General features: G+C 49.0%; 1 protein-coding gene across 1 annotated transcript; it reads left to right on the top strand.

The window, feature by feature from the left end:
- Positions 1 to 15,055: 15,055 nt before the first annotated feature.
- SYT13 (synaptotagmin 13) lies at positions 15,056 to 70,246 on the top strand (the record flags this gene model as incomplete). The annotated part of the gene is made up of 6 exons (XM_080693124.1): positions 15,056 to 15,238; positions 55,231 to 55,456; positions 58,702 to 58,836; positions 61,692 to 61,993; positions 67,279 to 67,408; positions 69,942 to 70,246. The coding sequence occupies 6 exons, from the start codon at positions 15,056 to 15,058 to the stop codon at positions 70,244 to 70,246; spliced, it is 1,281 nt and encodes a 426-aa protein (XP_080549250.1).
- Positions 70,247 to 71,629: the final 1,383 nt, after the last annotated feature.

Genomic DNA, 71,629 nt, shown 5'->3' with positions numbered 1-71,629 from the left:
TCCCCGTTCCTTTTACAAGTTTCCTCCCTCTCTCCTGTCTACTCTCTTCCCTCCAAGCTTTTATTCTGTTTGTATTTCTTTCTTTTATATTCAATCAATTTCATGCCACTATATCTAACTACTCTACACTGACTACAAAAATCCTACTGTATATTTACTATCTCTACCAGATACTACCTTACTATACTTAAACCCTTATCCAACTCGATCATATCCTCTACATTACCCTATTTCTGTACCTATCACTCCAGCTCCTCCCCCCTTACCCAACCCTCACTATCGAAAACAACACTATTTCCCCTTGTATAAACCTGCTGACACCTCTAAATCCCTACAGCTAAGATTGGACCAGAGAAGTGATCCATAGGAAAGGACTGCCAGACACTAAAGACAAACTAACCACAGCTGATAGAATGAAACACGCAACAGCCCACAACTCAAGGTTTAAAAAACACATAGGAGCTGGGTGTAGTGGTGCATGCTTGTAATCCCAGCATTTGGGAGGCTGAGGCAGGAGGATCGTGGTTCACAGCCAGCCTCAGCTACTTAATGAGGCCCTTTGTAACTCAGTGAAACCCTGTTTCAAACTAAAGAAAAAAAACAGGGCTGGGGGTATAGCTCGGAGGTAGAATGACCCTGGGTTCCATCCCCAAAACTGCCAAAAAAAAAAAAAAAAGACATAGGAGTCAATATATGAATTGAAGACAGCAAAAGAAAACAATTCTGGAAGATTAGATGAAATGGAAAACAGAATACCACTGTTAGAAGAAAGTTCATTCAAAGCCAAAAGCATAGGCAACAATAAACAGAAGACATCACTACAACAGAACCTAAACATTCAACAATTATGGGACAATACAAAACATTCTAACTTATGGGTAAAAGGCATTGAAGAAGGGATAGAAGCACAGACCAAGGGAATAATAATCTCTTCAGAGAAATAATTTTAGAGAATTTTCCAAACATGGAAAAAGACTTGAACATCCACATACGGGAGACACACAGAACACCATTAAGGCAAAATCAAAGAAAGACCTCCCCATGCCATGTAATAATAAAAATGACTAACATGCCATGTAATAATGAAAATGACTAACACAGAGGCTGAGGAAAAAATCTTTAAAGCAATGAGAACAAAATAACAGGTGACATTCAGAGAACAAAACAATAAAAATCACCCCAGACTTCACAACCCAAGTCATGAATGCCAGGAGAAACTGGTATGAAGTAATCCAGACCCTGGAAGAAAACAACTTCCAACCAAAATTGCCATATTCAGCAAAGTTATTATTCAAAATTGATAAAGAAATAGTGAGGCTGGTGCAGGGCCTGTGAGGCCGGCACTGGGGCCTGCTGAGTGGCAAGGCTGGCACCGGGGCCTGTGAGGCCAGTGCCACGCTTGCTGCACAGCAAAGGGCCTGTGGGTCCCTGCAGTCATGTGGTCTGGAAGCTCTTGAAGCTGTCGCTGCCTCACCCCATCTCCCAGCAGATTCCCAGATCCACCTCTATTAAAAAATTGGTTGTGAGTGGATCATCTCGTCAGAGTCACTCACCTTCTGCCGGTCAGCAAATGGGAATCAGTGTGGGAAATAAAAGAAGGATTTCCAAGGAAGAGATAAACTGTAATTGATCAGATGTATCTATGTTCAAAGCTGCACAATTCATCATTCCCAAACTATGGAACAAGCCACTATGTCCATCAACAGATGAGTGGATTACAAAACTATGGGATATGTACACAGTGGAATTTTACCCAGCCATAAAAGAGAACAAAATTATGGCATCTACAGGGAAATGTCACACACAAAAAGAAATCAGATGCTTTCCCTAATATATGAAAACTAGGGATAAATGGGTTATAGGAGAAACTCTAGATGAAGAAGGGACCCTCTAGAGGAGCAATTAAGGTGACCTATTTGAGGGGATGGGAGGGGGGAAGATGGAAACTCTTTAAAGCACATGCTGTGCTTAAACAAACATATCAAAGACAATCACTAAATCAAGCATGGGAAGAAGTGATGGGAGGGAATGGGATGGGGATTGGATAAGGCTAATTGGGTGATGTGTGCATGTGTATCTCCACAAGCTTTTTATTCCATTAAGATGTATGACTACAATGAACCAATAAAAATATATTAAAAAACAAAATTTATAGAGAAATAAAAATGTTCCAAGATAAGCAGAATATTAAAAAAATTCATGACTACCAAGCCAGCACTAGACAAAATATTTTTAAAAATATATCATAAAGAAGAAAATTGCAGAACCAGAGAAGAGATAAATTTCATCAGGGGGCAACTAAGCAAAGAAGAAATAGCACTACATTAAACAGGATATAGAACACATAATGATGGGAAACAAATTGTATTTTAAAAATAACACTGAGAGCCGGCATGGTGGCACATGCTTGTAATCCCAGCATTTGGGAAGCTGAGACAGGAGGATTGCGGTTCGCAGACAGCCTCAGCTACTGTGTGAGGTCCTTTGCAACTCAGTGAGACCCTGTTTCAAAAATAAAGAATAAAAAACAGGGCTGGGGGTGTAGCTTGGAGGTAGAATACCCCTGGGTTCCATCTCCAGTACTACTACTACTACTACTACTAACAATAATAATAATAATAATAATAATAATAATAACGACAACAACAACAACAACAACAACAACAACAACAACACTGAAGTCAAATGGCTTAACTCACCAGTTAAAAGACATAGACTGGCAATTTGGACTAAAAAGCATAATCCAAATATATGCTGTTTGCAAGAAACTCACCTTATAGCCAAAGATATTAATAGGCTAATGGTGAAAAGATGGAAAAAGATATGCCATGCCAATGGAGACTGAAATTGAGCAGAGGTAGCAATCTTGATATCCAATAAAAAAGACTTTAAGCTAAAAGACATCAGAAGAAACCAATCATGGCACTTTTTATTAATAAAGGAACAATCCAGTAAGAAGATATAATGAAAGTAAACCTAACCAAAGATGTAAAAGACCTCTACAGTGAAAATTATAAAACACTAAAGAAAGAAATTGAAGAAGACCTTGGAAGATAAAATGATCTCCCTTGATCATGGATATGCAGAATTAATATCATCAAAATAAACATTCTGCCAAAAGTGATCTGCAGAATCAATGCAATCCTTATCAAAATACCAATGACATTCTTCATAGACCTAGAATCCATACTCATGAATTTTATTTGGAGGAACAAAAGACCTAGAATAGCCAAAGCAATTCTCAGCAATAACAACCATGGAGGAGGCATCACAATTCTTTACTTCAAATGATACTACAGAGCTATGTCCTTAAAACAGCATGGTATTTGCACAAAAATAGGCACACAGACCACTGGAACAGAATAGAAGATACAGAAACAAACCCACACAATTATAGTCAGTTGATCTTTGACAAAGGGACCAAATTCATATGCTGGAGAAAAGATAGCCTTTTCAACAAATGGTGCTAGGAGAATTGGCTATCCATTTGTTTAAAAAAAAAAATTGGCCAGGTGTGGTGGCACATGCTTGTAATCCCCACGCTTGGGAGGCAGAGACAGGAGGATCATGCAGGTTTGAAGCCAGCCACACTGGTTTAGGAGACCCTGTCTCCAAATAAAAATATAAAATAGGTCTGAGAGTGTAGCCCGGAGGTAGAAGGGCTTCCAGGAACCCCAGTACCACAAAAAAAAAATTGAATTAAGTCCTTACCTCTCACCCAGCACAGGAATCAACTCAAGATGGATCAAAGACCTGGAGGTTAGACCAAAGACTGTGAAGGCATTAGAGGTAGAGGAGGTCACAGCTTCAATACTCCATGTAGGCACAGGTAGTAACTTCCTCAACAAGACTTCCAAAGCTCAGGAATTAAAACAAGAATCAACAGGTGGGATGGTATCAAACTAAAAAGTTTCTACTCATCAAAGGAAATCATCAAGAATCTCAATAGAAAGCCTACAGAATGGAAGAAGGTCTTTATCATCTATCCCTCTGATAGAGGGCTAATATCCAGAATATACAAAGAATTTAAAAGACTTTACACTATAAAAATAAATAACCCAATCAAGAAATGGGCACCTGAATTGAATAGACACTTCACAAAAGAAGAAATACAAATGGCCAACAGATATATTAAAAATATTCAACGTTATTAGCAATCAGGGAAATGCAAATCAAAACTACACTGAGATTCCATCTAACCCCCATCAGAATGGCAAGCATAAAGAAGTCAAATAACTATAAATGTTGGCAAGGATATGGGGAAATAGAAACTCTTCCACACTGTTGGTGGAAGTGCAAACTAGTTCATCCACTGTGGAGACCAATGTGGAGATTCCTTAGAAAACTGGGACTGGATCCACCACACAATCTGGCTCTACCACTACTGGGTATCTTTCCAAAAGGGTTGCAACCAGAGAATGACAGTAATATATGCAGACCCATGTTCACAGAAGCACAATTCACAATAGCAAAACTATGGGACCAACCTAGGTGTCCATCAACAATTAAATGGATTGCAAAATTAGGGGAAATACACACAATGGAATTTTACTCAGGGATTAACAGAGTCTACAGATAATAAAAAATATATATTTCCAGAGTTACCAGGACAAATAACATTTTCCTAACCACAAATCTTTTCTGAGACATTTACTTAAGGATGTTCTGCATCAAATGAAGTCTTCTTTGCCGGACTAACATCAAGAAAGAGGGAAATGCAACCTGCAACCCAGGAGAGTGGTTGAGGGAAGTTCTAGGACTCGAGATGGAAGAATATGTCAAGAGGGCAATGAGTCCAGTTGGAAAGAAGTAAGTGGAGAGTTCCAAGTGTGTGTGTGTGTCTCTCTGTTCAGTTGTTCTCAGCTGGGGACAGTTTTACTCTCCTGTGACATTTGACAACATCTGGAAACAGTCTGGGGAGCCCCAACTGGGAGAGGCAAGTTACTACTGACATCTAGTTATTAAAGGGTAGCGATGGTTTTAACCATCCTCAAAACACAGAATAGCTCCTATCAGCCAACAAAGAATTATTCAGCCCCAAATACCAAGTGTCAAGCAATAGGTGGTAGTTTTTTTTTTTTGTTTTTTTTTTTTGTTTTTTGTATAACTGGGGGTTGAACCCATGGGCATTCTACCTCTGAGCTATGCCCTGCTGTATTTTTAATCTTTATTTTGAAACAGAGTCTCATTAAGTTGTGGAGGGCCTCACTAAGTAGCTGAGGCTGACTGCGAACCTGTGATCCTCCTGTCTCGGCCTCCCAAGTACTGGGATTACAAGCGTGCGCCATTGCTGGCAATAATCTTTAAAGCTGCCATGAGGACAGGTTCCATTGTTTCTTGTTCGCTGGCGTATCCTCAGACGTTAGCACAGTGCCTTGTGCTCAGTAAATCCCTGCTGAACGAGTGAGTGTTTACCATGAGTGAGTGACAGCCGAGGTTCTCAGGGGTGCACATGTCTGTGGAGCTGAGCAAGTACACAGTTTGGCTGAAGACCTGTTCTTGTCACCAAATCTGAGAAAGAGTCCCAAGGCTGGTGGGGCAGGTTGAGATCCAGGATGCAACGTGCCTCTGGGGGGAGCGGTGAGTGGTGCGGTAGCAGGCTCATGTAGAAAGCTCTAGACACAACATTCTGAGAGCTCTCAGACTGAGCCATCTAGGGTGGAGACTTCCTTCAGTGTCTCCAGGAGGCAGGTCCAGGGGAGCCTTTTGGGCCTGCAGGTACCTGGGAGACTTCAACTGGTGTTTTGTCTGCAGCAATTTGGAATTCTTTGAGTGTGGGCTGCAGGGGCAAGGTTACCCTGAGAAGCCCTTAAGGCAATTCCTTTGGGGGGGGGGGTCTCTTGACTCTAGCAACTTCCCTGCATTCCTATCTATCTCTAAAACCAGTGTGTGGGTTACCAGCAGGGCCTTTGTGGTGCTTTGCAGAAGCTGTGGGGCTCCTGAGAGGTGCACCGTGTATAATGTGGGGTGGTTGGTGATGAGGGGCCCCGGGGATTCTCCTTATTGTTCTCCAAAGCAGCTTCATTCACTTCACATTTCCACATATAACTGTAGGGGGAAAGGTTTCCAAGTAACAGTGAGACATGTTTGTCCTGTATCCTAAGAGCTCACTATTTCAAAATAACCGCGCTAATTTCCTATGTGTCGGTGCTAACCACGTGTCAGGTGCTGGGTCAAGCACTCGTGCCTATTTTATCTCTTCATTTTTTTCCATTTTTATATATGTCAAAACTGAACTTAACCAAGATAATGTGCTTTGTCTGAGACTGACTTGTTGGCTCCCTTGTGGGACCTGGATTCACTAGGGGGAAGACTGAGGCCACCAGCCTCTGGCTTCCCAGCCGGCCTGACCACTGCCCTGGGCTGTGGAACAGACCAGTGATCCCAGAGGCTCCGGTCAGGACCCTCTACTCCAGCTCTGAAGGAGCTCAGTTTCTAGGGGCTCCTGGCTCTCTCTTGAGTGGGGACAGGTTGGGTGAGGAGAATGGCGTGGATTGCAGAGACTGTGTTGAAGGTGCAGGGACCTTGGGGCTAGGTTAAAGCCACAGGTCAGGGCAGCAGGACGAGACGTGGCTCCCGTCTGCCCACTCAGCTCGTGTATGTAGGAGCTGCGGTATGGCGGGCACTGCTCTTGGACTGGGAATACCCCTGTGAACAGCATAGACCCCCATCTCAAGGCCTGTATCCCTAAAGGGGAAACGGGATTGCAAACAAGACAAGTGAGCATTGTATGGAATATTAAATGATAAATGCTAACGTTTTGGAAAAGTAAGCCAAGGAAAGGTAGCAGGGAGTGGTGGGACAAGGGGTGGAGAGCTGGTCATTTTATTTATTTATTTTTATTTATTTATTTTTATTTATTTATTTATTTATTGAAAGTAAATGTTATACATTTAATCTGTGTTTGGTGCCCTCTCTCCCCCCTCGTTTCCCTTCCCCCATCCAGATACTTATTAAGAGCTGGTCATTTAGATAACAGGCCCCAGAAGACCTCAGACTTAGGAAGTGCTCAGTTCCCCCCACATCCTCTAGGTGGCAGCATCTCCCCGTCTACAGGACAAAGTGGATGGCTCTTCTGGGCTCTAGAGTAGGGGTCCTGCTCTGTCCATCTAGAAATGCCCTTAAAATGGGGGCTTCCTAGAAATGATACCTGGATAATTTCTGGTATGTGAGTCCTATTCTGTTTTTCTCTCTAGGTATTGGATGTACAGGTGAGCTCCCTCTCTAAAAATCCACCAAGCTATTTTTTTTTTTTGTACGTATGCACTGTGCAAGCAATACTTCATTAGTAAATTTAAAATGACACCCACACATTAAACATTTTATTTTAATCTAAGCCATAGTTTGCATTATTTTGCCCACCTATGGGTTATTAGAGTTCTGTGTCATCTTTCTTAAAAATTTGTTAAATACATTAACGCAAACAGAGAGCTCAGAGCCGCACCCAGCACGTAGGAGTACTTAATAACCATCAGCACCAGTACCTCCCGTGCACGCCCACAGCGCCTCGCTCATGAGCTCCGGCTTCATGTTCTTTACAGTGGAAGAACTTAGAGACGTTTCCCTAGTGATATGAGAGAAGAATCCTAGAATTTTGTTATTTTCCCCAATCTTTTACAGAAACTTTGCTCATTCCTGTTTTAAGAGCTATTCTTTGCAGAGAATCGCCTGAGTTTTCAGAGCATAACTCTCTTTCATACTTCTATTTCATTAGTTCACTTACCTGTTAATTAACGTGTGTAATTCAATAGAGGGATCAACTGACATGAAATGCTCTAGAGACAGTGTTAGATTTGCATCACCGTGAGTATGTCTGAGATAGATGACTTAAAAGGGGGAAAGATTTGTTCTGGCTACAGTTTCAGGGACTTCAGGCCGTGGTTGGCTTGGTGCTGACAGTGAGGCAGAACATCATGGCGGATCCCTCATGGTGGCCAGGGGACAAAGAGGAAGAAGACAGGGCCAGAGTCTCAATATAAGTGCTATGGTTTTGGTATAGAATGTTATTTGAAAAATCTCATGTATTGATATTCAGTGCTGATATAATTAAATCATAAGGTTTGTAATATCCCATCAGTGGAAACCCCCACTGTAATGGATTTACTGTGGGCTGGTGGGGTCTGTGCTTGTGTCCTTGAATCTGCTGCTTGCTTTCTCTGCTTCCAGATTCTGTAACGTGAGAGCAGAGCCCTTGTTTTCTTTCTCCCTCTCTGCTTCTGCCACCATGTCCTGAGCTCTGCCGGTGTAACCTGGCCTAACATGGACCGAACCACTGAAATCGCTAGACCGTGAGCAAATAAATCTTCTTTTCTCTAATTTGGGTTGTCGGGTGTTTTCTGATTATAGTGGAAAGAATGCTAACGGAAGCAATACCCTTCAAAGCCTTGACCCCAAGTTGGAGGAGCTATTTCCTCCAACTAGAACCCACCTCCTATATTTTCACTACAACTCAATAGCTCCATTAGCTGGGGACAAATCCTTCAACACATGAGCCTTTGGGGGACATTTAACCTCCACACTATAACAATACAACTAACCTGAAGTGAGCCTACGACTTCATTGGATGGAGAGAAAGGGGGAGGGTGACCAGAGTACAGGCTAGGGGTCACGAGGCTTTATCAGGCTGTGGGCATCAGGTACCAAGTGCTCCCGCAGTGGAGAGCTTAGGCTAATTTGGAAAGTCAGCTCAGTGGAGGTTGCCTCTGAGGGGTGTTACCACACCCTTCTTAAATGTCGGGATCCACAAGGTGTACTCTTACGTGATTGCTAATGGAATAATGTACTTATCAGCCATTGCTGGAACTTGGTAAGGCTGCCTTTTGGAAGCAGGAGTAATAATCAAAGCCATTTCTCGTGCAACTTCAGGATCCTATGCTGGCAGAGTCCTACGCTGGATGTCTTAGGAAAGTTAGTGAGCATTAAATATGTTCATAGCAATCCTGTAAAATATAGAATACCAACTCCCTATATGTGTCAGCTAGCTCTTGCCATGTAACAAACACTCCAAAGCCCAGTGGATTAATATGACTCGTCACCCAATGTGGCTCATCTGTGGGATGGCACCTGGGCTGGGCTCAATGGGGTGTCATTCCAGCTTCAGCCAGCCCCAGGCACATGTCTGCAGTGATCTGCCAGCCAGCTGCACAGCTCTGTTTCTGGGAACCGGCCTGCTGTAGGCTGGGGTCACAGGAATAATGGGTCTACTTGATTGCTCCTGGTCCTGCAGGATAGACCGGGCTTCTTCCCCTGGTGGCTGAACAAGTTCTGTGACAGAGAATGAAGCTTCAGAGACACCCTGAGACCTAGGCTTAGAGTTGGCACAATGCCAGCTCTGCCACAGCTGATTATCCAAACTGAGTCATAAGGCCAGCCCAGATTAAAGACTGGAGCAGCTGATGCCCAAGTTACATTGATGCCAAAGTTACATTGCAAAGATGACTGGACACAGGAAAGGAAAGAATTATAACTTTTTTTTTTTTTTTTGCGGGTCTAGGGAGGGAACCCAGGGGCATTTGACCTCTGACCTACACCCCCTGCCCTATGTTTTATTCTTTATTTTGAAACAGGGTCACTAAGTAGCTGAGGCTTTCAGTGAATGCAATCCTCCATTCTCAGCTTGCTGAATGCTGGGATTATAAGCGTGCACCACCATGCCCAGCTCTAACAATTTTTTTTTCCCTCTACTCTTTTAAATAAATGGTAAAACTAAAGCTCAAGCCAGTTAAACTGACTTGCACACCGCATCCCCCAGCTAGTCAGCTTACATTAGAGTAACCCCTCTCTCTGGGACTTCAATAACTTGTCTTTTCACCAGGCTAAGCTGCCTTACCAAGAAATTAAAGGGTCTGAAGCAAATGAGATCATTTTTAATGTTTAAATTACCGTTACTCGAGAATCTGCATTATTGATGCAGTGCTAGCTCTGCAAAGTCTTCCTCGCTCCAGGGAGTGGTCGTCCTGTCTCACAGACAGGGAGACTAAGGCTGAGAAATATTTAGATGACTTACCAAAGGGTCACACAGTCTAGTGCGCATGGCAAAAGATTTGAACCTAGTTCTTTATTTGGAGGGGCTCCCATGCCTTCTGTTTCCAAGTCCACTAATATATATATTATATATGTATATATGTGTGCATGCATATATACATACATATGTACACACACATACTTTTATTGGCCTAGTGTAACTGTAGAACATGATGAGACTCAAATTGATACGTACATGGTCACATCACTTGTCCACGGGCTTTCTCCTGTACCCCGCCTCTTTTTCCCTCTCAAGTCTACTATTCTTTTTGGTATGCTAGAGACTCCTAACGTGGGGTCCATACATTTCTAGAAGGCAGTGTCCTTGAACAATTCAAGGTTATATGTAAAACTCTGTGTGTGTGTGTGTGTGTGTGTGTGTGTGTGTGTGTGCACGCGCGCGCAGTATTCAGTCATTTTTCTGAAAAGGGAAATAGCTTCTCAAAGGAGTCCATGACAAGGTCAGGCATCATATTTCTGGAAAAGTCCTGACCCTCCTCCCAACCAGCTGGCAAAACCCTTTGGACAATGTCTTATAATCTCTGAATATTCCAGAAAGTTAAGGAGAAAGGGAGTCTTTGGTCACCTGCAGGAGGAACTGAGTGGAAATGAGTGAGAAGTATCCTCACGGCCGCTGAGATGCAGGAAACAGTGGACACGGGGCTGTTAAAGCTGGGCCGAGGCGGGGTCCACGAGCAGTAGCTGCCCTTGCCTGGGCGCCTCCCTGTGCTCCAACATCAGAATACTTCCTACCATCGGCAGATCCAGAGATCAGGGGCCCCTGGGCCTAACTGGTGCTTCTCCCTGCCTTAAGATACAGCCCCAACATTGCTCAGAGTCAACAACAGAAGCTCTAGATATAGCCTCACTCCAGGTGGTGGGCCGAGCCGTCCTTTTCCGCGGCCAGTGGTCCAGCCCTCCTGAGCTCTGCGAGCCCCCGTCACGGGGATCAGGGTCTCCTCACCAACGCCAGGCAGCTTCCTCCAGCACATCCCGCCTTTGCAGGGACCTGGGCTTGGGGAACTTCCAGTTGGCAGGGGTGACCACAGAGTGACCAAACAGAGCTGAAAATGGGGCCGCAGAGGAAGGGTGACTTGCCACACACTCTCCTTGGGCCAGCCCCAACTCTAGCCCAGCTTGGGGCTGGGGGAAGCGGTGGTCCCCCCTGGATGCCTCAGCCACTCTGCCCCTCCCAGACTGCAGCCAGCGGGGTCTTTTTAAACACCTCTGAGTGTGTGTGCTCCTCTCCCTGGAGCCTCGGTGGCTTCTCGGGGGCCAGTCAGCTCTGCCCCTCCCTGCAGGCAATGCCACACCGAGCTACTCCCGAGTGCTGGTGCCTGCCTCCCCGCCGGCTCACAAGAGCAAGCTGGTAAATAGCCAGAGAGTTGTTTTTTTTTTTTTTTTTTTTTAACATAGCTTGACATCAGATGTAGTGAAAATATTTTACATCAGAGACATTAAACAAAACTAAAAACCAAATCCGTTTCTTCCTGGAAAGCTGGTGGACTGGTCCACTGCGGCCCTGCCCACTGTGCTTTGCACATGAAGTTGTGTGCAGCACATAATACTTGGTAATAAAAATAAACCACTATGTTACTAGCTATATATTATACTAAACTATAATATCAGTTTTTATATTTACTACATTATACTTTTTATCGTGTGTGTGAGTGTGTATGTGTTTGTGTGTGATCTTGGGAATTCAACCCAGGAGTTTCCACTTCTGAGCTACATTCCCAGCTCTATTTTATCTTTTATTTTGAAACAGGGTTTCACCAAGTTGCTGAGGCTGGCCTCGAAGCTGCGATCCTCCTGTTTCGGCCTCCCAAATACTGTGCACCACCACACCTGGCCTTTTTTTTTTTTTATGTTAGATTGGAGTTCACGCCTACTTATTCAAGAGTTAACTATAGCCAGGCGTGGTGGCGCACGCTTGTAATCCCGCGCTTGGGAGGCAAGGACAGGAGGATCGCGCAGGTTCGAAGCCAGCCGCGCATGCGCGCTGGCTTAGGAGACCCTGTTTCCAAATAAAAATGTAAAAATAGGTCTGGGAGTGTAGCCCGGAGAAGGGCTTCCAGGAACCCCAGTACCACCAAAAAAAAAAAAAAAAAAAAAAAGAGTTAACTATAAAGTGCACCGTATTATGCCAGTCACAGCCTCATACAGCCTGTGATTACTGTCACCTGACCGCATCAAGAGCCCACATCAAGCGATTGGCCTGTGCCACCTGGGTCTGTGTAAGTGCGTCCTATGGAGTTCCAACAACAAGGGAATGGCCTGATGATGGATTCTCAGAATGTGGACCATAGGTAAGAGATACGTAACTATGTGAAATCCTTTCTCCCACATGAAGAATCTTAATGGCCTGGAAACTCCCAGCGATTCCTCAGGGTATTTAAACATCCAACAGCACAATATCCATCAAAATCACGATGGTGACACTTCATCAGGAGGCTGGGAAGCCTCAGAATCTCCCCTCGGCCTGTGGGACTCGCCCAGAACCTCGCCCTTGTCTGCCCTTGGCAGCCCGGCAGCCCCGACATTTCCAATATTGGCAGGCCTCATTCGCAGACTGTCTCACCCCCCCCCCCTCAGCTGACTCTGTCAACTGCTTTTCAGTGATCTCATCTTTCAAAGGAACCCAGGAAGCCTTTTCTTAGAGAATCATTAAAGGCCACTGCCCAGATATCAGTAGCAAGAAGCGCCAGTGGCTTCTTTGATGAGATGTGTGAGGATGCCTGGTTGGATAGCAAAGGCGGCTCAGAATCCCCAAGACTCTGCTGGGGGCTCAGCTCTCCTGGGCTCTTTCTCTGACTCTGCCATAGCCTGATTGCATATGAAAGCAGTGAGAGACAGCTCTCGCCTTCCTGGGCTGGGGTCCCTTTTCCTGCTAAATGAAGGCCACTGCAGCTGCTAGCATCCCGGTAACCATAGCAACAATGGACCACAAGGCGGGTGTCTGATCTCCATCAGATATTTCTTGATATTAAGTATTCCTCATTCTTCCTCCACCCCTGCCCTGGATGCTATTCAGATTGGTGGCATTAAGGGTCTCCCAGAGGAGCAGCACAGGCCTGGGAGACACGGAGCTGAGAGCATTAATTAAACATTTTGCATTACCAGGCCTGAGAGCCAAAGAAAACCCAGGGAGGCTCTGATGAGAGTGATTGCTAAGTCTAACACCAGGGACCAGTGCTCTTCAGCTCCACAATTGGCAGCAAGTGGGACTCAGCAGGAAAAAAGATCTGGTATACAGCAGGCACACAATCAATACTTGTGGAAGAGTCAGTTTAACGAAATGGAGCTCGCATACCAAATGGGATTGCTTCCAAGACACTGGAAGTCCTGCGTGGGAGGATCATGTGGGTCACTGAACAGTTATTGAGTGCCTGCTGAATGCACCCACAGCTGCCGGTATGGAGGTTCTAAAGATGTCAGGAGCTCAGAGGCACGCTGGGACCTGTGTGGAGAGGAGCTGGAGGGGAAGCAGGGACCGCAGCACAGAGGGCTTTGGATCTGAGCTGTCTCTTGGGCTTGTCCCTGGAGAACCTTTGAAGGCTGTTGTGACTGACTGGCAGGACTTCCTGTGTATTCAGAAGCATCCTTTCTGATGCCCTGTAGGGAAATGATTGGAGGGAAACTCTTGTTCTCACCAAAGGGATGATGCCCTTTCTAGGACTCCTGAATCCAGGCCTTAAGAGGGCTGGCAGAGTTTGCTTCCTTCTTCTGGGATCCTGGTCCCCACGCCACGAGATGTTCCAGGCATGGAGCCACGTGGGGGAGACCTGAGGCGCACGGGCTGATTGTGCGGTCACTGCCTGCACAACTGCTCATCCCAGAGGTGAGCGAGGCAGGACGCAGCTTGGCCCAGCTGGCCCCGGACGACCACAGTCCCCAAAGGCCTCACCCAGCTGAGCCCAGTCAGCCCACAATATAATGCTAAGCGGAACAATAACTGTTCTAAGCACTAAATCCTGGGTGGGTCTTATGCAGTTGCAGGTAACTGACACCCTGAAGATGCAGGGCCTGGGAAATGAACCAGCGGACACTGGTACCTGCAGTTTAGCAGAAAAGATCTGCCTGAGGAGAGCACGGATGCATAATCATCGAATTTTCAGATAAAACCCCCTCTAGCCCTTCTCACAGGTGCCCAGCATGCCCAGAACACAATCAGCTCAGAGCCCCTGTCTGTGGAATCAAACACTCCACATAAAGAAAGGCATGGAGAGATGGCTGTTTTCTGAGACTCCTCTTACCCAGGAGTCCAGTTTCCCTGCACTCTGGGTGCACGTCTATCCCCATCAAGCTGTCCCAGCTGCTGTGATGCTCCTTCTTTATGGGTGTGGACTTGGAATCCACACAAATGCGTTCAGGAGGACCCACGCCTCTCGGCCTCCATCTGCACAGGCAGGCGGAGGTGAGATCCACGGCCTCGTCTGGGGTAAGCCAGGGTGAGGCGCTGGGGCCATTTCGCCAGGACACCAGGACAGCTTCAAGTCAGACACAGATGGCATCTGCCCCCCTGCCTGCTACCAGTTTCTCTGCTGGATAGGAGGCCTCCCGGAGATGGACGTCTCGGGACTCTGTGTGCCTGAGTGTTTGCAAAGCTCGGGAGACTCAGGTTTACAGGCTCCCTGCCAGGCCCCGGGTGGGGAGAGGCAGCGAGCAGTAGTGACCTGCCACGCAGACCTGGGGTGCAATCCTGAGTCCTGGGCTAACGCGCGACCTCTGCGAGCTCCAGCGCTCTGGGTCCAGCTGCCTCCGCGCGCAGCGAGCCCCAGGATGGCCGGACACAACCCCAGGCTCCCACCCGGAAGGCTCGGGCTCCGCGGGTGGGGGGTCGGGTCACGTGCCGGCGGGCGGGAGGGGGTGGCTGGCTGCGGCGCTGCTCCGCTCGGGCAGCCTCCTCCTCTGACGTCCTCGCCGCCGTCCTCCCTCCCTCCCCGGCTGGCTCCCGCCCCTCCAGCGGCGGGCGAGCTGCGGGCTCCGGGGGACAGCAGCTGCCTGGCGGCGGGCGCGGGGAGCGGGCACCATGGTGCTGTCGGTGCCTGTGATCGCGCTGGGCGCCACGCTGGGCACCGCCACCAGCATCCTCGCGCTGTGCGGGGTCACCTGCCTGTGCCGGCACATGCACCCCAAGAAGGGGGCCCTGCCGCGGGATCGGGAGCCCGACCCCGAGAAGGCGAGGCCGGGCGTGCTCCGGGCGGCCCAACAGGTGAGCGCGGGCGGGGCGGGGTCGCGGGGTCTCCGGGCTGCAGCGGACCCGGCAGGGACCAGCCTCGGATCTCCTAACCTGACTGAGCTTGGTGGGCAGGGGGCGGCGGACGTGATCGAGGGGTCCAGAGGCTTGGAGCGTTGGGGGAGGGAGGCGGAGGGTAGTTAGGGGGTGAGGGGTATGAAGTGAAGGGCGGGGGCTGCAGCGAGGGATAAAGAGGAGGGGAATTTGATACGAATGGGGGCCGGGAGGAGATCGTGGGGGGGGGTGGCTGGAGGAAGGGGAAGGGAATGTGGGAGGGGGCTGGGATCAGGGCTGTAGGGTTAGGGAATGTTCAGGGGGTCCCTGGAGAAGAGTCCAGGATCAGGGAGAGGGGGGCTGGTGGGGTTGGTTGGGGGCAAACATTGGCACAGCCTAGAAGGAAATGGGCGCTGACTGCTGCACCCCCTCCCACCAATTTGCTCCGGTCCCCAGCTGGCAAGCCGGTGGGCAGGACAGCATTCCCCCGGGTGTGGAGAGGCAGCTGAATGGGGAGGAGCCCAGGACCCCTGCCCATGGCCCTCCCCCAGCCTGCCCAGCTGTCTCTGAGCTCCTCCGGGCTCCCCTCCCAGCTCTGCCCCTCCCTGTGCTTCTCCCGTGGACAGGAAGCTGTGCTGTGCCCACCAGGGTCTGGGAGGGGGGTTGGAAATCTCCCTGCATCAGGGTGACCTCCAGGATGTCTTCTCCAGCGGGGTGCACAGAGTGCCCCCCAAAGAACAGAGAAGTGTCTTGTTTGAGCGCTGCTGGAAGCAGCCCCAGGGCAGGGTGAGTTAAATGACCTCCTCAGGCCCTCTGGACTCCTCACAGATGGCTCCCAGTCTGGGAGCAGCGGGTCTGCCGTGACTCCATCTTCCTTTTTCCAATCAATTATTCAAAAGCTTCCAGACCCCAGATGTGTGGGGCCTGTGTCCGTCACTGTACAGGGAGAGTGGATAGAAAGTGGCCCCTGTCCTTGAAGCACTTAAGAAGCAAGGGCAGTGACACTGATGCTGGCTCAACCCAATCCCGATCCCTGGGCTGTCATCCTGGAATGGTCTGGAAATGGGAATCATGGGGTCCCTGCTGGTTAGGGTTGGATTTGCTGGGGACCAGCTGCCTCTCAGCCTTCTCTCCTGCTCAGGACACCTGAGGGATGGCCACCCCGCCGCCTGGTGCCTCCCCGGGCACTGTCCCCTGCCCTTCCCAGAGGCTCCCTCTGGGAGCAGCTGGAGTCAGTGACCCCCAGGACCGGTCCAACCCTTTGTCTTACTGATGACCAGTAGCCCGCACCACGCCTGGTCATCCATTGCAGCGAGCCGTATTGCCTTGAAACAGTACCCCATACAATGAAAAGCTTCAAGTAGTTTAACTTCTGAGCGCTGAGGATGGAGGTGGAGGGGCTGCGCCCTGGTGGTGAGGGCTGGGGAGCCGGAGACGGGGACTTGGTGCGACTAACAGAGCCCAGCTAAATCTGCATGTGCAGACTAAGCTCCTTTTGTCCCCAGGCCCCCACTTCTCTTATAAAAGCTTCCCATGCCCCCAGGTCCCTGAAGATGGAGACCCGAGAAGGTAAAAGGTCTCCATCTTCCTCAGAGCCAACTCTGAGTAAAACCTGTTTGTTTGTTTGTTTGTTTGTTTGCTTTTTCGTTGCCAACCTGTCTCCTGAGTTTTAGTGGGGTACGAAGAGTGGTGAGATCTCTCTCCCCTGCTTAAAATCCTCCACAAGGTCTTGTTAAAATAAGTCACAGCAAACCGTGGCTCTCTGCGCCAGGAACTGTTCCAACTGCTTTGCACTTTTTTTTTTGGGGGGGGGGTGCTGGGGATGGAACCCAGGGGCATTCTACCTCCAAGCTACACCCCCCAGCCCTATTTTTTAGTCTTTATTTTGAAACAAGGTCTCACTAAGTTACAGAGGGCCTCACTAAGTAGCTGAGGCTGTCCTTGAACCGTGATCTTCCGGTCTCAGCCTCCCGAATGCTGGGATTACAAGTGTGCGCCACCGCGCCCGGCTGCTTTGCACTCATTAATGCCTTTAACAGCCCAGCTATGTGATGATCCAACTTAAAGATCGGGAAACAAGTTCAGAGAGGACGAGTGGCTTTCCCAAAGGCACACAGTTAGAGGAGCCAGAGCCCAGCTCTCCTGAGCTGAGCTGATTTTGGAGTCTGGGCTTGCCTAAGGGATCCGGAGGTGATGCCTCTCCAGCCAAGCCCAGGCCAGGCTCCTCCACCCGCAGTCTCAGCCCCCTGGAGGGATGGAGGGATTGCTGATTGATGGGCACTGGAACTGAACTCAGGAGCATTCTACCCCTGAACTATGTCCTCAGCCCTATTTTATTTATTTTTTGAAATAGGGTCTTGCTGAGGGCCTTGCTGACTTGCTGAGGCTCGACTCTCACCTGCGGTCCTCTTGTTTCAGTCCCCCAAGTACTGGGATTAGCAGTGTGCACACCTGCCTGGCTCCCCCTGAATTTATCATCTTCACAAGACACCACGCTCTTTCCTCCCCTCCCCTCTCCCCACGGCCTTTCCCACAGATGGCTGTGCACCCCTTAGGTCTCTTTCTATTTAAATGTCACCTCAGGGAGGATTTTGCCTACTGTCACAGGACACAAAACATCCCTCCTTTATCCCCTCCCATATCCTTTCTTCCCAATTCTTTCACGGCCCCTGTTACAAGTGGGTGGAGAAGATCTTTCTTTCCGGCATAATATTTATTCCCAGCACCTCTTCAGTGCCTGTCCAATAGGAAGTTGTTGGCAATACAGGCCTCCCAGCCTCCAGCCGGCTGTGATTAGCATCTGAGTTATCTGTTCCCATGTGGGTGGGTATTGGAGCCATACCTTGGAGGGTAAGGAATCGGGCTGCAAGGGGCCCAACCTTTGGGGTTCAGGTGGTAAAGCTGAGTGAGGGGTCACAGTGGCTCAGCTTCATTCAGCCACTGAACCAAGTAAGGTAAGTCGAAGCAAGACAACACAGCTGATCTCAAAGCAAGTGGAGGCAGGTGAGCCACAGCAGCAGGCGGCAGCAGGGCCGGGTGCCTGTCTCTGAGGATGCTCCTCAGAGAGCCATGGTGTGGGGCTGAGGAACAGGGTTCTAGATGTCTGTGTCCTCAGAGAGCCATGGCGTGGGGCTGGGGAACAGGGTTCTAGAAGTCTGTGTCCTCGGAGAGCCGTGGCGTGGGGCTGGGGAACTGGGTTCTAGATGTCTGTCCTTGGAGAGAGCCGTGGCGGGGCTGGGGAACTGGGTTCTAGATGTCTGTGTCCTCGGAGAGCCATGGTGTGGGGCTGGGGAACTGGGTTCTAGATGTCTGTCCTCGGAGAGCCATGGCGTGGGGCTGGGGAACAGGGTTCTAGATGTCTGTGTCCTCGGAGAGCCATGGCGTGGGGATGGAGAACTGGGTTCTAGATGTCTGTCCTCGGAGAGAGCCGTGGCATGGGGCTGGGAAACTGGGTTCTAGATGTCTGTGTCCTCAGAGAGCCATGGCGTGGGGCTGGGGAACAGGGTTCTAGATGTCTGTGGCCCCAGAAGAGGTTTCTGAGGCTTACCACATTCCGCTGAGACCTGGGGGGGTCTGTAGGGTGCAGAGTCACTTCCTGCATCTCCATATCTAACTGGAAACATGCCTTGAGTCCAAAAGCCGGGCCTGGACATCTGATTTTTTTGCATCAAGGTGAAGTTTGTAGTGACTCTGAAAAGAACTGCGTTTTCCCAGGTGCTCTGACACTGCCAGGGAGTCTACAGAGAGAGCTTAAGGGGGCTGTGGTCTCTGATAGGAGTAAAAAAATTACACCTACCTCTAACTGAAACTTCACATATCCTATAAGTACGAATAGAAGCAACAAACCACAGTAGTATTACTAATGCCTGCGAGGTAGTCCCCAGGGGAACTCATAGATGGTTCTGGAACACATTACGGCGGTTGCGGATTCTTCCCAGCACTGCGTACGTTCACTCTCATTCTACAGCAGGGTACTTACCGAAGTGCCCACTAGATCCTGTTATTTAATGCATTAATAAAAAAAAGGCACACATGTAGCTATTTCCCCAGTTGGTTTTATCAGACATTCCTTTGTAGCTTTCTACTTTTTTTTTTTTATTTTCTGCCTTTTCAAACATTCAGAGGATGCGTCCATGAGCTTCTCCGGGCAGCTGGAGGAACCGCGGACACCACAGGCTGGGAGCCTGCTCGGTGGCAGAGGGTGGAAGGTCGTGGTCATTCGACCTTTTCCAAGCCCTTAGCTGGCTTCAGCCATGCTTTCGTGCCATCCTGAAACACACACTCTGGACCCTTGACCCTGCCTTCTCGGACAGTCCTCTGCCTCACCGCAGACAGCCATTGGGGATGCAAGGAATGCATTCTTACGACACCCCCACTCCTGGTCTGGCAAGACCGCCTGGGCCCTTCCTGTCGTTAGCCCAGCTCAGGAAGCTTGGTTACTCTGCAGGGAGCTGGCGGCTTGAGCAAGGAAAGAAGCAGGAAGCCTGCACGAGGGTGATTCCCTCCCTCCGCTGCCGCTTCTCCATTTATATGTGAGCGGCAGCCAGGCCCCGGGCTTCCACTCCGGAGTCTTCTCCTCCCTCTTGTCTGTCAGGCTGCCCCTCAGCCGCCCGGGGTCCTTTCCGAGGAAGTCCTACGCCTGGTCAAGAACTGGAGAGCGAGCAGAGACCTGCCCGCTCCTGCCGCTTGGGACCCCAGCACCCAACTCCCCGCTTTCAGAAAGCTTTCCACAAGGCATGTGCCTTGTTGTGATTTTGAGCGCCATCTTTTTCAAATGCCTGGGAATGTCCCCAGGGGACCCGGGGGCCTCCAAGACCTCCAAGCTGACCGGGTTAGGCTTCAGCAGAGGTCACTGTGGGTCATCTGTCCAAACCCTCTGCTGCCACTGCCACATGCCGCCAAGTTAAATGACCCCATCCTTCCAGCAGAATGGGAACCGCAAAGTGGCTTTCCATGGAACCCTAGTGGGTCGATTCCCAGCCTTTAGGAAATAAATGTGCCAAGTTTGTCTTAAACAAGGTATCTGTAGTGGAGTTATTTCCTCTCTCAAGGTCAGGAGTTTGCCCTTCACTTTTCTTGTATCCTGAAACATCTGATGTGAAGTTGGCTTTGTGGTAGCCCTTCAGTATCTTCAAAATCATCATATGGTACCTAACATTGAATAGCAGAGAGAGCATATCCTATCAAGAAGGAGGATCTGTTTGCATGAGACTTGAACCAGGCCCAGCGAGTCTGTGGTGCCTCCCAGGAGGCCAGCAGCCACAGTGCTGAGCAGGGCTGTCTGGGCTTTGCTCCCCCCCCCCCACCTATAGATGTGGCTGCAGGGCACGTGAGCGTGGTCACTCTATGAATGTGCACCCAGCTCTACATGTATGATCTGTGGATGTTCACATAGTAATATACCAGTAGGGGTCTTATTAAAACCTATCATATTATCTGGGTGTGGTGGTGCACACTTGTAATCCCAGCATTCGGGAGGCTGAGACCTGGAGGATCGTGGTTCGCAGACAGCCTCAGCTACTTAGTGAAGCCCTCTGCAACTCTGTAAGACCCTGTTTCAAAATAAAGAATAAAAAATAGGGCAGGGGTGTAGCTCAGAGGTTGAATGCCCCTGGGTTCCCTTCCCAGACAAAACAACAACAACACCAGCAACACACCTATCATATTAGCTGGGCGTGGTGGTGCATGCTTGTAATCCCAGTACTTAGAAGGCTGAGACAGAAGGATCGTGGGTTTGAGGACAGCCTCAACTACTTAGTGAGGCCCTTCTCTTTGTGGTCTCTTGCAAACCACTTTCCAGACCCTGTCTGTTCTCTGCTGTTTGTCCTGCTGCACAAAAGTCTTCTCTTGGGATCGGAGCCTAGGCACCATCCGTGGGCCCCTAGTCACCTCCCACCTGCTCCCCTCGTCCTCAGAGCTCTAGGACAGCGCCCTCAGACGCTTCATCTTCATTATCTTTGTATGAATGAGGCTGGGGAAGACACAGGTGCTGAATGTCATGTTAACCAATTCACTCATTAAAGGTTAATGAGCACTCGCTAGCCCTGAGATACGGCAGTGAAAAGACAGACATATGCTTTTCCTGATCAGCGGGGAGACAGACAATGAACAGGCGGCTGCGTGAAGTGTGCCATAGTGCTGCGTGGCAGATGAAATTCAGGGAGCCCGGGGCAGCGGTGGGGAGGGGCCGTCCCACCTTCTGCCCCAAGGACAGCTCTCTGCAGTTCAGGGTAGTGACTCTGCGGTGGCCAGAGGAGGGCCCAGGAATTGCTAACCCCACTCCTGGAACTGATTGGGCTCTTCACTGCCATAAGGTCTGGGCTCTATGGAGTCTCTGTCTTTTAGTTGTTATTATTTTTAGGGAGATTTTTGTTTTGTTTTGTTTTGTGTCTTTGTGTGTGTGTGTGTGTGTGTGTGTGTGTGTGTGTTGCTATGATTTGAACCCAGGGCCCTTCACATGCTCACATACACTCTACCGCTGAGCTACTCCCCCAGCCCAGTTCTCAGCCTTGTAAAAGATTCATTCTTCAGCTCACTATTAGCTGATCTCCTGACCGATAAATGTTTCTTTCACGTAAACAACTACAGCAACTGGTTTCTATAGAGCGATAAATACGTGATAAGATAGCTAGCAGTCATCTAGTTCTCTCTCTATGCCAGTCACTAGCCTTAGCATCTTAACCATATTAATTTTAATTCTCACAGTGGCTCTATGAAATATGGGTATTTATTATTTCCATTTCATAGATGAGGAAAATGGAGCGCAGAAGCTTAGATAACGTATTCAGAGCTGGGAATCAAATTTAGGAAGTCCTGTTCCAGAGCCCACATTTTTCATCACTTGGCTGGAGCATAGCAGAGAAAAATAGTCCAAATTTTATTTAAGCCACTGTGTTCCCCAGAGAGATGTGCAAATGTCTACAAATATACATCTTCCCAGGGCAGCACCAGAAACCCTTCCTGATGCCTTGGGTTGCTTCAGCACCTCTGTGTCCACTGCCCTGCGGGCCTGGGTGCGGCTTCAGACACTCCAGAGATATTTCACACAGTAAACATGTTTGGGCTGGTTGCTTAGCAACAGAGAAGACAGTATGCATCTTTCACCAAGAAATTAGCATAGATTATTTCAGGAGATGAGTGCACACCCACTGGAAACGCTAGGCCCTTCAGAACACTCACAGAGGAGCCCGGTATGTCTGTGTCCTTCAGCCCCTTCCAGCGGCGGCCATCTCCTCCCCTCCCGTCAGGTCTCCTCTTGGTTCACCATGTGGATAACTCAGGTGTGTGGCTCTTCTCTTCTTGGATTGATGGTTCTCCAGCACCTTTTAGTAACTGCAGCAGAAAACATTGCTACATTTTTTGAAGAGTTTTAGATACTAACCAGGTTACAATCAACCACCTGAGGTGCAGGAGGAAGAATCAGGAGGCCGTTGGGTCACAGTGAAAGAGCCAGAAGAGCAATCAGAGGAGCTCAAGGCAAGAGAAGGAAGAGAAGAGACCAGAAGAGGGGAAGCATCAGACCCAGAAGACAAAGCGGAGAAAAGATAAGGACAGACTGAGCAACGGGAGTCAGCGGCCAATGGGAGACGTCAGGACCAGCCCTTCCCACCCTCACTGTGTGGCCATCACCCCATACCCAGGAGCAGTGCCCCCCAGCTGCCACCTGTGTTCAGGACCACCAAGCTTCTTTTCTTTCTTATTTTCTTCCTTCTTCTAAGAATTGAGTCCAACGGCATTCTACCTCTGAGCTCTATACCCCCAGTACTCCAAGCCCCATCTTTTTTTTTTTTTTTTGGTACTAGGGATAGAACCCAGGAACATTCTACCTCCGAGCTACAACCCCAGCCCTATTTTTTAATACTATATTTTGAAACAGGGTCTCACTGAGTTGCAAAGGGCCTCACTAAGTAGCTGAGGCTGGCTACGAACTGCGATCCTCCTGCCTCAGGCTCCCAAATGCTGGGATTGCAAGCATGCGCCACCACGCCCGGCTAGCCCCATTTTTTTTTTTTTAAACAGGGTCTCGCTAAGTTGCTGAGGCTGGTCTCAAACCCATGATCTTCCTCTCTTAGTGTTCCCAGTTCTGGGATTACAGGTGTGCGTCCACCACATCCAACAGCTTGCTTTATATTTATTTATTTATTTATTTATTTATTTATTTTTGATGTGTGTGTGTGTGTGTGTGTGTGTGTGTGTGTGTGTGTGGTACTGGGGATGGAACCCAGGGGCATTCTACCTCCGAGCTACACCCCCAGCTCTATATTTTATTTATTTATTTATTTATTTATTTATTTATTTATTTATTTATTATTTGGTGGTACTGGGGTTCCTGTAAACCCTTCTTGCCGGGCGTGGTGGCGCACGCTTGTAATCCCTGCACTTGGGAGGGGGGACAGGAGGATCACGCAGGTTCGAAGCCAGCCGCACTGGCTTAAGAGACTCTGTTTCAAAATATAAAATAGGGTCTGGGAGTGTAGACCAAAAGCAGAAGGGCTTCCAGGAACCCCAGTACCACCAAAAAAAAAAAAAAAAGCCTTCTACCTCCGGGATACACTCCCAGACATATTTTATACTTTTTTAAAATTTGGAAACAAACCCATGATCTTCCTCTCTTAGTTTTCCTTCCAAAACAAAATCCCCAACCATTGAGCAGTCGCTGCCCATCGCCCCTCCTCCCTGCCCTGGCGAGCACTAATCTCCCTCCTGTCTTTAAGGATTCTTCGGCTGTGGACACCTCGCATCCTGCAGGACGCATCCTTGAGTGTCTGGCCAGGCTTGCAAGGCTCACCTGTGCGGGGCGGTACCTGCCTTGCTCGCACTCACAGCTGAGAAGCCCGAGTGCGCGTCCACCTCGCCGCGTCCTCTCCAGCTGCCGGGCAGTCGGCCGGTCGCTTCCACCCTGCGGCGATTGTACGTGGCGCAGCTGGTACCTTCTAACACCAGCTTTGTTTGAATACCTGCTCTCGGTTCTTCCTGGTCCGTACCTGAGAGCTGAGTTGCCAGGTCATATTGTAACTGTGTTTGACTTCATGAGGCGCTGCCAGACTGTCCCCCGAGGCCCCGTTTCCCATCAAGCCACCGTGTTCCAGGCCCAGTCCTCCAGCTCCTGGCCATCTGTCAACTAGCTTCCTTCCTTTTTTTGGGTGCAGCCACCCTCGTGGGTGCAACGTGTGTCTCATCATGGCATTTTCTAAGCTTTTCCTGCTTTAAGAAAAATCTCAACTCTGATTTTTTAAAATTATTCTCATGCATTTATTCTGACCAATAGTCCTGAAATGTTTAAGGAGTCTTTATGAAATTAACATGTGAGCAAAAGTAACACAGCAAGTGAATTTATAGTGAATAAATAATTGCTAATATCTAATATGATTTTCTCTGCATGAGGTAGGAATTCCTTTTTCTTTTGCATTCACAATAATTCTATTTATGGGATACAGTGTGACGTGTGTGTGTGTGTGTGTGTGTGTGTGTGTGTGTGTGTGTGGTGTTAGGGATTGAATCCAGGGGCATTCTACCTTCCAACCCTATTTTAATTTTTATTTGGAAACAGGGTCTCGCTAGGTTGCTAAGAGTCTCACTAAGTTACTAAGGTAATCCTCCTGGCTCAGCCTCCCAAGAACTGGGATTCCAGGTGTGCTCCGATGTGATGTTTTCATATATGCATACATTGTGAAATGATCAGATCAGGGTGATTAGCATGCCCATCACCCCATACACTTATTTCTTTGCGGCAAGAGCATTCATAAACCTAACTTCTAGCTTTTTTATTTTTTATTTTTATATTTATTTATTTATTGGTGGTACTGGGGATGGAACCCAGGGGCTTTCTACCTCCAGGTTACATTCCCAGACCTATTTTATATTTTTTATTTGGAAATAGGGTCTCTTAAGCCAGCTGAGGCTGGCTTCGAACCTGTGCAGTCCTCCTGTCTCAGCCTCTCAATTGCGGGGATTACAAGTGTGCACCACCACGCCTGGCAAGCTTTTATATATACCTATACACACACACACACACACACACACACATATACGCATATACATACACACACATACACACACACACACACACACACACGCACACGCACACATCATAGCTGGCTGCAGTCACTGTGCTGTGCAGCTGAACACCATCCCTTATTCTCCCCTCTCCCCTCCTCTTCCCCTCCTCGGCCTCTGTAATCACTGACTCTTTACCTCTGCAAAGGTAACTTTTTTTTTATTCCACATATGAGTGAAATCATGTAGCATTTGTCTTTCTGTGCTCGTCTTACAACCTAAGGTCCTCCAGGTCGATCCACGTATGGAATGAGGATTTATCTTTTTGATGGCTGGGTAGTATTCCAATGCGCATATATTCCACAAGTTCTTTATCTACTAATCCATAGTGGAACTTTAGGTTGATCTTAATCCTGGCTATTGCGAGCAGTGCTGCAGGAGATGTGGGCGTGCAGCTGTCTCTTCAACATACGGATTTCCCCCCCCCCTGTGATACACACCCGGGAGCAGGGCTGCTCCATCATATGGTACTTCTATTTTTTACTTTTTGAGGCTGTACCAACTTGCATTCTCATCTACAAAGTGTAAAGGTTCTCTTCTTTCTGACCCTTGATGCCTTTTGCTTTGTTGATAACTGGCATGAGGAATCCTGGTGCGTGTGAGTGTGTGTGTGTGTGTGTGTGTGTGTGTGTGTGTGGTGTTAGGGATTGAATCCAGGGGCATTCTACCTTCCAACCCTATTTTAATTTTTATTTGGAAACAGGGTCTCACTAGGTAGCTAGGAGTCTCGCTAAGTTTCCAAGGTAACCCTCCTGGCTCAGCCTCCCAAGAACTGGGATTCCAGGTGTGCACTAGCTTTTGATTAGTGACTCTGAGCAGCTTTCACAAACCTGTTGGTGTGTGTATGGTCTCTTTTGAGAAATGTCTATTCCAGTGTTTGCCATTTTTAAATAGGATTATTTGGGTTTGTGCTATTGAGTTCAAACTCTCATTTAAAAAATATTTATCAGGAGTGAGAATATAGCTCAGTGGTCGAGCACTTGACCAGCATGTGTAAGGCCTTGGGTTCCATCCCCAGTATCCCCCCCACACACACACAACAAGATTCTTAAAATATTTATTAATCCCTGGAAAGCTTTTAACAGACCTGTGGCATCTGCTGAGTGTTGTTGAAATGAACCCCCCTGGCTGGCGAGCCTGTGAAGACACTGCAAGGCTCGTGATTACAGGAGAGGCCAGGTGTATGCAGCCATCCTTGCTCCACTCTACCTGCAATAGCAGGTTGGCACCTGCTATTCTGTTCTTTACATATGTTGCATGCTATGGCTGTCGTCTTCCCCAAAGCTTCAGCGCCTCTCTATAGCTGCAGGCAAAGGGCCTACTTTTCCAGGCCCCGTGCTTGGTAGGTCTCAAAGCCATCTCCCTGTGTTTTCCATGATGGGTGGGTGCAAGGCCTCGAGAGGCCCTGGAGGACCTGACAGGAGTACTCGCAGTGGGCAGCTGGTGACTGACTGGATGGCAGCTTGGAGTCTATAGACAAGTGAGTTGAGGCCACTGCCAGGGACCCAGGCGATGTCCGCAACTCTACGAGCTGTCCCCGGTGGAGGCACATCAGGGCCATGACCCCGTGGAACACACAGAAGGGCGCTCTGGCTGCGGCCTCCATCGCTAGGAGGAAACCTAGCTCTGGGGCTGGGACGGGCCTCCTGGGGAGGCCGTGCTAATTGCAACAGCAAATGCAAAGTTAATTGGATTAATAAATAGTATTGATAATTAAGTTGTCACTAAAGGACTATTGCAAAGTGATTTGGCTTTGTGCATTGAATGGGCGCAGCAGGGGAGGCCCCTGAGCTGTGGGTTCCAGCTCTAATACCCCCTTTCCTCCATGCCTGGCCACCGGCTAGTGACGGGACCTTCTCAAACCTCTGTCCAGCCACCTGTGAGTTGGGGATTAAATCAGATAATATACTAAGCAACATACCCAGAACCTAGCAAGCACTGGTTGGAATCATCCCTCTGGGGCTCCAGAACCAGTCTCCAAATCCTCCTGCCCCAGCGCCAACTTAGCCCTTCCCCACCCCTGTTTGAGCCACCCCCATGCCCTGGCTGCGGCCCCTCCTGCCAGCTGCATGGACAGGCTTTCCTGCTCTTTGGTATAAGGTGGAGCTTCCCAAGGAGACTGAGAGGGGCGCTGTTCCCCTCCCAGCCCTGCGGGGTTGCTGTGTTCCTGGCACAAGCCTTTGTCATTCGGCCACCCTGTCCCCAGGGACCTCTCCCACCCCTGGCCCTTTACACGCTACACCCTGCTGGTTTCCTTGGCCTCTGACACCTTTGCAAATATTTTCGTTAGAAAGCTCTCCACCTGCACGCTGTGCAGGTGCCCCCTATTCCTGCCAAAACCCTGTTGATGGGGCACTCAGCCGGTGCTAGTGACCATCACCAGCCCTAACGGGCGGCCTGAAGGCAGGGAGAGCCTGCCAGGGACAGCGTGCCAATGCATTTGGCGAAGATCAGGACCAACTGCGACGAAACCCTCTATGCGCAGAAGGTTCCATCCTTTAGGGACCGCCTTTATTTTTCCATTTGATCCAGCGTCTAGTGGGGTGCATTGCACATTTTGCAGCTTTTGATGCGTGTTTGCCAGATCGACACCTATGGGCAGGAAGTTTGGGGTTGTTACTCTCATTTCAGGGATCTTGCAATGAGCTGAGAAAAATAAATCCCATGTTTACAGCAATGCGGAGCGGAGCGCTCTGATCCGACCCACCGTCTGTGATCTTTTGTGTCAACATTTGGACACTGCTCGAGTGTTGGCCCGTGTGATGGGGAAGGGAAACCCCATAGGTCTGCATCTTGTTTAAGAGACAGAAAAGCTACATCGGTTGGTAGTGATGGGCTCTGAATCCGCTGTAGAAGCGGCCCTGTAATGGCTGACCCCTAAGGTCTCCTTCTTGACTAGATGTGAAAGTCAAACAAGGAACCAATGTGTTGCCCAAACCCTGCTGTGGCTGTGACATTCAGATGCCCTTCTCTTGGGGAGGGGAGGCCCGAGATGCCCGGGGGTGGAGCGTAGCCCTTGGGTACTCTCCCAGACCACTCCCTCTCCCTGACACTCAGCCTCCTGCTATCCTACCATCCTGTTCCCACCTTGACTCTGGGCAGTCATTCCCCAGCCCTGGCCCTGCTTCCTCCCACCTAGACTCCTCCCACCAGGTCTCTGGGCTGCTTTCGCCTCGTTTTTTTCCCCTTCAGGTGCACCTGCTGCGTTGAGGTTTTTGTTTGTTTGTTTGGGGCTCATTTGAGTTATGTTTGGCAGGGAGGGAGTACTGAAGGCTGAACCCAGGGACATCCTACCTCTGCGCTACACCACCAGCCCTATTTTATTTTGGGACATAGCCTTGCTCAGTTGCTGAGGGGCTCACCGAGTTGCTGAGGTTGGTCTCCTACCTTTGATCCTCCTGTCTCAGCCTCCCAGGTTGTGGGAATGCAGGAGTAATCATGGCTTTGTCTGCGCTATTGAAAGCAGCATTTGCTCACGCCGTCCCCCCACTCACTCACTGTCAACGGTTCTTCCTGCTTATAAATTAGAACTCAAATCCTCTCTTGCTTGGCGTTACTCCTGGCCTCGCCATTCCCTCCCAGCTCTGGTTCTCCAGCCGCGCCCTCCTTTTCCTCTGGGGACTCACTGTGCCCTGTGCTCTCACCTCTGGATCAAGGCTGTTCTCATTCCCTCCCTTTGAGATGCCTCGGTCTCTCCCATCATTAGTCCTTCTTGATGCTGGGCTGAAGCCCCTTCTCCAGGAAGCCTTCTCTGATCACACTGGCAGGATCTTCTGTAGCAGACAGTCCAAATCTGCAGCCTTTTAAGGCCACTTTGGGGCTGTAGCTCAATGCTAGGGGGTTTGCCTAGCAGGCATGTGGCCCTGGCTTTGATCCCCAGGACCACAAAAAAGAGAGAAAAAAAAAAAAGACTTCCTTGTATGCTTATTTATCTTTTTATAAATATGCATCAGGAATAACAAATAGCTTTCATCTTGTAAATTGATTCTTATCCTTAATAGCTTCCTGGAGCCCTGAGCTGAGCACACTCTTCTGAGCTCAGCAGGAAAGAATGCTGTGATTGATTAGCTATGTCTGCTGTGGACGCAGACAGGAGAGTAGTGGCACAACTTCTAGAGTATCGCGTCTCCTGCATTGGGTGATACGCTTCCTGAGGGCAGGGACTGCCTGTATCTTCCATGGGATAGAAGCGGGAGAAATGCATACATCGTGGGCAGCAGTGTGTGCTAGTTTCTGTTGAATTGGGCAGCAATCCCATGTGATAAGGAGAATCCAGTGAAACAGCGCCGGTTCTATTTTGAAGCCACGTTTTTCCACTTGGTTGTTTTTTAAACCTCCGGGGCAGAAGCTGGTGTGCTTTCCAAGTATCTGCACTGAGGGGATGAGTGTCTGAGGTTAGTGTCTCTCCACGCGGCTCCACGCTGCCTGCCTTTGATGGATGATGGCTGTTGCCGACTAATCTCAGTTGGGTCCTTATTGTCAGCTCCCGGTCAAATCCTCAGAAAGATGGGGCAAAAGGCAGGTGATGTCCTGCAGAAACCTCTCTGCAGCAATTCCTTCCCCTCTATGAATTCCCTAAGTTTTTGGGTACGACGTTTGGGAAGGAATTTGAGGTGGACAAAGGCTTCTTGAACCAATGACACTTTATTACAAAAACTCCAAGAAATTTATACCCTTCACCAGTAAGGTTAATAATAAGAGAAAAGGGGGGTGAATGCAATCACTGTGAAATGATAATGAATGACATGTAAACAAAGGTAATAAAACTAGTCCTTCAGCTGGCTGTTGATCTTCGAGAGAGATTGACTTCTGACTCCTGATTCTTTTCCAAGGTCTTTGCAGATAAGCAGTCCTAGGGGGCCACTTCCCAAAATAAACAAGCATGGCCAAGGCTTGGCGGTTTTTCGTTTTTCGGGGAATCTTCTTTAACTTTCCTGGAACTTTCCATCTTTTGGGCTCAGTTCATATAGCAAGTGTGGGGAGATGTGGTGATTCAGGTGGATGTGATAGAGTTTTTCCAGGTGTTGGCATCTTATCTTCTTAATCTGAAAGCTTAAGCATACTCACAACACAGTTTTGCAGACAAATTACCACAAACAACACCACAAAGTTCTTGGTTTTAATTGTCCTTAACTGCTGAACACTCTTCTTTAGACAATAAGCCTATTAAAAGTCTAACCATCTTTAATAATCCATTTCTCTGTCACAAACCCTCTGCAACCTGCTTCTAACTTTCTAATTCCTTTCTCTCCCGGTTGGGACTTTCTTATGATAAGCTCTTCTTCATGCAAAAATGCTTTTCTTACTCTTACACGGTATTTCCTTTCCTTCATACATATATATTTAGAACGTCTGTCCTTTATTTTGTCATATTCATTAACCATGCGGTCAGCCTCTCTGTCTTCAGGAATATTTACACTGGGCGTAAAAGTCACCAATCTTTCTCCTTGAGTCTATTGTATTTGGGCAACTAAGTTGTTTATCAACTAAATTGCTTCGAAGTCACACACAAAATTTTTATCTTCTCTGTCTCTAGGCAGGATCTCAAGGGTAAACAAAGTTTCCTTAAACTGAACTACCTTACCTGAGTTAATAGCTTAACCTAAGTTAGTGATAGTGAGGGTCAGAGACCCTTTGTAATTGCTGCAGCTGGAATGCTTATCACAGCATCTGAGTACTGGCCAGTTTTTATTATTATTGAGCAGAGCCAAGGACGTTTATTTCCACGGACTCAATTTCTGATCTCACATCATCAGAGCAATTCGTGTAGAGAGTTAAAAGAATACCAAGAGAATAATAGTTATGAAGGATATCTAAAGTGGGGGATATTTTTTTGCCAGAGACGATACCTCTTTCTCGGGGCTTTCTGCCGATAACTATGTGGAGTGGCGTCTTCAACACATAGATGCCGAGGCAGCAGGATGTCTTGGCATTTCCCCTTTCTTTATTTTTAGAATAAGGGCATAGGTTTCACTTTGAATGGTAGAGATAGAACGACAGATTAGGCGAAAGACAATTGGAAATATGAGAAGTATGAAAAATAAAATTGCTCCAATGACTGCAAAGCCAATTATATTATTTGTCCAATTGAAAGGATTAAGTTCTTTTAAACTTGTCAATAAAGAATCAGCCAAAGTTTTAATATTTTTCACATCCAGATGCGCTTTGCTCATAGTAGTGATTTCAGACCGTAAAAGCTGCAAATTATGTGTAATATCTGTATCCTTCCAAATACCTAACAGATGATTTCTAGTATTGTTCCAATCAAGCGAAGAATTGTATGGCATAGGGGTAACACAAATATACTTAAAACTGGCATGGCAGCGTGTGGACAATAAGATTTTTATATTCTGTATTTCCTGCCCCAGCCCGAGAACCGCTTGTTCCAGAGCATCGACTTTTGTTTCTAGTTTCCTATCAATAATCTCTTGCTGTGCTAAGGCTAGAGAGACATTCTTATTTAAGTCATTTACATAATTGGCAGTTTGTACTTCCTGAACTAAAGCCACTGTTGACATTGCTAATGAGGTTAAAATCATGATCAAAGCACTCACTCCTAAGATTAGAGTTGAGATAAAACGTTTTGGCCTCAGTAAATATTGCAGTTCTTTAAGTGTCTGTAAAGCTGGATTCTCAAACCAAGGATCATCCTTTAAATCCACTGGTAGCATTACGTATTGTGGTCTTTTAAGAATCATAATTACAGAGTACTGCTTATTTAAATCTGATGTTAAACAATTTGTAAATATACAATTTTTGCATGAAATATGATAAGATCTTCCAAATCTATTTATAGCTAAACTTTCAGGTTTACCAGCTAAGATTCCCATAGGATATTCTATGCATGTTTTGACTCCAATAGGAGTAGAAGTAGTTTCTTTAGGCTTCTTTAAAAGAATCATGTTTGAGGCCGCAAAGAGTCGAAACAATTCAGGTTGAATGACTGTCTTATTGTAAATGGGAGAGTAGCTTATAAACACCGGTGCCACCCAGCCTGGAGTAAACCATCTCCGCAGTGGCTCCCCTAGAGTATGTAGCTGATAATTATTGAATTTTTTAGAATTATTCCTTAAGTACTGAGTATAATCATAAGATGGACTTGACACTGAGAAATCTAGAATTTGGTCTTGTGACTCACTGGGTATGAAAACGGCGGCCTTATTAAAGCTACATTGAAGCCATTTTGGTTTAGTATTAAAAGCATTCCAGAACTGATCTGGATCTTTATAAGTGTGCGCACAGTCGGGTAAGTGCGATTTTCTTTCCAAATATTTGTCATTAAAATTATTATATCCTAGCGTCATCATTTCCAGTTCCCAAATTAGACGCTTTGTCCGCTCCTTATCAGCATAATCAGGAGCATCAGTCAAAAATGTTCTATAATTTAAGGGAAGGCACCCTGCAGGCGACCTTCCTGACATGGTGACACAAATTGGAGTAGTATCAGACATTCCTTCATAATTTATTATTTCTGATATCAGTGGGATAGAATTATCCTCTACACCTCCTAAGATATAACTATTATTAGTTGTAACCTTTATAATATCACTGTCTCCCCATCCTACAGGATGTAGGATAGGAGGGTCAGGTATATAGGTCCATTAGCTGACTCCTTCCACATTAGGTACCTGTAAATAAATTATTGTTAACATTGCTAAAAACATATTTTCCACTGTAACAACCTTTCCTGCCGAAATTACGGCTTCTTCTGCTCTCTTAGTGAGAGTCTGAAGTTGACCCCAGGTGGGGGGACTTGTCTCCCTTGTAGCTCCTGCCTGTGTGGAGGAAGGGTTTAAACACTTAAACGCCAGCATCATCTCCTTCATCCTCCTTTTTTGTCTCCTCCTTTTCTGTCTTTCTCGCCTGGAAAGGCTTGATAAGTCGGTCTGGGATCCAGATGGGTGATGAGGCATCCTGTGGAAATACACATGCATACCCTCTTCCCGAGGTTATCAAAACATCCGGCCCCTTCCAGACCCCACTAAGCAGGTCCTTCCAAAGTACTTGTGGCTGTTTAGTCAAAGGCATTTCTTCCCAATGTCTTTGCATGGGAGTGAGATTTTGATCATTGGTGTTTAAATGATTTAATACAAATAAAGCATGATGTAGAGCCTGATGAGGCGAGAAATAATGATTTTTCTTTTGTCTTAACAATTGATTTTTTAAGATTTGGTGAGTTCTCTCTATAATTGCTTGCCCTTGAGGATTATAAGGTATTCCTGTAACATGCTCAATTTCCCAGTTCTCACAAAATTTTTTGAAACCAGTTGATGTATATGCTGGAGCATTATCAGTTTTAATTTTCTTAGGAGTTCCCAAATAGGAGAAGCAGGCAATCAAATGCTGTATGACATCTTTAACAGCTTCTCCACTCCTAGCTGTAGCATAGAGAGCATGTGAATAAGTGTCCACAGTTACATGTACATATGCCAATCTTCCAAAATCAGGTACATGGGTTACATCCATCTGCCAAACCATTCGAGGCTTTAAGCCCCTTGGGTTGACTCCCATTTTCTGCACCTTATGAGTAAGTGGACATTGTTCACAGACTTTAACAATTTGTCTAGCCTGTTCTCTGGTAATATGAAACATTCTTTTTAGAGCTAAAGCATTTTGATGATGCAATGCATGGCTTCGTTGTGCCTGCTCTATGACATTATTTACTGAGATTTCCCTGGTAAGCAAATCAGCCATAGCGTTTCCATGAGCTAATGGCCCAGGTAAATTGGAATGTCCAGCAATATGTGATATAAAAATTTTATTTTTGCGCCCTTGAATGATTTTTTGTAATTGTTCCAACAAGGTAATAATTTTTGAATGTCCAGACAATAAAGCTGTTTCTATAGCAGGAAATATTGAAACCACATACTTTGAATCTGTATACAAATTAATATTTTGTTTCCAATGTGTTAAAGCCAATATCACAGCATAAATTTCTGCTTGCTGAGCAGAAAACTTTGCATTATAATGAATTATGGGTGGGTGGTCTGGTGTATAGACCACAGACCTTCCATTTGAAGATCCATCAGTAAATATAGTAATAGCCTCATTTAAAGGTTCCACAGATATAGTGTTTGGAAAAATAAATTGTACTTCTCTGGCAAATTTTACTAAAGGGTGCTTTGGTAAATTGAATTTAATTTCTCCAAAATAATTTAATAAAGCAATACCCCAATCATCATCATTCTGCAATAATGTTTCAAACTGTTGTTTAGTATATGGAATCACAATATTATGCATTTCTCTTCCAAACATTTCTCTTGATCTATTTCTGGCTTTAATAATTAATTGACTACACAACAAAACATAAGAAGCCACCATTCTTACTTGTGTATGAGGCAGATGTATCCATTCTAACACACCTTCCTGCCACAAACACCCCGTAGGAGTATAAGTGGTAGGGAATATCAAAAAATCCCATTGCTTTTCATAATTTATTTGCTTGACTTTAGCTTCCTGCAACCTCTCTTCTACCAAGGCCAATGCCTGTAACATTTCTGGAGTTAGTTTCCTTTTTGATTTAGGATTTGGGTCTCCATTAAGAGCTTCATACAAAACATGCAAATCACCTGTTGTGATTTTCAAGTAAGGTCTAACCCAATTTATATTCCCTAGCAATTTTTGCAAATCATTTAATGTTTTTATTTTATCCAATCTAATGTGCATCTTTTGAGACATTATGCACTCATCATATATTACTTTTCCTAAGTAATTTATAGGTCTATTTTGTTGAACTTTGTCAGGTGCTATCTGAAGGCCATACTTAGTCAAATGCTGAAGCAAATGCCTAAGAATTTCTTCTAGTACTTCTTTTTTAGGATGAGCCAACAAAATGTCATCCATATAATGAATTATATAAGCATTTGAAAATTTTGTTCTAGTTTCTAGAATTGCCTTATCTACAAACTTTTGACACAAGGTAGGAGAATTTTTCATTCCTTGTGGTAGGACTTTCCACTGATATCTTTGCCAAGGCCTTTTAAAATTACTAGAGGGTATGCTAAACGCAAACCTCTGTGAATCTTTAGGATTCAACTTTATCGTAAAGAAGCAATCCTGTAGATCAATAACAGTTATGTGGTGCCCTCTAGGGACCGCTGTTGGTGATGGGAGTCCCGGTTGTAAGGCGCCCATATCACGCATTGTTTTATTTATAGCTCTCAAGTCTTGGAGCAGTCTCCATTTTCCTGATTTCTTTTTAATGACAAAGACTGGAGTATTCCAAGGACTATTCGATTCTTCCAAATGTCCTTTCTCTAATTGCTCTTGCACTAGTTGTTCTACAGCCTGTATTTTTTCTTGCGTTAGGGGCCACTGATTAATCCACACAGGCTCATCAGATATCCATGATATTGCTTCTGCGTACAAGTCATCAGCGGCCCCTATGAAAAATTTTGCTCCTCAAGGGAATCTATAGTTGTTAAATGCATTCCCATAGCCTCCATAATGTCTCTTCCCCATAATGAAAATGGGAGAGAAGCTATTATATAAGGTTGAAACACTCCCTCTCTGTCTTCACAATTCCACTTCAGCAGGGCTGAACTTTGCTTTACATTATTCGCTGATCCTAATCCTACCAAGGTAGAAGCCGTTTGCTTTACAGGCCAGGAAGAAGGCCAATCCCTAGCTGCTATGCAGGATCGGTCAGCACCTGTGTCTAGCAGGCCTTCAAATTCTCTGCCTTGGATTAATAATTTTTTAAGCGGCCTGTCATGGGTGATTTCCTGACACCAGGCCACAACATCAGTGGAGCCAAAGCCTTCCGTGCCTCTCTTCAACTTTAATACAGGATTTGGAGTGTTAACATATTTCATAAGCAACAATTGAGCTATTCGCTGGTTCTTATGTATTTGAATTGTTTCTTTTAAAGGTCTGACCATTATTTTAATTTCACCTTCATAATCTGCATCTATAACTCCTGGAAGCACTTCAAAATTTTTCTTATAATTAGAACTTCTACCTATTATAAGGCCAAAGGTCCCTGGAGGTAAAGGGCCTTTCACTAAGGTGTTTACTAGTTGCACTCCATCAATGTTTGATAAAATATAATCTCCTCCTGCAGCTAAATCTAATCCTGCGCTGTCAGGAGTGGCTCGAGGAATATTGAATATTGTTGGCCTTTTTTGTTCTGAATTATTGTTATACATCCCTCTTTCTTTTACGGGGCTGAGGGTGTGCCCCTCAGCTCGTTTTTTGATTTCTGCTCTAGAGGAGATCCGTCTTTATGAAACTTCGATTTACAGTCACTTTTCCAATGATATCCCTTTTTACAACGAGGACACAACCCTGGTGGTTTCTTAGCATTGCTATTATAAAATGTCTTATGAGTTACTTCACAGTTCTTACGCATGTGTCCTGGCTGGCCACACGAGAAACACGCTCCTTTTTCAGCTCGAGGAGTCCCCTTATGAATACGCTTTATAAATGAATCAAATGTTTTTCCCTGCATGGCAGCAGCGTACGCCATCCCCTGAATGACTGCCGGTGAGGCATCTAAGCATGCCTTAATGTAATCTTGTATACTGCCTGTCTTTTTGATTGGTCGTATAAGTTCCTGACAATATTTGTTAGCATTTTCCCATGCCAATTGTTTGAGCAAAATGTCACTAGCCTCCGAGGGAGGCATCATCTTTTCCAGAACCTCCTGTAATCTAGCTACAAAATCTTCATACGGTTCATCCTGCTTTTGATGAATTCCTGCTAGCGCTGTAGGTTTGCCTTCCTTAGAAGGAAGCTTACTCCAGGCCTGCACAGCTATCTTTGAGATGTCTTGTAACACATCTTTAGGAATTTTCACTTGTGATCGGGGTGATGAATATTCATCTCTCCCCATAAACATGGCCATGGTGGGTTTAGTTGCCCTCCTTGGTGAACCTAATTGTACTTGAGCATTTGCTCGATCCTCATAATCTATTTTCCATAGGACATATTGTCCAGGGCTCAAGACTGCTTTTGCTGTTTGATGCCAATCAAAAGGTGTGAGCCACATATTTGCTAACATCTCTACTATCTGTAAGGTATACGGGGAAGTTGGTCCCATAGTTTTAACAGCTGTTTGTAATTCTTTCAAAGTTTTCAAAGTTAAGGGTTCCCAGTTAGCTTCCTGTTCATTAATGCGCATTACAGGAAAAGCAAAGGAACTGTCTCCTGTTTGTCTGGCCTCTTTCATAGCTCCCAGAAAGCCTGGTTCAGGCAGAGATTTGTTTTGACAAATTGGCAAGGGAGGAGCTGAGGGAACTACAGGATAAATCCTTCCACCGGGATCATTCTCATGATCTCCGTTTGTCTCTTTTTCATCTGTCTCCCATGCCAGTTCTTCTGAGTCACAATCATCAGAATTTCTAATTTTTCTCTGTTCATTTCCTGAAGATTTATCTGAGCTACATCCTTGCTCATCCTGAGAGAGCTTTGTTAACGGCTCAGATTCATCTCTGCCATTCTCTGAAGGTGTCTCTTCTATAAGACACTCCAATTCTGATTTTTCACTCAGGATGTCTCTAATCTGAGACCACAAACTAAAAGCTTGTACAGGTACTCCATTAGGACCTTTTTGTTCATAATGTTTTCTTATATCTTTTCCCACCTTTTTCCAATCCCGTAAAGAAAGGCTGCCTTCCTCAGGGAACCAAGAGCTCACAGTTAAAATAAAATCATAAAATTCCATGAGATTTTTCTTTGGAACTTTGAGTCCTCGAGACTCAAGCATATGACCAAGCACTGACACAAAAAATTCCTTATTTTTAGATTGTGAATGCCCCATAATTTTTTCTCTAACTTTCTAGTCTTTTTCTACTCGTACTTAACCGATGTCCTTTATCGGCGAGTCTGCACCACTCTGACGAGGACCTATCCTTTTGCCTGAAATTTTTTAAAGAAATAAAGAGGAGAGATAGCTTACCTTTCTGGGTGAGACCTTAAAATCCGTGAGAATCCACGTTGGGGGCCACTTGTTGCCGACTAATCTCAGTTGGGTCCTTATTGTCAGCTCCCGGTCAAATCCTCAGAAAGATGGGGCAAAAGGCAGGTGATGTCCTGCAGAAACCTCTCTGCAGCAATTCCTTCCCCTCTATGAATTCCCTAAGTTTTTGGGTACGACGTTTGGGAAGGAATTTGAGGTGGACAAAGGCTTCTTGAACCAATGACACTTTATTACAAAAACTCCAAGAAATTTATACCCTTCACCAGTAAGGTTAATAATAAGAGAAAAGGGGGGTGAATGCAATCACTGTGAAATGATAATGAATGACATGTAAACAAAGGTAATAAAACTAGTCCTTCAGCTGGCTGTTGATCTTCGAGAGAGATTGACTTCTGACTCCTGATTCTTTTCCAAGGTCTTTGCAGATAAGCAGTCCTAGGGGGCCACTTCCCAAAATAAACAAGCATGGCCAAGGCTTGGCGGTTTTTCGTTTTTCGGGGAATCTTCTTTAACTTTCCTGGAACTTTCCATCTTTTGGGCTCAGTTCATATAGCAAGTGTGGGGAGATGTGGTGATTCAGGTGGATGTGATAGAGTTTTTCCAGGTGTTGGCATCTTATCTTCTTAATCTGAAAGCTTAAGCATACTCACAACACAGTTTTGCAGACAAATTACCACAAACAACACCACAAAGTTCTTGGTTTTAATTGTCCTTAACTGCTGAACACTCTTCTTTAGACAATAAGCCTATTAAAAGTCTAACCATCTTTAATAATCCATTTCTCTGTCACAAACCCTCTGCAACCTGCTTCTAACTTTCTAATTCCTTTCTCTCCCGGTTGGGACTTTCTTATGATAAGCTCTTCTTCATGCAAAAATGCTTTTCTTACTCTTACACGGTATTTCCTTTCCTTCATACATATATATTTAGAACGTCTGTCCTTTATTTTGTCATATTCATTAACCATGCGGTCAGCCTCTCTGTCTTCAGGAATATTTACACTGGGCGTAAAAGTCACCAATCTTTCTCCTTGAGTCTATTGTATTTGGGCAACTAAGTTGTTTATCAACTAAATTGCTTCGAAGTCACACACAAAATTTTTATCTTCTCTGTCTCTAGGCAGGATCTCAAGGGTAAACAAAGTTTCCTTAAACTGAACTACCTTACCTGAGTTAATAGCTTAACCTAAGTTAGTGATAGTGAGGGTCAGAGACCCTTTGTAATTGCTGCAGCTGGAATGCTTATCACAGCATCTGAGTACTGGCCAGTTTTTATTATTATTGAGCAGAGCCAAGGACGTTTATTTCCACGGACTCAATTTCTGATCTCACATCATCAGAGCAATTCGTGTAGAGAGTTAAAAGAATACCAAGAGAATAATAGTTATGAAGGATATCTAAAGTGGGGGATATTTTTTTGCCAGAGACGATACCTCTTTCTCGGGGCTTTCTGCCGATAACTATGTGGAGTGGCGTCTTCAACACATAGATGCCGAGGCAGCAGGATGTCTTGGCAGATGGCCATGCTTGAAGGGTTCTGCAGACCTCCTTTCTCTCCCGCCAAGAAAGGCTCCTCAGAATGCGAATGTGTAAAAGACGTACGGTTCCGATAACCTTGAATGCACTCGGATTGATTTTTAAATGGGTAAAAACAACCAAGTTCCAGCACCTTTTTATTTGTAGTAAATTGGCACAGTAAAAGGGTGGAAAATTGTTGCTTTAGCGGTTTCATCAATTATCTAAGGTCTATAGAATAAAACATCCCATCGCTGCTCTGGAAGGAGGTCCTAAATTCAGTGTCAAGGAAACTGACACACAACCACATTTTTCTGCCTTTAATATCCAAATGACTTTTTTAAGAAAACAGACACTAAAATGTGGCCAACACCAGTAGGGAACCAAGGGGAAAATGTCTAAAGGATTAAATGAGGAGGTCAGACAGCAGAGACCATAGTAAGCGTGTATCTCTGTCCATAGAAGTCGTCCAGGAGGGAGGCGGAGCTGAGCTCCTCCCCACACACCGGCTCAACTTAACAGAGACTCGAGTCCCTTAAGAAGCAATGTGGTGACCCAGGGCCGGGCCCATCTGGACATGTGGGAGTGAAAGAGACTGCTCTGGGGCCCCACTTGGCCGCACTTGGCCCCACTGTGGCCGCTGTCTAGGGGAGGAGGATGGAGAGGCCAGGGCAGGAGGCTGTGTCTGAAAGCCACATTGCTGGCCTGGGGAGTCTGCCGTGAACTTTTAGAACACCCCAGCTTGTGATGAGGTTGCGACCTGGTCTTGACACTGTCTTCACTCAAGTCACACATGATCTGCACAAAGATTGTAAACCCAGATTCAAAACTGAGACTAGTGTCAAAGTGCATCCGGAACACCCAGGCGGCTCATTAACACCCCGGCAGCGGGTGGGGGAGGCGGAGGGATGGGCCGTCAGTCTAATTGTGTGGCGCCCGCTGGACAATCAGAAGCGGTGATTTGGCTGTTTCTGTTTCTGGCTGCTGTGGTCGGTACTCAGGGACACAGCTGCAGAGAACTGCCCTATAGTGTTGTGATTGGCCTGGGGCACTCGGTTCCGAGCCTCACTTTGCCAGTATTAGTTTTGTGACCATGGACAAGTTGCGATCTCTCTCTGAGACTCAATTTTCTCCTCCATACAGAAAATATTTTTATTTTTACTTATTAATATGAGGCTATACAGAATAGAGAACACACGTGGCACCTGCCTGTAGGGTTGGGTGGTGACATTTGTACAGGACTCTGCAGAGCGTCCTGTACTTGGCTGTGTTAAAGGGGTGGCTGCCGGAGGCCTCTTTGGCCATCGGGATGAATCTACTCAAAATGCGGGACCCGCCTACATGAGGAAGGTCTCTGGGGAGGTTTTTGCCCGTTCATGGTTTCCAGTCCCATGAAGCTTTATGTATTTATTTTTTAAATTCTGTCTTAAATTTGATTTTCTCCAGTCAATTTACTCGATAAACATTGGGGTTCTAGCAAGACCTGCTGGCCTCCTCTTCTCAGTGGGCCTCATCCGCATCACACCGGCAGACTCGCCCTTCTCGGAACACTGAGAGCTTTCAGGCCGCCGCCTTGGCCCGTCACCCTCGTCCCCAACTTCTCCACTCGTCAAAACGCAGCCCATGGTCTGTGGCACTCAACCCAGAGTTAGGATCTCTGGGAATCCTCGTACCTCTCCCTACTTCCCTACTTCATTCCCCTACCCTCTCCTTCCCAGGCTTGCACCATTTAGTTTGATTTTTTTTTTTTACTGGTTTCTATTAGAGTAGTTATTGTTATAATAATCCCCCACTGTCCCCTACACACATACAAACTCTGACGAGAGCAGGGAGCAGTGCCTGCCACGGCTTCGATCATGGACAACGTTTCTAATATTGAGTGCTGATTCAATATTAATGAATCGAGTCAATGCCTGGCTGGGAGGGGTGGGGGGGCCCGGGGCCCCCTCACGCCCCAGCTGGCTTCTCCTCGCCCCTTCCCAAGCCCTGAGGAAGGCAACAGTCCGCTGTGCCTTTAGGCCCTTGGACTTGCCCAGGCAGAGAAGCATATGGCTGAGCTGTACGGTCTGCAGCCCACAGTCGCCTGCCTGGGGTCAGATCCCAGTTCTGCATCGTATCACTCAGGCGACTTCGCACTCGCCCCTCTGTGCCTCGGTATCCTCTTCTGCGAAGCAGAAATAGCAAGAATGGCGTCCTTATGCGGTTGTGGGTTTTCAATGAACTCATGCAAAGACCTGTATCTGATGCATGGTTAATGCTAGATATGATCCATATGTTTTTCTTTCAAATTTTATCATAGAGACTCTAACTCTCACGTTCTCTGTGGACACAGCTTCCTCCTACCCACTCTCGTACCATCTGCCCTGAGCATAGCAGCACATATTTCTACCCCAGATTTCTGTTCAGGTCTCCTGGATTTTGCTCCCTGCACACTGGAAATGTCCAGTCCATGAGGAATATGGGTGCACGATGTTCTTCCTACAGCCGAGTGGCACCTAGAGACTTAATAAAAGCTGCATGGATGGCTGAGGAATGACTCATAGTGGAGAAAGGGGCTGGTTGGCCCTCCTGCTTGCGTCCCACCCTTTCTGAGTTGAAAGACACACACCAGCCTGGCCAGCAGCAGGGATAACCCAGCACCAGTCTCCAGCCTGTGGTGTTGGGGACCCACAAGGCGGCAGGGAGTGTGCTGGGTCCGCCACAGACTGGCCTTTATAGATTTAAAAATAACCACGAGGGGAAAGAGCAGGAAGAGGTGAGTCCCAAGGAAAGGGGAGGACATGGGGACACAGTGAAGACACGTGGAAGGGGAGGTGTGCAGCAGCCGCAGGGTCGCCATGGAAACTTGCAGCAGAGACCAGCTGCTTCTTCAAAGTGAGGTTCAGCTTTGCAGCCTGAAATATAATCCTCCCCCCAGACCTGACCCTCCGGGCCCTGCGATGGAGGGTCCTGGTGCTGGCAGCTCCGTGGGAGTGGGGCTTTACCAGAAAACATAAATGTGTATGGGGAATCAATACGACTCAACTGAGAGACTGGGGGGTCTGGGCCCATGCACAGCTTACCCCACAAACACGCTTCTCCATGTACCTACCTACATGGATGTCTGGGGGTTCCCTCCATTTAGGGCAGTCCCGAGTGAAGCACAGGAGCCACCCACTTTATGGTCACCAGGAGAAGCGCCCTAGGTGTGCATTCCCAGGCTCCCCTGAGAGACCCCAGCTGAGTCAGACCTTGGGGGCCTGGAAATCTGAATTGTGTGTTCCCCATGTGTTACCGGCGGGGTTCAGTCCTGTGGGGGGCAAGTCCACTAGCGGTCGGGGGCCTCAGAAAGATGGGTCAAAAGGCAGGTGGCGTTCTGCAGATCCTTATCTGCAGCGGTTCCTTTCCCTCTATGAATTCCTCAAGTTTTTTAGTTACGACGTTTTGGAAAAGAAACCTGAAGTGGACAAAGGCTTCTTGAGCCAATGACACTTTATTATGAAAAACCCAAGAAATTTATACACTTCACCAGTAAAGTTAAGAGAAAGGGGGGCGGGTGTCTCTCAGCTGGCTGTTGGCCTTTGAAGAATTAACTTCTGTTTCTCTCCAAGGTCTTGCAGATAAGCAGCTCCAGGTGGCAGCCTCCCAGGATAGTCGAGGCTTGGGAGCTTCTCAGGGGAATCTTCTTTTAACCCTTCCTGGAACTTTCCATCTTTTGGGCTCAGTTCATATAACAAGTGTGGGGAGATTTGGTAATTCAGGTATTGGCATCTTATCTTCTGAATCTGAAAGCTTAAGCATACTCACAACACAGTTTGGCAGACAAAATATCACAAACAACACCACAAGGTTTTTAGTTCTAATTGTCAGATGTATTTTCTTAACAGCTGAGCACTCTTTTTTAAACAACAAGCCTATTAAAAGAATCCACTTATCTTTAATAATCCACTTCCCTGTCACAAACTCTCTGCAACCTGCTTCTAACTTTCTAATTCCTTTCTTTCCCAGTTGGGACTTTCTTATGATAAGCTCTTTTTCATGCAAAAATGCTTTTCTTACTCTTACGGTATTTCTTTTCCTTCATACATACATATATTTAGAATGTCTGTCCTTTATTCTGTCATATTCATTTCTAACTATGCGGCCATTTTTTCTGTCTCCTGGAGTGCTCACACTGAGGTAAAAGTTAACAGTCTTTTTCTTTGGGTCTATTGTATTTGGGCAGCTAAGTTGTTTCTTTAAGGTCACACACAAGGTTTTTCTCTGTCTCTTGGCAGGATTTGCCAGAGTTAACGATGAAGGTCGGAGGCCATTTGTGATTGCTGCAGCTGGGGTGCTTATCACAGTACCTGAATTCTGGCCAGTCTCTCATTATTGTTGAGCAGAGCCAAGGACGTTTAAACAAATTATTAGAAAGTTTATCTCCACGGACTCAGTTTCTTTTTATAGTCCTAATTTCACATCACTGGAGCAATTCGTGTAGAAAGTTAAAGGAAATATTAATAGTCATGAAGGGTAAAAGTGGGGGATATTTTGGCCAGAGATGATACCTCTTTCTCGGGGCGTTCTGCCGATTAACTATGTGGAGTGGGGGTCTCAACACATAGATGCCGAGGCAGCAGGATGTCTTGGCACCCATGCAACCAATACACATCAGAGCGTGAGGGCCAGCTCTGACGGTCCAGTTCTTCTGACTAAGGGGTGATAGGGCAGAGTGTGGGTGATGGATTGGTGGCCCTGGCATCAGTCTGAGTGACACATGGGCCAGTGGCCAAGGGTCACTGGAGATGTGAGCAAGCAGGATGGCTGGAAGGCGGCCTGGCAGAGCGGGTCAGGGCAGCTCTCTGGGTGTCAGCCTGGGTCTGAGTGGAGCCTCTGCCTCGCTCTAGCTGCCCATGACTTAGGGCAGGCACAGAAATTCTCTCCAGCCTCAGTGTCCACAACTTTAAAATGGCTTTGACTATAATAGTATGTCCAGTAAAATAATTTTGGAGATTCAAAGAGTTTCTATTGAACAGTGTAGGCCCCAAGCGGGCAGAACCACAGGATGAGGAAGGTCAGGGTGCTGACCTTGAAGAAGAGACCTTTCCTTTCCAGACCATGAGAAATCACCATTCATTGAGTTTGGCCACTGAGGGTTAAGGTTGCTTGTTACAGAGCACTTGGCCTTCCCTGACTGATACAAGGTGGTGAACAAGTGGCCTCTAGTCCTAAAATTGACAGCAGTTATGGGAACACACAACCAGTTGAGTGTATCTTCCTCCTCAGAAGAAATGGACAGAGATAGCTTTTGGACTGGTTTGGGATCGAATCTTTGTTCTCCCAAATCTCTCCAGGAAATGACTTTATACAATTGGAAAGAGAGCTGTAATGAGTTTCTATACTATCTTCCTAAGATAGTGAGGGCTGTCTCCACTGCCAGCCTCGGTCTCCTGTCTCCACTGCCAGCCTCGGCCTCCAGGAGCGGGTCTTTCCAACTCTTTATCTTTCCCAGCTGCTTCTAGTCTGACCTGCCGGGCCTCATACCATTGTGCAGACCTTGAGGAAGTGCGCACGTGTGAGACTATGTGAATGTGTGTGCGTGTGCGAGCACATGCGTACATACACGCTTGAGAGAGTGGGGGGATGCGATGCCAGCCGGTACCCTGGGAAATATCCCAAGTCACAAAATAAACAAGGCAAATGTTTCCTTCCCAGCCGTCATTTGAAACATTTCATACTAAACAATCCTATAGAATCAAATACAAACAGTCTCCTTAATTTGCTAGCTAGAACTGGAGATTGTGGGGAAGGATTCCCAATCGCTCCAGACTACCCCCCTCCCTAGAGAACGCGTTGCCTTCCTCTGCTGCTGGGGCCATCTGGGAAAAGAAGGTTAAGAAGCACCAGTCCAGAGACCAGTGGGTCCTGAACGCACCCACAGATAGAGTCTGGGCCGGCTGCATGTGGGAAGCATTTGGGAAACTCTGAACATTCAGATTCTTAGGGCCATCCAACACAGCCCGACTCAGCGGGTTAGACGGAGGGGTGCCTGCATGTGTGTATCTCTCTATCTCTCTCTACATTTTTACTGAGGTACTGTTGGCATTGCATGAACTACACAGTCGTGCGCTTACAGTTTTATCCATTTTGACAAGTACTTGTCCCCCAGGCGGTGCCCCCCAGGCGGTGTCCCCCCCTTCATCTTCCCACTCAGTTCTCCCAGAGGCGCCCGCTGCGCTGATGTCTGTCCCCACTGGCTTCTCTCCCCTGTTCTAAGGCACCTTGTAGGTCAGGGCTCTTCAGTCTGAGCGTGATTGGCCTTTGGAGGTGACGATTCTTTGCCGTAGGGGTGTTACGGGCTAAATGTTTGTGTCCCACTCCCCAGGGCTCATATGTCTTAATCCTACCCACAGTGCGATGGTACCAGCAGGTCTGTGGGGAGCCCTCTGAGTGGGATTAGCATTCTAACAATAAGCGACATGAGATGCCCCTGCCCTCCACCGTGTGCAGGTGCAGAGAGGAGGCCCTCTGCAGTCCAGGAAGGGGTCCTCTCCAGAGGACCATGGCGTCCAGCTCCAGAGCTGTGGGTGATAACTGCGCGCTGGTTAAGCCACCCAGGCAGGCTCACAGGCCCCAGTGCTGGAGCTAAGAGAGGGGCCGTCCTGTGGCCTGCAGGTGCTTAGCAGCCCTCCTGGCCTCGAACCTGTGACAGCCCCCAGGCCCTCTTTGGGACAGTCATCAGAAGCAGCACCACCGTCTCCAGGTGTGACAACCAAAAAATGCCCCCGACACTGCCGGTGTCCCCGCGGACACAGCTGCTCCCCTGAGATCACAGCCGCCACGGGACCATGCCCCGTGAAGAGCTGAGTGTCTGCGCACTTTTCCTTCATGTGTGTCTCTGATGCTTGTGTTTGGGGCGTGGACCTGGGCTCGTTTCTTTTTGCGGTCGAGGATGATTCCATCGTAAGAACGCGCCATGGCTGACGGGCCCGTCCTTCTGTTAATGGACAACAGGGCTGCTCTCAGCTGGGGCGCGTGTGGAGTAAGTTGCTGCCCGTGGTCATGTACAGGTCTTTTTGGGGATTTATGTCTCATTTCTTTTGGATAAATACCAAGGGATGGAATTACTCCCTCCCGAAGCCCTTTCATTTATTTATTTTGAGACAGGGGTCTCACTAAGTTGCCCAGGCCAGCCTCAAACTTGTGATCCTCCTGCCTCAGCCTCGTAAATCACTGGGATTTCGGAGTCCACCACTGCACCTATACTGAACTCGTGTGTGTGTGTGTGTGTGTGTGTGTGTGTGTGTGTGTGAGAGAGAGAGAGAGAGAGAGAGAGAGAGAGAGAGAACATCAAGAAGGAACCCAGTCATGGCTGAGAGAGAGAGGGAGAGGGAGAGGGAGAGAATGAATGGGAATTGAACTATTGAACCCAGGGACACTCTCCCTCTGAGCTACACCCCAGCCCTATTATTTTTTTTATTTTGAAACAAAGTGCCTCTAAGTTGCTGAAGGCCTCACTAAGTTGCTGCGGCTGGTCGAGGACCTGAAATCCTCCTGTCTCAGCCTCCCAAGTACTGGAATTGCAGGCATGGGCCACCACACCCAGCTTTATACTTAACTCTTTTTTTTTTTTTTTTTTTTTGTATTGAGAGTGGAACCCAGGGGCATTCTATCTCTGATCTACACCACCAGCCCTATTTTTTATTCTTTATTTTGAAACAGAGTCTCACTGAGTTGCAAAAGGCCTCACTAAGTAGTTGAGGCTGTCCTTGAACCACAATCCTCCCGTCTCAGCCTCCCAAGGGCGGGGATTACAAGCGTTCGCCACCACGCCCGGCTTATACTTAACTTTTAAGAAGCTTCTTTGCCAAAGCAGTTTGCCATTTTCCCTTCCACCAGCACCGGACAGACCAGATGTTTCACATCCTGACCAAGAGTGGTGTTGAAAGTCTTCAATTTTAGCCATCTAGTGGGTGTGATCATGTATTTTGTCTACCTTCTGGAGTAATTCTCATAAACAACTATATTAGTTATGTATTACTGTATAATAAATCAACCCAAATTAAATGGCTTAAAACAGCACCATGTACTCGTTGGTTTCTGTGGACCAGGAACCCAGTTGTGCTGAGCCGGCGCCTTCGGCTCTGAGTCTCAGGGGCTGCAGAAGTTGCCGCCTGCCACTGCAGGGCTCCGCCGGGGGCAGCGCCACGCTCTCTCGGGCTTCGCAGGGTTCAGCTGCTCACAGCTGGTCACTCTCAGCCCTCACCCCATGGTCTGCTCCCTGGGCAGCCTCAACACTGTGACCCCCGTTAGCAGAGGGAGCCAGTGACGGAGAGGAAGATGCAATCTCACTTTTCGGCAGTTGGATCTCAGAAGTGGCATCTCCTCACATTTGCATATTCTGTTCATTAGAAGCAAGGCCATCGCACACTGCAGGATGTGTGCCCAAGGGTGCAAGAGAGAGGACCCCTGGGAGAGCCCACTGTAGACGCCCCAGCCTCGGCAGCTCTGGTGTGAGAAGGCTTGGCCTAGACCAGAGCTTCTCCAACCATCAGTGAGACAGAAACTGCTTTTGATTTTGTTGCTTCTGGGGCATTTTTAAATTTATTTATTGATTTTGGTTTGGGTATTTGGGATTGAACCCAGGGGGATTCTACCTCAAAGCTATGCCCCCTGACCTTTTTCTTATTTTATTTTGCAATAGGGTCTCACTAAGTTGCTGAGGCTGGCCTGAAACCCGTGATCCTCCTGTCTCAGCCTCCCAACTACTGGGATTGCAGCATGTGCCATCACACCTGCCTTGTTGACTTTTGTTTTAAGGCACTTACTCAGTTTCTCTATGTATCTCATCACAAATGAGCACAAAGGACTTCGGAAGGGTCCCAACGCACGGGCCCCACTTTGCATAGCACCAGTCAAAACCACAGGCTCAAGCAACATTTGTAACGTTTGCCATGCCAGTCTCGGTGCCAAGACCTCCACGGGGGTCATTTAAGCCGAGCCCCGGTCCAGCTCAGGAGACGGGTGCTATTGTCAGCATCCTGTTTTACAGGTGAAAAAACTGGGCCCAGGGAGGCTCATTGATCAGACCCAAGATCACACAGCAAGTAACTGGCAGAGCCTGAGTTCCAACCAAGCTGTCTTGTGTAGAGCTTACTCAATGCTTGACCAGCAGGCTGTATTTAAAATTCAAGCCCTTATCTGCGTTTGGGGTACGTAGTTGCCAGCTTTAGAACCCCAGAGTGGGCCTGTGTTAGGCATCATGTGCCCGACTCCGTCCTCTCCTTCGAGGTCCCGTTCGAGGGGCAAAGCTGTGACCTTTTCCAGCTGAGTCTGCCTCCGCCTGCGCTTCACAGGTGCCGCGATGCTACTTTAAGAACAATGTCCCAGCACAAAGCCCCAAATTAATAAACAGCCCTTAGGTGAAAAATTAATCATGTCCCCAAAAGGCTGCCTAGCATTTCTGGTAAGGCTACAAGTTTGTTTACAGATCATTAACTATGTAATTAATTTCCGCTTTCCTGACATTAGCCCCATAAGGGATGGCATCTGTCTGGTTCACTCCTGTATCCCTAACTCTCACGTAGGACCTGCCCTGCAGTGCAGCTCGATAAATATTTGCTCATTAGATGAGGCTCCCGTCTACCTGCCCTGCCTCCCGCCATCTGTCTTAGCCTGTATCCACAGACGCAGAGCCCAGGCCTCTAGGCTGTTCTTCCCTAGGAAGCAAAAGTCAGAGAAGCTGGCTGGGGCCACTCCGCATCCCGGGTGACCGCTGGCTCTGCAGGTATTGTCTTCCTTCCCAAAGGCAGCTGGAGACACTGCTGGGAGAGCAATGAGGAAGGAGGAGAGGAATTCATGGTCTGACGGACCTGCTTGCAGGAGTCAAGTTTCTCCAAGGAGTTGCTAAGTTTTTAAAATAGTTTTTCTGATTTTTTTATTATGGTAAAATACATGTAACAAGATCTATCATCTTTTATTTAAATGAGGTTGGATGATGTTAAATACATTCACAGTGTTGTGCAAACACACCCACCACCAATTTCCATAGCGCTTTTCGTGTTGGAAAACTGAAACTCTGTACCCATTAAATAGTAACTCCTCTCTTCTCCTCTGCTTTGGCTTGGATATAGAATGTCCCCTGGACAATTATGTATTGGCAAATTTGAGCTCATCAATGGATACGTCCATTGATGGATTGGTCATTTTAATGGGTTTCTTGGGTGGTCTTGTAGGCAGGTGGACCAAGGCTGGAGGAGGTGGATCACTGGGGGTATGGTCTTGGGGACTATCCGTGTCCTTGGGCTATCTGTCTGTCTGTCTGTCTGTTTCCCACCCTCCTTCAGCCTCCACGATGTGAGAGCTATGTCCCTCCACAGCCCTTCTGTGGCTGCTGCCGCCACCATGTATACTTTAGAACCAGCTCTATGGACTGAACCTCCGGTAACCATGAGCCCCAATAACTCCTTCCTCCTCTCAGCTGCTCTTGTCAGGTATTTTGGTCTAGACTGCTTAGAACACCCTCCTTCCAGCCCCTGGCAGCCACTTCCATCCCTATGATTTTTAACTGCTCCCTGCATCTCGTCTAGGTGGAATCCTACAGGATTTGTCTTTTTATGCCCGGCTTCTTCCACGTAACATAATGCCCTCTAAGGTCATCTGTGTTGTAGCATGTGTCGGAATTTCCTTCCCTTTAAAGGCTGAGTAATATTCCAATGTACACACCGCATTTTCTTATCCGTTCACCTGTCAATGGACACCTGCTTCCACAGTTCAGCTGTTGTGAATAGTGTAGCCATGGACATGGGTGTACAAATATTAAGGACCCTGTTTCCCATTCTTTGGGGTATGCACAAAGAAGTGACACTATTGGATCACATGGTAATTCTTTATTTTAACTTTTAATGAATAGTCATACTGTCCCACCGCAGCTGAACCATTTACATTCCCACCAATGGTGCACAAGAGTTACAGGTTCTTCACATCCTCAGTGACATGTGTCCTTTTCTATTTTTGACAATAGCCATCCTAATGGGTGTGAGGTGTTATAGTTACACCACACCTTCCCCTAATGATTAGTGATACTGAGCTCTTTTCATGTGCTTAGTGGCCATTGTATATTTTCTTTGGGGAAATGCCTCCTCAGGTCCTTTACTTGTGTTTGAATCTGGCTGTCTGTTGCTGACTTCCTCCTTGAAGCCGTCAATCTCTGCACACCTGGGTTGCTTTGGGGCCCACAGCATCCCGGTGTCTCTGGCCTCAGCAGCTGCAGAGAAACCCCAGATCAGGAGGCAAGAGAGGTGTGCCACGGGTATGACATGAGGGACTTGAAGCTGATCAGCTGGTCCTTGCAGAACTCACCATGGTGGGAGGAGGCAGTAGCCAAAGGTCCCAGAGACAGGTAAGGCTGGGAGAACCCAGGGAGCTCAGCGGAGGGGCTGGCATGCTCCCTCTGCACTCGGCGCACTCCTCCTGTCTGGAAAGTCCCTACTTGTTCAATGCTGGAACCCCTGGAAACCTTCCCTGACTCACCTGCGCCCATCTTCCCAGGCCCTGGGCTGAAGGGACACGGAGACTAAGAATCCCTGGTTCTGAGCCCTGCTCCCCCTCCACCCACAGTGCAGACCCTGCTCCTGGGCCCTCATCCTCCTGGACACCTTGCCCTCCACCTATAATCCTGGGCTCCTTCTTCAACTCCTTTCTGCTTCTTGGATATCAAAGCTTCAGCTACTTAAGATGTTTTTGAAAGATGTGGTGGAACCAGGGTTTTGAAACGCAATAAATAAGAGTGTCCAAGAGCTGGAGACAGGTAATCAGCTGCTGCTTTTGCTTCTTGAAGAGACTCCTGTTGCTGTCATCAGACCGCTCAGGGCCTGGTGAAGGGCTGTAAATCATTCGCTCAGCTAAAGGCAGCTGTTCCTTGTGGGAGGAAGATAAACGGCAAGTGGCAAGTGTGGCTGCCCCAGGCAGGAGGCAGGACGATGGGAGGGGCTGAGCTGGGCCGAGCTTACGCGGCCCTGAGCTCTGTGGTGCTCGCCAGCAAGGCAGGGCATCCATCTGGGGTGCGCTTGGCCGCAAGTCGCAAAACTCAAACCAACTGGAACAAGAGGGCAGTGCTGCTCATGATGGATGCTCCGGGGGAGGCCTCATTGCAGTGCTGGTAGATCAGTGGCCCCATGATGTTAGCATCGGAGACGCGGGCTCTCTCTCCACTCTGCGGTCCACAGTGTTGGCTTTATTCTGAAGCTGACTCACCTTGCAGTCACAAAGACTCGGCCACAAGCTGCTGCTGCCCAGCGGAGCGAGACAGCCTCCTCTACTCCCAAGGACTGCACAATGTCTGGATCAGCTTCCCTAGGCCAGATGCCACCCTGGGCCCGAAAAAGTCACTCATGTAATGCCAAGGACTGATAGGATCAACTCTCCCCAGAGCTAGGGACGGGTGGATCCAGAACACCCTGTGATGATGTGTGGGAGGGGGGAGGGAAAAAATTAATATCTGCTGGCAACCAAGGAACCTGTCTTTTGCCCTGGGTGCGCATTTTAAGCGCCATAGCAGGCTCCTGAGGTCACTGGTGGTACACAGACAGAGACCCATTGAGGAGGGAGGGGAGCTGACCCCAGCTCAGCTTAATTAATTAATTAATTAATTTAGTGAAACTTGGGATGGAACCCAGGGGCATTGTACCTTCGAGCTACACTCCCCAGCCCTATTTTTTAGTCTTTTAAGTTTTGTGGGTTTTTGTTTTTTTTTTTTTTTTTTTTTTTTTTTTTTGGTGGTACTGGGGTTCCTGGAAGCCCTTCTACCTCCGGGCTATACTCCCAGACCTATTTTTACATTTTTATTTGGAAACAGGGTCTCCTAAGCCAGCGCGGGGCTGGCTTCGAACCTGCGCGATCCTCCTGTTTCTGCCTCCCAAGCGCGGGGATTACAAGCATGCGCCACCACGCCCAGCTTAGTCTTTTAAGTTTTGGAAACAGGATCTCCAGCCAGGCATGGTGGCGCATGCTTGTTATCCCAGTATTTGGGAGGCTGAGACAGGAGGATCGTGCAGGTTTGAAGCCAGCCTCAGCTACTTAGTAAGGCCTTTGCAACTCAGTGAGACCCTGTTTCCAAATAAAGAATAAAAAAATTAAAAAATAGGGCTGGGGGTGTCGCTCAGAGGTAGAATGCCCCTGGGTTCCATCCCTAGTAGCGCAAAGAAAAAACAAACAGGGTCTCACTTAGTTGCTAAGTAGCTGAGGCTGTCCTGAACTGCCATCCTCCAGCCTCCTGAATGCTGGGTTTACAAGCCTGCGCCACCACACCTGGCTCAGCTCTTTAATAGACTTGAGGCAGGGCAGAGTAGACCTTGCTCAGAATTGGGCCTGCAGTGGTTCCCTGCTGAAAACACAAAACCAGTGAAATGGGAGGAGACCGGGAATCAACCTAAAATGATTGAGCTGGGATGAAATAAAATATAAACCCAGTGTTCCCCTGAACACCCAAACGGCCTTAGTTCTGGTCCCAATAAGAGACAGACGGTGACCCGCGGAGGCAACCATGTCCCAGCAGCCTCTGGGAGTCCTATCACCCTGCGCGGGGCCGAGGCCAGGCCCCAGCATGCTGTGTGCAGCACTTAGTTCCCAGCATCGAAGCTCAGTAGGGAAATGACATGAACTCTGAAGTCAAAATATCTGGAGGATAGCCGGTCGTGGTGGCGCACGCGTGTAATCCCCGCGCTTGGGAGGCAGAGACAGGAGGATCGCACAGGTTCGAAGCCAGCCTCAGCTACTTAGTGAGGCTCTCAGCAACTTAGGCCCTGTTTCCAAATAAATTATAAAAGAGGTCTGGGGGTGTAGCCCAGAGGTAGAAAGCCACTGGGTTCCACCTCCCAGTACCACAAAAGCAACAATAACAACAACAACAACAAAAATATCTGGAGACTCCATTATCCATCACCACTTACTGGCTATGGACCTTAAGCTTGCCGGAGCCTCAGTTTCCCCATTGTGAAATGGATTGACACATGTAGTTCCAGCTCAGGTGACATATCAGAGGTGGACGTGGTGTGGTGGAGGAGACATGGGGACACTGGGCGCTGCTCTCCGTCTTCCCCCAGAGCCCTGGGCAGGGGTGTCAGGCGCGGCCCTCCGCCAGCCGTGCTCAGCCTCACACAGTCCTCGCCTCTAAGATCTCACTCTTGCCCCGGCTGCCCCTGAGCCCAGCCTCGCCTCCCAGGCTCCCTGTCTCTGCCCTGGGTCATTGACACCTGCGCCTTCCCCATCCTGTCCTGAACTGCCAGTAACTTATTTACTTCAATTGTTTGGACTATTTCCCTGACTCACCTGTTCTGACCATATCATGTGCATCTTTCCAGCAGCTCAGAAGGTGGAGTGAGCTAAGCCTAAAAATTAACCCAACACCTAAGGTGACAGCCCTGAGAGGCAAAATGACCTGCCCAGGATGACCCAGCCGCAGGGACAGGCTCGGGAGCAAGTCAAGGCGTAGACCCTGGGTGTGTGGGTCTTACTTACCAGTGTGAGGACACCACACACAGGCCACCCAGGACCAGGGCAGTATGGGGCGGGACGGATGCAGGCTGCAGTGACTGCGATGTGCGGGTTGGTAAAGTGGATCAGACCAGTGGGTCAGAGACCATCTTTCTGGTCAGACCTCAGGCTCAGGGTGGAGCCAGCCACAGAAAGAGCGGGTGAGGCTCGGAGAGGCTGTTTGGGAAAGAGATTGGGGGCTGGAAGTCAGGCCAGCGTAAGAGTAAGAGCGCAGCCCGTTTGAGGAGCAGGGGCTCCGCCACTGGAGAAGCACAAATGGAGAAAGACTGGAACCGTTGTTGGGGATGAGTGACCAGCCTCTTCAGGCTCTTACAGGCACTGCAAAGGGGTCTGGGTTTGTTCCAAGTATGGCTGGAGCCACCGGCATTTCTCAGGCATATGGTAGAAAAGGGGAGGAAGAGAAGAAATGAGAGAGGGAGGGAGGGAGAAAGAGAGAGAGGAGAGAGAGGGGAGAGAGAGAGAGGAGAGAGAGAGAGAGAGAGAGAGAGAGAGAGAGAGAGAGAGAGAGAGAGTGAGAGAGAAGAGGAGAGGAGAGGAGAGGAGAGGAGAGGAGAGGAGAGGAGAGGAGAGGAGAGGAGAGGGGGGAGAGGGGAGAGGGGAGAGGGGAGAGGGGAGAGGGGAGAGGGGAGAGGGGAGAGGGGAGAGGGGAGAGGGGAGAGGGGGGGGGAGAGCCAAAGACACAGCTGAGAGCTGCAGAGGGAGGACCACCCAGAGCGGGCACACCAGCACCCAGGCACAGCCATGCCCTCGGCCACGGGCAGGTGATGGGGCCGGGCGTGGCTGAGGCCCTGTGAACTCCCTGAATTTGGAAGTGATGCTTCAGTTCCTCAGACTGTGCTCTGTGAAGCAGGATGGAACCACACTCTTCCTTCTGCTCCCACCGAAGGTCAGGTCTCCGCTTCTTCTTCCCAAGGGTGGAAACCAGGCAGGAGGTCCCTGGGCGAACTAACCACAGCAATTTGTGTTTATAGTTCAACGTTAAAAAGTCCACGGAGCCCGTGCAGCCCCGGGCCCTCCTCAAGTTCCCTGACATCTATGGCCCCAGACCTGCAGTGACGGCTCCGGAGGTCATCAACTACGCAGACTACACTCTGGGGAGCACGGAGGAGCCTGCTGCACCCACCAGCCCCCAGGCCCCGAGTGACAGCCGTCTCAAGAGGCAGGTCACAGAGGAGCTGTTCATCCTTCCTCAGAACGGTAGGGGTCGCAGCTCCAGCTCTCTGAGGGCAGCGCACTGGGTGGGGATGGGGGTGGGGGGCTGTCATGCTTGGCCTGTGCAGGCCTGGGGAGAGCCCCTGTGCCATGGCATTTGACACTGAGCAGGCGGTTAGCACAGGGCCTCTGTAGTACAGTTCTTAATACTGCCCCTCTGCCTCCCCCAAGGCCTCCAGCTTTCCCCTGAGAAACAGGGAGTCCCTTTAAGTCATGTGTGTGCGGCTATGGAGAAGAGATAGAGTCATGACTAATTCCAAGGGCTTCAGAGTCGTGGGTTTTAATGCCCCACACTTTTATATACTTGCTGTGCGGCATTGATCATGAGGCTAATCTCTCAGGGCTTCAATTTTCCTCATCTATAAAGTGGGATCATAGTATTTTCTGCCCATTAGGGATGTCATACAATGTAAATAAAATAAGATGCCTTGAAAGGCTTACCTTGGGGCTTGGCACAAAGGATGGAATCAGAGCACATTGCTATTGCTGTTTCTGATATATATATATATATATATATATAATATTTATATTATATATATATATATATATATATCAGCATCATCATTAAGCATGCAAAGTTTGTAGGTAGCACAGGCTGGCACTGGGGTAATACATGAAGCAGAGGTGGATTCTGGAACCTAAAGGAGTGTGGAGGGTTTTTAGAGAGGTGGGAAGAAAAGCCAGGCCGGGCATGGTGACACAAGCTTGTAAGCCCAGCATTTGGGAGGCTGAGACTGGAGGATCACGGTTTGAAGACAGCCTCAGCTACTTAGTGAGGCCCTTCGTAACTTAGTGAGACCCTGTTTCAAAATAAAGAATAAAAAATTGGGCAGGGGGTGTAGCTCGGAGTTCAAATGCCTCTGGATTCCATCCCCAGACCCGCAAAAGAAAAGAAAAGAAAAGAAAAGCCAGGAAGATGGCTAGTCACGTGGGCTGGCTTTGTTCTGTGCAGTGGGTGAGGGAGGCAGGAGAAGCAGAAGCAGCCTAAAGCCTTGGCATCCACCCTGTCCCCCACCTGGATGCAACCAGACCCACACTGGCCAGTACCAGGTGTCCAGCCCAGAAGTACGGTGATCGATGTGACCTCCCAGGAGCAGATGCATCCTGGTTGGCTTTTAGCCTTGGTTTGCCCATCTGCATTTTTTTTTTTTTTTTTGGTGGTACTGGGGTTCCTGGAAGCCCTTCTACCTCCGAGCTACACTCCCAGACCTATTTTTACATTTTTATTTGGAAACAGGGTCTCCTAAGCCAGCGCACGCGGCTGGCTTCGAACCTGCGCGATCCTCCTGTCTCTGCCTCCCAAGCACGGGGATTACAAGCGTGCGCCACCCACCACGCCCGGCATGCCCATCTGCATTTTAAATCAACCCAATGAGCTAGGCAGGGCAGCACACGCCTGTAATCCTGGGACTTGGGAAGCTGCGATAGGAGGATCACAGGTTTGAGGTCACCCTGTTTCAAAATAAAACATAAAATAGGGCTGGAGGTATAGCTCAGAGGTAGAATGCCCCTGGGTTCGATCCTTATAAATAAACAAACCCAGTAAAGACTTGCAAACTCCTGGTTGGGGGGCAAGCACGGTTTGTATGCAGATCCTGAGGGAAGCCAGGACTGGATACTCTGCCAGGGGAGCAGGAGCGCTGGGCAGTGCCTGGGCTTGAGGAATTCGAGACATTTGCATTCATTTTCTCTTTGCCGCATTTCCACCTTCTCTTTCTTGTCCCAGGAGGCAACAGCCTAGCTCTGTTCCACAGAAATCTACTGAGCGTTGACTAATTCAGCCAACAGTGAGCGGAGAAGAGTAGGAAGGCCCCCAAGCGATATCACTGCAGACAGTATCTGTCCCTCCAGCCACGCTGCCCAGCACTCTGTAGGGCTCTAAGTCTTTTATCTCAACGCTGAGTCCCCATCTGCGTTCCCAAGTGGTGCTGGCCCTGCGGTCCCCGGGTCAGCTCACAGTCACTGCATCTGAAACGAACCCTCAGATGAGAGATATGAGATAAGTGAGGTAGATTCTGAAGTAGAAGGCGGAGGCCACCTGAGGGCTGGGAGCTCTGGGCTGCTGGGATGCAGCCACCGCTGTGCCATGAACCCGATGGCCTGGGAAGCCAAATGGATCCTGTGAGCACGGGCATCTTACTCTATACCATGGTCATGTCCGGCCAATCTGTTTCTGTCTTCGATGCACCAAGGAAAATTCTTACTACTTGCCAGAACCTAATGAACCATTTTGGAAATGAATAGTCCCTTGTATTTCTACCCTCTGAATTCATTCTGAGAATCAGAAGTTAATTCCCGATTGCTTCAAGTCACTTCTACTGAAGCTATTGTTTCTTTTGAATTCTTGCTTTATGTTTGACTCATGAGAATCTTCCAGATGCCTAGCTCCTGTTCAAGTCAGGGGCAATAGTTGTGGTTCTAGAAATTTCTAAGTTAAAAATAAAGTCACCCAGCCTGGTGAGTGACACACACCTGTAATCTTAGTACTTGGGAGGCTGAGACAGGAAGATCACAGATTCAAGGCCAGCCTCAGAAACTTGGCAAGATTCTGTTTCTAAGTAAAAACAAATGTAAAGGGCTGAGGGTATAGCTTAGAAGTAGAAGATCCTCTGTGTTTAATCTCTAGTAACACAGACACACACACACACACACACACACACACACACACACACACACACACGGTCAGATAAGGACTGAACATGTATCACAGTTAAATAGTCTGCCCTCGACCTCGCCCCCAGCATCTTCTCATTTGTTCTTCCCCGTGTTTCTCCAGCTGTGAGTTCCTGCAGAGCAGGGTCCACATTCTGGCAGAGGCGGAGCTGACGATGGTTTGTCTGCCACACGGTCACCAGAACACACAGGCTGTGACAGGTTTCCTTCCTGGCAGCTCGCCGTGTGCCAGGCCCTGGGCTAAGGACTCCCTCTGCCTTCTTTTTATTTCATGCTCAAATCCAAGTTCAGAGAAGTCAGGTAACTTGTCCAAGGTCACGATACTCATTCTTTACCAGCTCAAGTCTGACCCCGAGGCTCATGTCTTGATTGCTGGACTGCAACGGTCCCTCGACACGCAATGCTTGTGACCACGGACGACGTGCTGGTGTGGCCACCACGTGGAGCCCTAGGGGACTTTGGGTTGAAATCAGTGACCTAGGTGGTAAGCAAGAAGGGTGTGATTAGGGAAGCCGGACCCCTGCGTGGGTTGCGCTGACAGCTTTTTCCCCTCATAGGCGTGGTGGAGGATGTCTGCGTCATGGAGACCTGGAACCCTGAGAAGGCGGCCAGCTGGAACCAGGCCCCTAAACTCCACTACTGCCTGGACTATGACCAGCAGAAGGCGGAGCTATTTGTGACTCACCTGGAAGGTACTCTCTCCCGTGACTTCCAGGGGCTTCTGTGAGCCCGTGGTCCCTGGAGGAGCCTTGAGCCCGTGGCCCCTGGCGGCAGCTCTACAACCAGAGGGAGCCCGGGTCATTACTCCAGCAAGCAGACCCACATGCAGGACGCTCAGACACTTTGACTTTTCTTCTTCTCTCATGTCACAGTCTAAAGTGGGATTCTTGGTTGGAAGATACATTTCTTCCAAATGGAGGAATCGGACCAGGCTCCTCCCATCAACAGCTCCATAGTCCCCCTCAGGCCTCCTTGTCCTCTGTATCCATCAGGTACAAGGAGGAGGAGAAGCAGAGAGGGTACAGCCATCCCCCAATACCCTGCCTCAAACATGACAGACCTCACTTCTACTCACACCCCATTGGTGGAGACCAGTCACGTGGCCACACCTCACCGCAGAGGAGCCTGGGAAGTGGGGCCTAGGCTGCCCAGGAAGGAAAAAAAAATGAGTTTTTGGTAAATAGATATCTCCTCCATAGGTACCTTTGACATTAGACAACGCTTTCTTTGTGCTGAACACAGAGGGTGATTAAGTTGCCTCAATCCAAGACCCAGGCAGTCTCTCCAAAGGACCAGATGTCCCTGGTGTTCCTGCCCTGACCATGTATTTTGCCATCAGCAAACAAAGCTGAGACTTTGCAAAGACATCAGGCCACTGATGGGCCGGATAAATTGTACTTCTGTGTTTAATTTTATTTTGTCTTTGTGTTAGTTCTCCATGGCTGAGAAAGTCAGCTTAGGAGGAGAGATTTGTTTTGGCTTATGGTTTTAAAGGTTTCAGTCCTTGGGCGCTGGGCCCTGATGCCTCTGGGCCTGTGGTGAGATGGAATCCTGGTGGGGCGCAAAGCTGCTCTCATCATGGAGGCCAGAAAGCTGCAGGCATGGAGGAGGAAGGAGCTGAGACCCAAATATCCCCTTTAAGGATCCATAGCCTCCCTTCAAGGGTATGCCCTTTAAGAGGAGGGGCCTCTCAAAGTTCCACCACTTCCTTGCCTTCAGCTGAGGGCAGAGCCTCCCATGCATGGCCTTTGTGGGGTGTTTAAGATCAAAACCATGATATAATCTGCTTGCGTTATTTTGTTTTGGCCCCAGAGCGCGAACCCAGGAATTTGCTGGTCATGCCCTACACCCCCAGTCCTTGGTTTTCTTTTTTTTTTTTTTTTTTTTTTTGGTGGTACGGGGGTTCCTGGAAGCCCTTCTACCTCTGGGCTACACTCCCAGACCTATTTTATATATATTTTTTTAAATTTGGAAACAGGGTCTCTTAAGCCAGCGAGGTTGGCTCCGAACCAGCGCGATCCTCCTATCTCTGCCTCCCAAGCACCCAAGCACGGGGATTACAAGCGTGCGCCACCACGCCCAGCTCTTGGTGTTTTTTGTTTTGTTTTGTTTTTTGAGTATTTGCCCTTTTAATTGTCTTTTACCTTTTTGTGACACATTCATATACTTTCTTAAACCTGGTCTTCACAAGAGTCTCATTTTACAGTTTAGGAGACTGAGCTGGAGCAACTGCTATGGCTTGTACAAGATTATTTCCACTGACAACCGGGTCATCCTGAGGACGGTCCCTCGTGGCTCAGTGGAAAGCTCCGTCTTCTAGGGTGCACGGCCTTTGTTCTCACCTTCTCTTCCTGTGCCATGCCAGATGCTTGTTCCCAAACGCTCACTGAAGAGCTAGTCATCACAGCAGCACCGGGGGGTTCCTGGGTAAAGCTCTATTATGGTACCTTAGAAACACTCACTGAGCCAGGTGTGGTCGCGCACGCCTACAATCCCAGTACTTGGGAGACGGAGATGGGAGGATCACAGGCTGGAAACTAGCAGTACAAGGGAACTTGGTGAGACCCTATTTCAAAATAAAATATAAAATAGGGCTGGGGTTATAGCTCAGAGGTAGAATGCTCCTGGGTTCAATCTCCTGTAACACACACACACACACACACACACACACACACACACACACACACACCAGCTGAGTAATTCACATGAATGCTATAGTTTGGATCTTAAGTGTCCCCCCAAGGCCCATGTGGTAAAGGCTTGCTCTCCAGGTGGCACTAGCAGGAGACGGTGGAGCCTTTAAGAGGCGGGGCCTAGTGGGAGGTCTTTAGGTCATTGGGAGTATGTCTTTGAAGGACTGTGGGAGTCTGGTCCCTTCCTCTTTTTCCTGTTTGCTCCCTGACCGTGAGCTGAGTGGTTTTGCTCAGCCACACACTTCTGCTACAATGAGCCACCTTGCCATGGGCCTAAACACAATGGGACTGTAGACCGGAGCCTCCAAAGCAGAGGCAGCATAAACCCTCTCTCTTTATGAGCTGATTATCTCCAGCATTTGTTATAGTAGCGAGGAGCTGACTCACACAGTCCACTTTGTGACGCATGAAGAGCACCAATGTGCAGAGTATGAAACGACATTCACAAGGTATAGCAAGGGATCCACATGACATGTGGCCATGGGGTAAATATTTAAAGCACAGAACAAGTGAATCACCACATCAGCAGCAACACTGGGAGCAGCCATGCCAGGGGGCCTGGCATCCTGGGGAAACCTCAGCATCTTGGGGTCTGAAGGGCTCTGGGAAGTGCCGATTCTTGTGGCTCTCCTCCAGCCCCCGGGGGCGTGTAAGGTGGAGTGACCATTCCATGGTCCTCCTCCGATGACCCCCCCTCCTTCCTGGAAGGCAGTTCCACAGTGTCTGGGTGGTCAGCCTGTGGCCTTTCAGACACCCGAGGTTAGGCTGCATCCCAAAGCTTTAATTAGGACCGTGTCCCCTCCTCCCTCTGTCCCCGAAAGCCCAGGTCTGTGTTGCCCTGCTCTTGCCCGCAGTTGTGACCAGTGACAGCGATGGTGGCTGTGACTGCTACATCCAAGGCAGCGTGGCCAACAGGACCGGCTCCGTGGAAGCCCAGACGGCCCTGAAGAAGCGGCAGCTGTGCACCAGCTGGGAGGAGGGCCTGGTGCTCCCCCTGGCCGAAGAGGAGCGGCCCACAGCCACCCTGACGCTGACGCTCAGGACCTGCGACCGCTTCTCCCGCCACAGTGTGGCCGGGGAGCTCCGCCTGGGCCTGGATGGGGTGTCCGTGCCTCTGGGGGCCGCCCAGTGGGGGGAGCTGAAGACTACAGCTAAGGTAGGCTGACCACTCGGTCACTCACTCGGGAAAGAGAGCCTGATGGGAACACAGGGTGCAGAGCTCTGGGCTGGGGCTCGGAGCTGCAGAGACCTCACGGCAGGCAAAGGCAGGCTGGGTCTTACACAGGCCACTCTGGCCCCTTAGCCCTGAACCCATGTGGTTCCTGGTGCTGTCCCAGCGGTGCGTCTTGTTTGCGAAGATGCCATGCTGTGGTGAAAAGCTCCATGGTGGGTACCCTGGCTCTGATGCTGTGATGGTATTGTCCTAACTGGAACCCAGTTCAAGTTCTGTGCGGCGGGTACTGCAGGGAGGTGAGCTCAAGGGCAGGCAGGGCAGAGCCCCTCTGCCGGCAAAGGGGCTAAACAGGCGCAGACAATGGCGATGATCACCATGACAACGACAACGATCACCTTGACAGTGATGATTGTCTTGATGATGACCATCACCGTGAGGACCACCCAAATGGCCTCCCAGAATCTCCTAGGAGGCCATGCTGCTCAGAGAGGGACGCCTGGGAGGGCAGACCCTTGCTTCCCACAGGCCAAGCAGCCAGGGAAGGTCAGGATGTGGGGTAGTGTATAGCTACTTGGGGCCCCTGGCCAAAGCCTCAGGCAGGGCCTGCTGAGGCTGGGCCTCCAGGGGACTTCTGAGTGACTAGCATTAACCAGCTTGTCAGCCGCACCCTCCAGACCGAAGCCCCCATCTTGACTCTCTGGCCATTTCTAGACAGTTTGCTGCCCTCCTGGGCTGTAGTCATAGACCTGCTAGTCAGAGCGCCATTTCTGAGCACTCCCCAGGGGTCAGTGGTCAGGCCCTGCCCCAGGCTCTTCCTCCAACTTCCAAATCGACTAAGTCGGAGGCACACCGTGGCGATCCCATCTGCAGATGAGGCTTCCGGTAGTTCAGGCACAGGCTCAGGGCCAGCCAGCCAGGATGAGGCAGAGCTCAGCCCCGGGCCCGGTCGGTCGGGCTCTCAGTCTATCTCATCACCTGCTGCTCACGTATCTGACACGCAAGAGGTGTGACCCACATGAGCCTTTGCTAAAAGACACCCGGACTGTAGGAAGGAAGAGAACAGTTCACCCCTTCCCCGCTCCCTTTAAACACCATTTCTTCCTTACTCCATTTTTTCCTTCTTTCTCAGTCTTGGAAAATTGTTAGAAAAACCACAGCCACTCTCGGATGGAGCTAGGCTGTTCCAAGGCATGCTCTCTAATTAGCGTGTGATTTGGGACTCCTATGGAATTGCAGCCAGGGCCCTGGGAGGAGAAGCCACGCTTCTGTTATTAAGCTAGTGAGCTGGCTTTCTCTGGAGACGCAGAGGGTCCCCCGCTGGGCTTTGAGGCTTCGGTAGGGCCCCCAAGGGGCTGAAATCCAGCCAATGTAGGCAGAAGGCTCTCAAGCACCCTGCCTGCTTTGCTCCCTCCTCCTAAAAGGGCAGTATCATTCATTCCGTATCATTCATTCCTTCCACAAATCCCTGCAGGTACCAGCTCCACACCAGGAGCTGGGTACCCGCCCTAACTCCTACTGTCCTGAAAATCCTCCTGTTCTGCGTCCACTGTATCTGCCACTGCTCTGCAAATGGCCCGTCCCAGCCTCTTCCCTCTGGGTCAGTGAAGCAGAGGAGAGCCCAGACCCAGGCCAGGAGCCCCTGCCCCAGGAAGGGGGCAGGCAGACTTGAACCAGGCAGAGGAGCTACAGATGGTACAGCCTAGATGTTTATCTTCCCTGGGCCAGAGAGGGTTAATGGCGTGCTAACCGTGCCCCAGTTCTAGCCGGAAGACACTCAGCCAAATGAGGCAGGTGCGTCACCAGGGGCCACAGTGCCACCCGCCTGCTCGCTCCCAGGGCAGCCTCGAATGATTCATTGAGGCCAAGAGAAAGAGGGGGTGGGGCGGCCATGGGAGGGGGAAGAAAGAGGCAGGTGTTTTTGTGGCAGGTACTTTAGGGGGCCATGCTGAGGGGCCGGCACTTCTAAAACTGGCTGGGGTACAGCCCCAGTCTGGTGTGGGTATCACCTACACAAACGTGAAGAGCCCCGTGGGGCTGACAGATGCAGGCCCCTCACCTGTCAGGGCAGCAGAGGGCTCAGGCCCCCTCGCCCAGTGGCTCTGGCCTGTGTTAAGTGGCACTGAGCTTGGCTTCTGTTCCCATCGCTTCTGCCCTGCCAGGTGCCCGCCACCGTCCCTGGGCCTGGCTCCCTTCACTGTGGCATGCGGGGTGGGGGGCAGCAGCCTGTCTGCTGGGAGCCATAGGCCCGGGTTTAGGGCTCGGGCTTCCCTTTCAGACTGGCCTCCCTCCCAGCCTCCACTCTGCCTGCCAGCTGTGTGACCTCGGGCAGCATCGGGCCACCCTGAGCCTCAGTTCTTAGGCCTAAAGCACGACCAAGGTCAGCGTCCCTCTTAGGGCTGTTGTCTAGATGTAACAGCAGTTGTCTTTTGGCAAACATTTATGTTGCGCCCACTGCGTGCCAGGTGCCAGGGATGCAGAGAGGACCCGCAGCCCCGCGGGACAGACCAGGTCACTGCGCCACTGCATCGGCGCCAGGTTCCCAAAGTACTTGTCCTACGGCTGGACACGCAGGGCTAGCTGAATCGCTGAGGTCTTGTTGGAGAAGGTTTTTCCTGGGTGAAAAGGCAGGACCCAAGGCGGCACCTCACCCAGCCTCACCCCCAGAGCCTGGCTGACTCCCTTTCCCCTCGACACTAGACAAGTGCCCCCTCTTCATCTCAGGTTGTGCGCGCTCCCAGGACAACTACTGGTGACAACTGTCCTTAGTGCGTCCCACTGTCCTCGGTGTGTTTTGGGCACTGGTTGAGGCCCTTTAATATAACTCTTTCATCTTTTATTTATTTATTTTTATACCCCCAGCCTTATTTTTTATTCTTTATTTTGAAACAAGTTCTCACTACGTGGCAGAGAGCCTCACTAGTAGCTGAGGCTGTTCTCGATCCTCCTTTCTCAGCCTCCCGAGTACTGGGATTACAAGTGTGTGCCACCACGCCCGGCTCTCTTTAATCTTTACACTCATTTCTCAGGTAGAGAAAATACTGTTCCCATTTTATACTCCAGGATATAGAGGCTCAGCAAAGTTGAGTAACTGGCCCAGGTTTTCAAAGCTAATAAGTGGTAGGACTGGAACTCAGACACACACAGCCTGGCTCTAGGGCCTGCCCTCCCAGCATTGTGTAGCCTGGCTCTGGGCTATTAATAGTAATTATAGTTTTGACAATCATTAGAATTATGCTTCGTGACTTTGCACAAGGACTTTCCAGATGCATTTTCTTATCAAATCCCCCGGTACCCATATTTCTTATGGCACTTTTTTTTTTTTTTTGCAGTACTGGGGATGGGGGCATTTTTACCTCTGAGCTACACCCCCCAGCCCTATTTTTAGTCCTTTTATTTTTGAAACCGGGTCTCACTGAGTTGCAGAGGGCCTCACTAAGTAGCTGAGGCTGTCCGCGAACCGCGATCCTCCGGTCTCTGCCTCCCGAATGCTGGGATTACAAGCGTGCGCCACCGCGCCCGGCCTTACGGCACATTTAAATGATTCCCGTCTGTCCCCGTGTGACTGCAAGCTCCCTGGAGACCGCCTGTGCTTCCGTGGCTGCTCTAATTGTAGCATGCAGAATGTAGTAGGTGCTTGATGCATGTTTTTGCTAAATGGCAAATTCCCCCCTGTTTTCGTGGTGGGAGCCAGCAATTTGAGGAGTTAAATAACTTTCCCGGTATCACACGGGCAGTAAGGGCTGGAGCTGGCTCTAGCCCCGCCACCGTCGCCGTCCACCATGGTGGCCAGGCCTGGTGCTGGGGAGGCCGCGGTGCTCAGTAGAGGACTGATTCCTGCCCTTCCGAGCAGGTGCCTAGCTGCCCAGATAGAGACGAGTGGATGCGATGTGCTGAGTGTGACCGAGGGCAGGGAACATGGGGGACTCTGGTGGCTGTGAGCCTGGGGCCTCGACCTGGGCCCCCTCCAGGGGTGGGGAGCACCCTGAATACCCTGATGGTAGTGCGGAAGGCGGGGGGAGCTGGAGGGAAGGGCACAGCACTGAGGCTGTGACGTCTAGAGGGACTGGCCCTCCCCTTGGCACAGAGGGCTGCCCTGCCTCCCTCCCCGGGGATGCTGGGAAAGGCATTTTCTTTCTGCTTACTTGAGGAGCTGGTGCCCTGGCCGGTGCCTGCCCCCGCCGCCTTCCCTTCCCTGCCTCCGCACATGTGGACGGCTGTGTCAGATGCATCCTGGAGACCTCGGCGCCTCTCGGATTCAGTATCGCCCTGGCCTCTGGGGCCTTATCCACCACCCAGTGCCACCAGCACGTCGTTGACACCATGGGCTTCTCGTTAACTGAGCCCCTGCTCGGCCCTTACTGGTGCTCCCAGCCTGCGGGGGCTGGCTGGAATTACCTTTATAAAATAATTTTTTGGTGTGTGTGTGTGTATGTGTGTGCAGTACTGGGGATAGAACCCAGGGGCATCCTACCTCCGAGCTATACCCCCAGCCTGATTTTTTATTCTTTATTTTGAAACAGGGTCTCACTAAGTTGCAGAGGGCCTCACTAAGTAGCTGAGGCTGGCCATGAACCTGTGATCCTTTGGTCTCAGATTCCCAAATACTGAAAGTACAAGCATGCACCACCGCACTCAGTTCAAAATAATTTTTTTTTCTTGGTGGTACTGGGGTTCCTGGAAGCCCTTCTGCCCCCGGGCTACACTCCCAGACCTATTTTTACATTTTTATTTGGAAACAGGGTCTCCTAAGCCAATGCACGCGGCTGGCTTCGAACCTGCGCGATCCTCCTGTCTCCGCCTCCCAAGCGCGGGGATGACAAGCATGCGCCACCATGGCCCGGCTCAAAATAATTTAAAAAAAAAAAATATCAATTTCCTGTTGCCTCACAAATTGGTCAGTGGAGCAGTTCTCAAACTGTGTTCCCCAGAGCCCTAAAGTTCCACCAAGGCACCCCAGGAGCCAAGGCAAAGTGTGAAGGGGACTTGGCTGTCTGGCCTCGCCCCTTGCCCCATCTCAGCCGGCAGCTTTCTGCTCTCTTTTATATGCTGAGCATGGATATGTGGCATGTAAAAGTCATTCTGTAACAACGCACTGCACTGGCACACACACAGCCTCGTCTATGCTCCGCTCCCTCTGCAAGGTGCAGAACCAGCCTGGGGGGAAAGGTTGCTGGGTGCCTGCCAGACACAAGGCCTGTGCGGCCTCAGTCTTGGCACTGACGGCCGGGTCAGAAGCCAGCCAGGAGCCATCTCCCTTTCTGTTTCAGGAGTCGTCCACAGGCACTGGAGAGGTCCTCCTGTCCATCAGCTACCTCCCGGCGGCCAACCGCCTCCTGGTCGTGCTGATCAAAGCCAAGAACCTCCACTCCACCCAGTCCAAGGAGCTCCTGGGGAAGGGTGAGTGGGGCCAAGAGCGGAGAGCCAGGCACCTCCAGCCCCTGGGAATGTGCCAAGGGAGGTGGCGCCTGGCAGGAGATGGGGACCGGAGGGCAGGGGGGTGGAGCAGGAGGACGGTGATGAGGCTGCCCTCAGCTGTCTCCCACCTGAAGCCTACCATGGTTTGTTTGTGTTTGCTTTTGTTTTGTTCTTGGTACTGAGGATTGAACCCAGTGGCATTCTACTTCTAAGCTAGACCCTCAGCCCTTTTTATTTTGAAACTGGTCTCTCTAGGCTGCTGGGATCTTGCTATGTTGCCGAGGCTGGCCTCAAACCTGCAATCCTCCTGTCTCAGTCTCTTAAATACTGGGATTACAGGTGTGCCGCCCTGCGCCCAGCTCCAAGAAACTAATGTTGAAGAATGCATTCATTCCTTTGAGTTCACATCTGTTTATTCCCAGGCCCATCCCATCCATTAGGGCCCAGGTTGGAGCTCCCTACCATGGAGATCCATCGTGAGAACAACCAGCCTTAAACATAGACCCCGGGAGGCCTAGGGTGGGTCTATACCTGGAGAGGGGCACCTGGGCTATAGGGAAAATCCAGACCTGGCTGGACGCACCTCTGGGGCAGCTGCTGATGTGGGGAAGCCCAGGCCCTTTGGCTCCCTTCTCCTCTAGCCACCTCTGCACCCCACACCCTAGCCAGTCTCTTCTCCCTTCTCAGCCTTGGCCAACTGCCACCCCCATACCAGCTGGGCGTGGGTGATGGCAGAAGGTGTGTGGGTACAAGGGCTGAGGCCTGAGGTTCGGGGCATCTGTGCCCCATATACCCGTGTTTTAACATTCTGGAAGCCTCTGTGTCTGTTTCTGGCTCCCCCAACATCCGTCCCCATCAGAGCAGGAGAGAGCCTGGGTTAGCCAGAGAACATCTGGACTGGGTGCCGGTTCTCACAGCAAGACAGAAATAAATCTATATTTACAGCAGTTTGCCACGGCATTCAGAATCTTTGAGCAAAAGATTTGGAGCAAATAAATAAGAAAGGCTGATCAAACCAGCAGATTCCCCAGCCAAAGGTCAGAGGTCAGTGCTTTCTCCCCATCACCTGCAGCCAGTTCTCTGCCTCTTGCTCTTTTTCTATAGCTCAGTGAGGACAATTACAGCAGGCTTTGTCTCTCCACTATTGCTGCCGAAATAACAAACTAACCACCCAGGGGCGGTAATTATAGCAATAAATACAGAGTAACAATTATTCTCACATTAGCTTCAGGAAGCTTGACTAATGAAAAAGTAATCTGGCCCTGAGTTTATGGAAACTGCCTAGTGACCTGTTTGTGGATTCCCTGGAACCTGGGGATAGGCGATCAGCCTCTACCCGAGGCCTGAAGTCATCAAGTAAAACTTAGAGAAAGTGCAGACGAGCTGCATGCGCTGGTGCATGCCCGCAGCCCCAGTATTTGGGAGGCTGAGATGGGAGAAGCCCAGTTTTGAAGCCAGCCTCAGCAACGTAACGAGGCCCTTAGAAACTTAAGATCCTGTATATATATATATATATATATATATATATATATATATATATATATATAAGGACTAGGGTATAGCTCAGAGGTAGAATACTACTGGGCTCAGTCTTCAGCAAGAAAGGAAGGAACGAGGGATGAGAAGAACTTGAGGAGACTTAATAATGGACAAAAAGTATTGGGAGAATTGTCAAGAGGATAGAGACATGGGGATAGCCTTATTTTTCTGGTCTGAGTTTAAAATAGAGCTGGAAGACCCCTGAGCCATTGTCCTGGGCTTGGCTCAGTCTGGGAATATGCAATCACTTCCAAGCGCTCATGGAAAGTGACTGTAGCAGGAGCCATAGTGACCAGCCTCATACACTAAGGTACAGGTTGGGCATCAGTAATCTGAAAACTCCAAATCCAAAATCTGCGAATTTTTAAGCTCAAGTGGGAAATCTGGTTTCATGCACAAAATTATTAAAATAGTGTACAGAATTAACTTCAGGCTATGTGTATATAAGGTGCATATGAAACACAAATGAATTTCATGTTTAGACTCCGGTCCCAATTCCAAGATATCTCATAGTGCGTGTCTAAACATTCCAAAATCTGGGGACAAAAATTCAACATCGAAAACACTTCTGATTTCGCACTGCTGGTAAGGAATATTCAACAGGTATTGCCCACCCATCTCCCACACTTTGGCATGAGTACTGCGGAGGCAGAATTCTTGCTCTGTCCCCATGTCTGGCCTGGCACCTGCCATCTGGCAGGCACTTAACAGTTGGGTGAACACGTGGCCCGGCGGGCAGGTAGCAAGGGAGCTTCAAGGGGCAGCACCAGGCTCCTCCTATCAAACCCCAGAAGCTCAGAAGCCTCTCCCCCTCTCCCCCCTCCCTCCCTCCCTCTCCTCTCCTCTCCTCTCCTCTCCTCTCCTCTCCTCTCCTCTCCTCTCCTCTCCTCTCCTCTTCTCTCTCTCTCTACCTCCCCTTTCCTCCCTCTCTCCCTCCCTCCCTCCTCTCTCTCTCTCTCTCTCTCTCTCTCCCCAGATGTCTCAGTCAAGGTGACCTTGAAGCACCAGGCTCAGAAACTGAAGAAGAAGCAGACGAAACGGGCCAAGCACAAGATCAACCCCGTGTGGAACGAGATGATCATGTTCGAGCTGCCGGACGACCTTCTGCGGGCCTCCAGCGTGGAGCTGGAGGTGCTGAGCCTGGATGAGGCCGGGCAGAGCTGCGCGCTGGGCTGCTGCAGCCTAGGCCTGCACGCCTCCGGCCCCGAGCGCAGCCACTGGGAGGAGATGCTCAAGAATCCGCGCCGGCAGATCGCCATGTGGCACCAGCTGCACCTGTAGCCAGCCACTCTCCTCCTCGGGCCCATCCTCCGCTCCTAATTTTTCTCCGCATTCTCCTCGTTGTGCTCCGGCCTCACTCTGACACCCAGAAGACAGACAGATGTGTTTGCCAAGGCCAGAACCATATTCCTCTCTCATCGTACCCCCCACTTGTAAAACAGAAGCCAGGCCAGCAGGGCAGTGGGTGGAAATGGGGTGCGTGGATCACCCCGAGGGGTGCAGCGGCTCAGTCGTGTTACTGAAAATGACACTTGTCACAAATACTGCACACACAGGTTTGCAGGTGAGGTCAGGCCAGAGGCAGAGAGATCTTAATTTGGAGAATCATGGAGCCAAAGAAGAGCTGACTCTTTTAAAGTAAGCAGTTCAGTTACGGGTGTGGTGATGCACACCTGTAATCCCCATACTTGAGAGGCTAAGAGGACTGCCAGTTCAAGGCCAACCTCAGCAACTCAGCGCAGCCCCGTTTCAAAATCAAAAAATAAAATAGGGCTGGGGGGTGTCGCTTGGAGGTAGAATACCCTTGGACACAGTACCTAGTGCTACAAGATAAAATAAAGAAATAAATGACAATAAGAAAACATTTCGAAAATGAAGGAAATAAAATCATCCTGGATAAATTCGTAAAATCAGAGACTGGGTGGGATGGAACCTTCGCCAGCACTTGCGGAAGCCCTCAGCAGTCTCCAACATTAGCGTGTGAAGAATCACCAGCAGATTCCTGGGCCCAGGGCACCTGCTCCAGACGTGTGTCCTGGACAAGCCCAGGCACCTTCAGCTTCAACGAGCACCGGGGTGGCTCCTACATGGGGCGGGCGGGGCTGTGCTTATTCCTCCTACAACACTTCAGACCCCGACCCTGGGGGCGGCCAGTACTAACACTGGACTCCTTGGCCACCAGTGTGATATTTGGAGCCTCTGATTTTAATGTTTAAAGTTGTGCTTCCCAGACTCTGCTCTTGGGCTGCCTTGTGTGCTCTGTATCGAAGAACTTTATTGTTTTATCTCGAAACTGGCTTCTGTTGTAGTTGGGGAGACCTTCCCCAGGCAAAGGATAGGTGGGATCCCCGGGGATCCTAGTGTTTGGTTTTAATGTTAGTTGTCCTGTCCACCAGCACCACCAAAGTGACCCTGCGAGGCAGATCCGGCCTTTCTCAGCACTCCAGTCACTCCAGAAAGAAGTTAGTTATGAACTTTATCTGCTTCCTCTGGCTTTGAGGAAGCAGAGATGGAAGACAGGTTTAAAAAGCCAATGAGAGCCGGGTGTGGCGGCGCACGCTTGTAATCCCAGAACTCGGGAGGCTGAGACAGAAGGATTGTGGTTTGCGAATAGCCTCAGCTACTTAGTGAGGCTCTTTGCAACTCAGCGAGACCCTGTTTCAA

Source organism: Muscardinus avellanarius, assembly GCF_963383645.1.
Source record: "Muscardinus avellanarius genome assembly, chromosome: 1".
Lineage (NCBI taxonomy): Eukaryota > Metazoa > Chordata > Mammalia > Rodentia > Gliridae > Muscardinus > Muscardinus avellanarius.
Note: the sequence above shows the minus strand (reverse complement) of the source record. Positions and strands in the feature narration are given on the sequence as shown.